General features: G+C 41.3%; 2 protein-coding genes, 2 long non-coding RNA genes and 1 other non-coding gene across 5 annotated transcripts; 2 read left to right on the plus strand and 3 right to left on the minus strand.

The window, feature by feature from the left end:
* Positions 1 to 1,601: 1,601 nt before the first annotated feature.
* On the minus strand, positions 1,602 to 17,038 carry LOC122654431. The gene is made up of 3 exons (XR_006331912.1): positions 17,028 to 17,038; positions 10,130 to 10,135; positions 1,602 to 1,829 (listed from the first exon to the last, which is right to left on the minus strand). It is a non-coding gene; the product is annotated as an uncharacterized LOC122654431 (long non-coding RNA).
* A 1,557-nt stretch (positions 17,039 to 18,595) lies between these two features.
* Positions 18,596 to 19,082, plus strand: LOC122655392 (pentatricopeptide repeat-containing protein At5g08305-like). Its single transcript, XM_043849589.1, has 2 exons — positions 18,596 to 18,811; positions 18,867 to 19,082. Exons 1-2 carry the CDS (start codon positions 18,596 to 18,598, stop codon positions 19,080 to 19,082), a joined length of 432 nt encoding a protein of 143 aa, XP_043705524.1.
* Positions 19,083 to 25,182: 6,100 nt separating this feature from the next.
* On the minus strand, positions 25,183 to 25,524 carry LOC122656430. The gene is made up of 2 exons (XR_006332101.1): positions 25,401 to 25,524; positions 25,183 to 25,355 (listed from the first exon to the last, which is right to left on the minus strand). It is a non-coding gene; the product is annotated as an uncharacterized LOC122656430 (long non-coding RNA).
* A 23,440-nt stretch (positions 25,525 to 48,964) lies between these two features.
* Positions 48,965 to 49,037, minus strand: TRNAV-UAC. Its single transcript has one exon. It is a non-coding gene; the product is annotated as a tRNA-Val (tRNA).
* Positions 49,038 to 54,580: 5,543 nt separating this feature from the next.
* Positions 54,581 to 55,729, plus strand: LOC122656255 (LOB domain-containing protein 15-like). Its single transcript, XM_043850738.1, has 3 exons — positions 54,581 to 54,729; positions 54,922 to 55,171; positions 55,276 to 55,729. Exons 1-3 carry the CDS (start codon positions 54,716 to 54,718, stop codon positions 55,642 to 55,644), a joined length of 633 nt encoding a protein of 210 aa, XP_043706673.1. The 5' UTR covers positions 54,581 to 54,715; the 3' UTR covers positions 55,645 to 55,729.
* Positions 55,730 to 72,089: the final 16,360 nt, after the last annotated feature.

A 72,089-nucleotide genomic window follows, 5' to 3' on the forward strand; every position in this document is an offset into this window, starting at 1 on the left:
AATTGCTAAAAGCAAGGGTAGAAAAGCAAGTACCATTTGTGTGAGGATCTGGGGATAGCCAAACCTAGTCTCCTATTGGTTGACAAGACTGATTGTCAAAACCGGTCCATGCCAGAATTGAATGAAGAATATGGTGTGGGATCCTGGAAGCAATAGTTTACAAGAAATTCAAATATTCAAATTATCAAAAACCACAGTTACTGGAAGACCTGAGTACAAAGCACAATATAAAGATTACAAGTTTTAGCCATAACCAAAAGAATTAGGAATTAAATGACATGGATCATCAGCCCTTGTTCTCTGTGTTGGGTGCATAGCACAAGAAGCATCTGGAAGTGTAGTAAGAATAATGAATTAAGACTTGGCGAATAGAATCAATAAAAAATGATTTTGTCTTTGGAGGGAATGAAGTAATTAGATTCAAGCATTTGATGCCACCCTATAAACAGATTCTGAAGGACCTTAGAGTTCCTTAGATTGAACTCCAACCAAGTACAAGCCTCACAACCAAGGAGGAAGAGTAAAAGACCCTATTGGCTTGCTAGAATAAAAAACATCAAAAAATTGCAATTTTTCATTGTGTTTATGATGTTTTCATGAATCAGCCATGATAATCCCATCTCTTCCAAGTTCCACTCCATACCAAACTCTTGACATCCATTTGGGGAGATCAAGCACTCGAAAAGGCCGCATTACCTCATGAAAGATGCCACTGGTAAAAAGATAATCTTTTGTCTATATTTAGAGGGAAAAATAAATCTGTAAAGAAGAAAATTTTACATACCTGATATGCTTTGAGTGATTGATAAATAACCTCTTTCTTCTTGTTAACGCTCTTGTACTCTGCAAGACATCAATAATTTCCAAAAATTGTTTTGGTCTTTTGGAGATGGCTACTCTTAGCCTCTTTCTTCTTGTTAACGCACTTGTACACTGTTCGCATTAAAACTTCTCTAGGTGGATGTCAATATGGTTGTTTGATCTATGCCAAAGCTGTGGGGTAGAAAGGGGGAAGTAGAGACAAAACAGAACAAAAGAACGGAATTGTTCATCCAAAAAGGCAATAAAAGAAAGGGGGAAGTAAAGACAACGACAGAAACAGAACAAAAGTAATAACAGTAAACTAAGAAAGAAAAAAAACAAGATATAGGGATAAACCTCATCACAACCATCTTTTGCATCTTTGATCACATAATTTCATATTGTTTCTATTTCAAACTTCTTATTGTCCACATTTTCAAAGGATGCCACATAAAAATCAGAAAAAAAAAAAAAAAAAAACAAAGAAGCTCTATGGGCTCAACTCTTGGAAGCAGTACATAATATCATATGAATTCAAGGGTTGCTTATTATAAATTGCAACATGGCTTTTGCTGGACTCAATTAAGACTTAGGGGGTGAAGTAATACATAAAAAAAATACTGCACATAAGTGGATTTGGAGACAGAAAGTAGATTCATCATAGCAGCCAGTACAAAGTAAAAAATCAACATTTGAGGCTTAGATTTGATTTTGTGACCATTATGCTTAAAGTTTTTGTTTTTCACTCTAGGACAGGCTTATGATCCAAATATCAAAAAATTAAGATTATCAAAAGATACCAGAGAGCAGAAATTCTAGCAAATAATGCAAGCCAGGCTTATGCCATAGAATGAAATAAAAAGGATTCGATAAAAGTAAAAAAAAAAAAATGGCATTACACACCTTTCACTAAGTCACTATTACAGTTCCAAGTTACAATTGAATAATCAGGTAAGAGAAGAGTCCAAATCCAGGCACCAAGACAGAATTCTAGTGTTTGGTACTCTCAGCAGAATTCTCCTCCTTTCCTTTCCCAGACAACCACAACTTTCTTTAGAAAGGCTTCTATTGGCTGGTAAGAATTCTCCACGGCATTGGAAATTCTCTGACATCGCTCACGACCATGCTTTGGTACTGCCGCAATACATTTCTTTAATATATTTTTCCGGTGCTCTTCATTTCCATGCTGAAGCTTAAATTTGTAGAACAAAGCCCAGAAATCCCCAATATCCAACACAAGAATTACTGCACCATTCAGCCAGTTTCTTGCTTTCTCCACCTTCTTGTCATGCCAAAACAATTTACCACAACAACAATGATAGGGAAATCATGATCCGCCTGCTTGAGTGCATCAATACTTTTTTGTTTTGTGTTTGGGACATGGGGCCATCTCAATTGATGCTGCCCACAGGATACCACTGGTCCACTGGTAAGGCATTCTTGCAATCCCATTGCCATCAGATTATCAGCTTCCTTATTATTTTCATGACTTAATTCAGCTTGAATTGCAGTAAGTCAAACTTCAAGATTTTGGGGATTCTTCTTCCTGGCCATAGTAAGAATCGCTCGTGCTTTGCTTAGCATATTAATCTCTCCTTAATATTAGCAAGGGAAAGCCAAAGGAGAATGCAACTGGGACAATGCCTTAGAGACTCATAAGCTTTCTTGGCTTGCTCCAAGCGACCAAGACGGTTGTCCAGCTGTTCAAGCATCATCCACAATTTGAAGAATGAAGGGAAAGGTTTCAGCTCCTCTTCAAGCAATCTCCTCTCCTCTGCGGTGTTCCCCAATTCTGTCTCAATAATGGTTGATTTCATACACACCCTTTCTGTGCCTCCTCTTTCTCAAGATTTAGCAAGAAGCATTGTTGCTCGCTCAAGCTCATGGTTCTCAAACTCCAAATTGAAAGCCACAAGCCAAATTTCCTCAGAGTTGGGAATGGCAGCATAAGCTTCCTGGATAATAGCTCAAGCAGCAGGAACACCTCCAGCAAGCCACTTCTCTTTGGCACCCATTGACCATAGGACTTGGCATGTGGTCTGTATGTTACCACTTTCTAGAGGAGAGCATCAAGAGATTCTCTGGTCCCATGACTCTTCTCAAGCTGTGCTGCCTTGAGACAGATACTCTTCTTGGTTAGGTTAATGGTATGAGCATGAGCATAGATAGCTCAGGCAGTCTCAAAGGAACCCCTCTTCTTATACTCCTTGGTAACAGCAACCTATGTCCTCTTTCGATCTTCTTCCTCAACACTAATCCCAATGGGGGTTACAAATTATAGCATGGGATGTTGCCACAGATCCAGCTGGTTCTGCAGCTTCAACCTCAGTCATCCAGGCTCCTTTATCGACCACCAATCCTTCCCTTTGTAAAAACATGATACCCCTCTTGCCTATTACAAACATGATACCCCTCTTGTCTAAATCTCTTGGAGAGACAATGCAAAGAGATTTCATATATTTGAGATGCCCATGTACACACAAGCAACAAAAAGTCTTCTTCTCTACTGTTAAAAAACAAATCTGCTAAGAAAGTGAGCAAACTAACCAGAAAAAAAAAATGATAAAACAGAATGCCAATTTAATAGTTTATTTTGCCTTGTTTCGTAAACTGGCATTATTAATGATGTCAGTTTACGAAGCAATGGAAAATAAACAAAGAGTAAGTACAGTCACTTCTAGTCTGTCGTCCTCTAAATAATAATCGGCTACCTCTCTAAGATGCAATCAGTCAGATTTCAGTTCAATGTCCAAGTAGCTTACTATATACATCTTCAGAGACTTCAAATAACCCATCAACCTTTGATTCCCATATATACCTAAAATTTAGAAAGAGGAGTTGAAACAATCTCTTTCACAAGACAAGGGAGGCGACCTTAAGAAACTAAATGCCCCAAAATAGTCTGCAATAAGATATACGGAGTAAAACCCAACTCCAAACTGTCCAATGAGATTGAGGTCAACGCTTGTCTGCATTTTCCCTACAAAGCTTGCATATAAAGCAAAACTATATTCAATAAAAAACTCATTCACATAGGAAAAAAAAAAAAGGTAAAGCAAAAGCTAAATTCCATTTCTATCCGAATGTTCTTGCCTATTGGTATCTTAAACAATTAAGAATAACACTTAAAGTTCCAAACTTTGCTATGGTTCCAAAGTTAATGATCAGATCTTATTGTGTCATTCCCTATACCTAAGTCACGAATAGAAAGCAATATCTTTTCATTGTCGAATTTAATCTACATCATATAATTTTTAAAAAATTGCAGCGAACATCCAACAATCATTAAGTTCATAAGACATGCTTATGGTTAATAGAAGATGTAGCACCATAAATGTGAAATGTCAGAACTTGATTCTTAATAGTTGATTTCAAGAATAAAGGTTAAGGCTTGAATTATAGATGTAAACACCATCAGTAACAGATACCCAAGTTCAATGATGGAGGGTGGCGATTGCTAACATGACATGGATCTTTATCACCTCCAGTTTGCTGACCGGCCCAGTTTCCCAGTTCCTCTAACAAAGGGGGGCTGAATTGATGACATGCCAACATAGACCAATTCAAACTCATAGAGTGACAATGAACTACTATCCTAATTAAGAGAAAGGAAAAAACAGAATACCCTAAAGAGAGAATCATCTCATTTCTAAAGTCTGAAACAATTATTCTCCAATCATATAGAATATAGCAACTGAGGTACATAGGGAAAAATTAAATAGGATACCCTGAAGAGAGAATCATCTCATTTTTAAAGTCTGAAACAATTATTCTCCAATCATATAGAATATAGCCACTGAGGTACCATTCCAAGCAAATACCAAGAGATCATTGACCCAGATGATACAAATTTCTGGAACATCTGCAGGCCGGCCATTAATCAATATGAATACATGAAATAGTCAATCTCAAACAGGGGGAAAGGGAGGAACAGAAGGAATAAATCGAAAAGTAAACAAACGAGCCAAATATCATCTTCTTTGATTTGATGAGATCTGTTAAAAATTCAAAGCAGAAATCTAGAACCATCATAACGGGAGAGGCAATGGACAAGGTGGTTGCTCCACAAATACACAGAAATGCATGGGCCAAGGACATAAATCTGGCCATATTTTATCAATCTGCATGGGCTAAGAGCTTTGGTGCACATGCTATAAAGTTCTTGAAGTCCACAACATGGCAATGGGAGAACCCTTCAAACTACAGGGTGCTCATAAGCATATGCTATTTACACAAAACAAGCTACAAATTCCTTCAATCCCATGTCAAGACACAAGATTAAATCCTCTAAACCAGAGTGTTCTTGCAAGCATAAATGAATGTTCACATGCATTGCACAAATGCAAACAGAGGGCGGTTGTAAACATAAACGAATGTGCACATGTGTTGCACACATGCACACATGCACACACTGCACATACATACATACCTCTAGGATCTAGGGCCAATAAACCTTTTTCCAAATTCCTGGTGCAAATTTTACACCAAACAGTTTACAACTCCCAACTGTCCTATAAGAGAATAGATGATTCGATCCATCTAGAAAACTACGTTCAGTTAAATCATAATAACATCATGATAACCCTCCACCGATCTCAGTGATAAAATATCAACCTCAAATGAGCAAGGAAAGTGGCTTAAAGTATACTCCGCATGAAAGTGCCACAGGAGATAGCAGAATGGAAATTGTGATCACAAATTATTCTGAAACTTTGGGCTCCCTTTTAGCCATCTCCTTTGCCCAATGGTAGCTGAAGATGTACTGACCATGCACTGCCATTTGGAAGTGGCAGGTCGTGACATGTAAACATTCACTATCATAATGAACATCACATTTTCAGAATGGATTAACAACTCTATTAGCGTAAGGCAGTTTTGTCTTTGAAAGATATAAAAAAAGAAGGGGAAAGTTTTCATACACGGTTGTGTAAGCTGTGTATGTATGTGAGAGGGTCTCTCACAAAGAGTTGGAAAAGTCATAAATCCCCACTAAATGTATAAGAACAAACCCAATAACTAAAGATGTTCCAGCGGTGGCAACACAAGCTGCAGTGCTGACATTTCCTGAACCAACCATATTCTTAATCTCAGCATGTTCAATATGAGAACTAAAACTGTGCAGCAGAAATTCAAGGTAAGAGAACTTTTACCTGTTCGAAGGGACGAACATTTTTCCTGCTATAGAGAGGAGAGGCCGCAGCAATCCACAGCAGAAGGGAGAAGACACGCTGCAATCCAATACCCTTAGATGGAGAGTGGAGACTTGTTAGACTCGTCGCTGCAAGCCTGCAACCGTTGCTGGAAGGGATAAAATCCACAGGTTTCTTCGGTTACAAACATTTACGAAAGGGATTTAGGGTTCGAGCATGGTTTGGGAGAAGAGGAGGAATCGATATTTGGGGCATTGGTCGATGGAGAGATTTAGTGAGAAACAGATGATGCTTCCAAATCCTTCCTCTCTGCCGGTACAAATTGGATTAAAAGAGAGCTTACGCGTGCTAGCTATGAGTAAATTCTGAACTTAGTTTGATAATGAGTTTTGTGTCTGTTTTTTTGAAGTAAAACCTCTCAACAAACACTAAATCTCACAAAGAAGAGTAAATGTGAGAGAGAGAAGTGTGAAGAAGAGAAGGTGAGGAGCAGGTTTTGGCCCCGTCGTTTTTAACTCTCGTTTTCTGTCAATAAAAGCTCAGGACAATTTGAAGAACATAACTGCATCATGTCGAAAGAGGGAAGGAGGGAGAGATACTTACAGAGAGGAGGGGCCGCTGTATCAACCGATCTTGAGTATCCCTCGGTTGAGTATCCCTCTCCCGATGGATACTCAATATCGGATTCTCCCATTTTGGAATGCACAACTCTCTCAATCTCTCAAAATTCACATGTGATATCCATTGCCTATTCAGCAGATTGCAATCCCATTAAATCACATGTGATATAGAATAGATATGGAACTTAATCTTATTGCAATCCTTTTGTAATCCTTAGACAACTCTCTAGCAACCAACTAGGGATCTTCTATGATCTTCCATGTAATTGTATATATCTCCATATTGGAGAATCATTTTGAATAATGGAAAAATACTATTCTAACATGGTATCATAGAGCCAACGTTTTTTTTTTTCTCTCCTCCTTGCTCCAACGAGCTTGGTGATCTTCCGTCTTTCAATCCCTAGTTGGTGCCTTCCACAATGGCCACTGGTTCGTCTCTCTCCTCTCACACAGCCGAATCCATTAACACCTCTTCCCTGCCCACCATGGCTGCTGGTTCGTCCTCCATTTCCTTCCCCTCGGCCCACCACCTTCTATCCATAAAGCTAACTCCAACGAATTTTCTGGTTTGGAGAAAACAGATTGTACCATTTTTAAAAGGCCAAGGGCTCTTTGGATACCTTGATGGATCACACCCATGTCCAACCGATCCCATTGAAGCCGCTGCTTGGATCAAACAGGACTCACAATTGGTCAGTCTACTTGTGGCATCTCTCTCTGAATCACTTGTTCCCCTTCTCTTGGACAAAGAAACCAGCCATGAATGCTGGAAAACCTTACATGAGGCCTACGACTCTGCCTCCACCACCAGACTGATGTCATTACATCTTGAGTTGCAAAGTCTTAAACAAAAACTAGATGAAGGTGTTACATCTCTCCTTCAACGTGCGAAGTCTATTTCGGATGAACTCGCTGCGTTAGGCAATGCAGTGAACAAAACTGAATTCAGTATGCACGTCCTTCGTGCCCTCAGTGATGATCTCCAAGATGTGGTCTCTGGCATTCTGAATCGGCCCGAACCTCCATCTTATCTAGAACTCCATGGCCTTCTTCTAAGCCATGAAAGCATGCGGGCCTTTCGGAAACTACTGCTCATTGATGCTGCACCTGCATCTACCCCTCCAGCTACCAATACCATTCAACGGTGCCCCCCTCCTCAACCAAATCCGGCTCTACCTCATCAGGCCTTGGTTCCTATAGGGGTCGTGGGGGGCGTGGTAGATCTGGTAGGGGTCGCGGTGGTCGTGGTCCTCCTCAGTATGGCTGTTTCTTCTGCACCATTTGCCATCGCACTAATCACCAAGCCCAAAACTGCTATTACCGATCTTCAAACCCTTACCCCTATTATCCATCCAATCCACCCAACCATGGTCCATCTCCGTATACTCCTTGAGCCCACTATGCCCAACCGCCACCTTTTCCATATCATTCTCCTCCACCATCATCAGCCCTAACTTGGTACCCAGACACTGGTGCTACCCATCATGTCACCCTTGACCTTCAATCCATGACATCCTTTGACAGGTACAATGGTCGGGACAATTTGCATGTAGGTAATGGTAAGGGTCTCCAAATATCTCATGTTGGTAGTGGTAAAATCACTTCTCCCACTCTCTCTTTTCAATTATCTGATATTCTCCATGTCCCCTCCATCACTAAACCTCTTCTTTCTGTTCAACGCTTTGTACAAGATAATGGAGTCTTTTTTTAATTTCATCCTTCCTATTTTTGTGTCAAGGATCAGGTCACCAAGGCGACGCTTCTTTCCGGTCTGAGTAAGGGTGGTCTATATACCCTTCCCTCTTCCTCCACATCCTCCCCAACTGCCAGTATTGCTGAAAGGACTTGCTTGGATGGATGGCATTCTCGTCTCGGTCACCCTCATGAGCGCATCCTTCGTACCATGATTTGCCAAAATAATCTACCTTGTAGTTCTTCTCGTCTTTGGTCTGTGTGCCTTGTATGTCAAACGGGCAAGGCTAGTCGTCTCACATTGCATGAAACTAGTTCCCGTAGTGAATTTCCCCTTGAATTAATTTTTAGTGATGTATGGGGTCCATCCCCTGAACTTTCTTGTGATGGCCATCGTTATTTTATCATTTTTGTTGATGACTTTTCCAAATTTATCTGATTTTATCCTTTAAAGGCCAAATCTGAAGTTTTTGGGTTTTTCCATCAATTTAAATTATTGGTTGAACGGCAATTTTCTCGCTCCCTAAAAGCTATCCAGACTGATTGGGGGGGGGGGGGGGCGAGTACCGTTCTCTTCCCACATTTTTTGCAAATCTTGGCATCTCCCACCGGGTCTCTTGTCCTCACACCCATGAGCAACAAGGCTCGGTGGAGCGCCGCCATCGTCATATTGTTGAAACGGGTTTGTCCCTCCTTGCCCATGCTTCAGTCCCTAAGCAATACTGGCACTTTGCATTTGAAACCACGATGTATCTTATTAACCGCATGCCCTCCAAGGTTACAAATAATTTCTCTCCCTTCCAATTGGTCCATAATAAGACTCCCGACTATAATTTTCTATGTGTTTTTGGGTGCTTGTGCTACCCTCTCCTTCGTCCATACAATCGTCATAAGATGGACTATAGGACCATACCCTGTGTCTTCCTTGGTTTCAGCTCCACCCATCATGGTTATCGCTGTCTTGATCGACTCCATAATTGTTTCTACATAGCTCGTCACGTTTGATTTGATGAATCAAATTATCCCTTTGCCTCTCCCTCCATCCTTGGTCCACCTCCATACCCCCCATCTACTAGCTCTCCTTGGAGCGTGGTTCCAATCGGCCTTTCTCCCACCCAACCTGTAATGCCTACACCACCACTACATGTGATACCAAGTCCCTCTCCATTACCATTGTCCTTGGACTCCCCACCGGCGGTCTTACCACCCTCCCCAATTCCAATGGCTCAAATTACACCTTCCCCCCCTTCTTCCCCTCCTCCATGAACCAGACCAATATTTGAGTTGTATGCCACCCCACCCGCACCGCCTCCTCCACCCACTCGGCTTCACCCCATATAACTCCGATCTAGAACCCAAAACCCACAAGCCCTCACCTCTTCACCCACCACCTTTAATCCCGAACCTACATGTTTTACCCAAGCAAACAAAATCCCTGAATGGAGAACGGCCATGGCTGATGAATTCAATGCACTGGTGCGCAATGGCACATGGACCCTGGTTCCTCGTTGCCCCTCAATGAACCTTGTGGGCTGCAAGTGGGTATATTGCATCAAGCACAAGGCTGATGGTACCCTAGAGCGTTACAAAGCCCGCTTGGTAGCCAAGGGGTTCCACCAACAGCATGGAATTGACTACACCGATACATTTAGCCCGGTGGTAAAGCCTACCACTATCTGCACTATTTTGTCACTGGCCGTTGCCCATAAATGGTCGGTTCGCCAGCTAGACGTGCACAATGCTTTCCTTCATGGTCACCTCACTGAAGAAGTGTACATGACTCAGCCTCCAGGTTTCATTGATCTAACCATCCTGACCATGTATGCCACCTCCATCGGTCCTTATATGGCCTCAAGCAGGCACCCCGGGCTTGGTTCCCTCGACTCACCCAGTTTCTGGTTTCTTATGGGTTCACTGCTTCCAAAACCGACCCATCACTCTTATTTACAATCATGGTGGTACTTTGACCTATGTTCTCATCTATGTAGATGACATTCTGATCACTGGCAACACACTAGCCCAAATAACCCGCCTTCTTTCATCCCTTGCTAAGGAATTCTCAATAAAAGATTTGGGCCCTTTACATTTCTTTTTGGGGATTGAGGCTCTTTCTCATCCCCAAGGGTTGCTTCTCAGCCAGTCCAAATACATTGGAGATCTTCTTACTCGCTCTGGGATGGCTGACTGTAAAGGCGTCCTTACTCCTATGGCCACCACATCTAAACCATCCGATGCAGGGGGTGCTCCGTTCTCTGATGTGACTTTATACCGATCTATTATTGGGGCACTGCAATATGTCACTCTTACCAGGCCAGATGTATCATTTTCTGTAAATCGGGTCTGCCAATTTATGCATGCCCCTACTGAAGAAATTTGGGGAATGGTGAAGCGTATACTATACTATCTCAAAGAAACTCGGGACTATGGACTTCTCCTTCAAAGAACACTGGACTTCCACCTTCAAGCCTTTTCTGATGTTGATTGGGCCAGTGATGGGGCCGATCGTAAGTCTATAGGTGGTTTTGCAATATTTTTGGGCCCAAATCTGGTCTCTTGGGGCTCAAAGAAACAAAAAATAGTGGCCCGTTCTTCCACCAAATTGGAGTACAAGGAATTAGCTGACGCTGCAGCTGAATTAATTTGGTTGGAGTCATTCTTTAATGAAATTGGCTTTCCATTAAAGTCTCCACCGATATTATGGTGTGACAACATTGGGGCCACTTATCTTTCAGCCAACCTTGTTTTTGACGCCAGCACAAAACACGTCGCGATCGACTTTCATTTTGTGCGTGATCGTGTGGCCAAGAAGCAGTTGACTGTTCAATTTATCTCTACCAGTGATCAGATTACCGACATCATGACTAAGGCATTATCAGGTGCACGCTACCAATTCTTAAGGGACAAGTTGAAGATCCGCTATCATCGGCCTTCCACTTGAGGGGGTGTATCAACCGATCTTGATTATCCCTCTCCCTATGGATACTCAAGATCGGATTCTCCCATTTTTGGAATGCACAACTCTCTCAATCTCTCAAAATCCACATGTGATATCCATTGCCTATTCAGTAGGTTGCAATCCCATTAAATCACATGTGATATAGAATAGATATGGAACTTAATCTTATTGCAATCCTTAATCCTTAGACAACTCTCTAGCAACCAACTAAGGATCTTCTATGATCTTTTATGATCTTCCATGTAATTGTATATATCTCCATATTGGAGAATCATTTTGAATAATGGAAAATTACTGTTCTAACACGTTGTAATCCATTGGAGAGTCGGAGAGTTATTTTGTTGCACTCCACTGAGAAGGGAGAAGACACTCTGCAATCCAATACCCTTAGAAGGAGAGTAGAAACTCGCCAGACTCGTCGCTGCAAGCCTGTATCCGTTGCCGGAAGGGATAAAATCCACAGGTTTCTTCGATTACAAACATTTACAAAAGGGACTTAGGGTTCGAGCTTGGTTTGGGAGAAGAGGAGGAATCGAGACTTGGGGCATTGATCGATGGAGAGAATGTAATCGAAAGACCGAGGAAGAGAGAGGGGGTGAGAGGGTCGACGGTGTGAAGTGGGGAAAATACTATTTGATATAAAATAAAAATGAAAATAAATAAAAGGGTACCGATAAATTATGAAAATTCCTATTAAAAGACAAATAGATTAGTAAAAAAAATATGTATTTAAATAAAGAATGAAGGATAAAATAGTCAAGTGAAAAAATCGCCATAAAGCATTAGTTCGTGCACTTATATAATAGTATGATATATATATATATATATATATATATATATATATATATATATATATATATATATATATATATAATACATGATTATTGTTTATAATTGATTATTCATAAATAAGGCATAAATATAAGGGGAATAGAACACTACCTGTTCGTGAGCCTTGCGTGTCTCCCATGCCTAGACACAGAAAGTGCCCTGGGCGCCTGGAATTTTCGCCTTTACATGGTGGGAAGGCGGTCATTTCAAGGCGGGTAAGGCGGTTTGAGTGTTTAGGCGTGGCAGCCAAGGTAGGGGCACAATCGTGTAACGTTCTCTCTCCCTAAATATAAATAGGGCTGATATTCTCTGTGCCGCAGCGTAGCCTGCGCCTAGACACATGAGCCTGTCATTTAGGGGGTAGGATGGTCGTTTTGCCCACCCCCATGTGTCTGGGCCTGCACCTCTAGCACAAAGAACATTTAGCTATATAAATATAAACTAGGCCCAAGAGAGCCTAAGTTTCTCTCCATCCATAGAGGACGATTCGCCCACCATCCTAGGGTTCACAAACTCCTCCTAAGACCTAAGGTTTTTGTATTTTCTAAAATACCTCCAGATACCCTTTCTCACCCTCTCCCGCCCCCCGATGAATGGGATCCCATCATCCCATTCACCGTGGGTGGAGGGAAATGGATCATTATCCTCTCTGGTTCCCTGCCCGATACAGTTTTCCGGTTCCTCTCATAGGGAGGTGGAAATGACGACCTAACCCCTTGCCCGAACACACTGCCCGAGTGAGGTTAAGTTGTCATTTCCACCTCCCTTTGAGAGGAACTGGATAACTGTTCTGGACAGGAAAAAAATTTGGAGGGAAACTTGGTCTTTTATGTTTGATACTTTGATATCTTTTGACCTCAGATAATCAAATAATTAAACAATTAACTAGTGTTATTGTCGGCTGAATAATAAGACTCCCATAAAACTTAGGCGGCTGGATAGTAGATGACTAGTACCCAAAAAACTTACAGGTGCAATTCCAAACAAAAAAGCTAACAAGTGACTTCGTGGATACCTCAAGTTAGAAGAGATGGAGAACCACATAATCCAATTTGAATTGGTGAAGAAATAAGAGCTTCAGAGAATCTTTACATTGATACAAAGTTAATGACTCTTTTGTCGATGAATTCATTTCATAGGAATGCCTCTTTTCTCTAATTTTCTACTGTACCATCTCCGAAACTCCCTCTTAAAGCTTAATAAATTGGAATAGATTCACCCTCAAATTCTCACCAATGGATATTTCCATTCAAATTCTCTCCTTACTACCTTCCTATCTTCATGTTGTCGATGTCATAAACTTGATTACGTGGTGCTTTTCTTGCAGAATCTAGCAAAACCCAATCTTTCATTGTGGAATTCGATGATTCAGTTGTTCTTAAGATCCGGTTTTGTTCAAGAATGTATTGGATTGTATAATAGTATGCTCCATGAAGATATCTTTCCCGACAACAAAACATTTTCTGTAGTTCTCTGTGCGTGTACTACTATTCCTTCAGCCAGTGCTGGGGAAGGTTTTCATTACCAGATATTGACAATGGGTTTTGAATTTGATCTATTTTGACAAACTGGGTTGCTTGATTTTTATGCAAAGGTTGGAGATTTGAGCTCCGCTAAGAAACAGTATGGGGAAATGCCTAATAGAGATGTTGTGACTCATAATGTGATGATTACAGCATTGGGTAAGCATGGCTATGTAAGTGATGCGAGTATTGAGGATATGATTCCCTCTCTCGATCGGTTATACATTCCGTGTACAACCCTTCTTCTGTTTTAGGTAATAATCTATATCACATGTGTAAAATATGATCACATGTGATATTGATTTATCTTGGAATAGAAGTCTCTCCACAATCTTGGTTAAGATGTCAATTTATTATTCCATGTAATCTTTGTAATCTTTGTTTCCTTGTTTACTTCCATCTCTTGTAGTCTGTATTTAATACTCCTCTATTGAGGAATCACAACTAAGGAATTATATTGCATTTACATGGTATACAGAGCCTCTTTGCTCCAACGAGCTCCTTACTAAAATTTTTTTTCCTCCTCTCTTTCCTCAAACGACTATGCCTGGGGAGGACGACCTCTCTTCCGCCACCTCTCTTGGCATCGTTTCTTCACCTAATGCACTACCCTCCTTTCATCATGCACACCACTACCTCTCCTTGAGACTGAGCTCTACCAATTTCCTCTTCTAGCAAACTCAAATTGAACCATTCTTGGATGGATAGAACCTCTTAGGTTACATCGATGGCACCTTCCCTTGTCCGACGGACTCCACTGCTGCTACTACCTGGCATCGCCAGGACTCTCTTATTCATAGTCTTCTTATTTCCTCCATCACTGAGGAGGAGTTTCCCCTTGTTCTTGGGAAAACCACAAGCCAAGCCATCTGGCAGTCGTTGTGTACTGCCTTCTCTTCTCCTTCAGAGAGTCGTCTCATGTCTCTCACTATGGCGATGCATGACCTCACCCAAAAGCTGGATGAATTGGTCTCTCAGTTTCTTCAACGTGCAAAGACGATCTTTGGTGAGCTCAGTGCTGTCGGGCACCCTCTGCGCCCCATTGCTTTCAACTTGCATGTTTTTCCAGGTCTCAAGCCTGATTTTTGCTCCATGGTGGACTCTCTCCTCACCCGGCCTGATGCAATTCCATATGATGATCTCCATGCTATGTTGTTGAGTCATGAATTTCTTCATGGCTCATCTTTGAAGAAGTTGACATTGGCCGACTCTCCTGCATCTGACACCTCTCCGACAGCCAACATTGTGCAGCGCTCTTCCCCCTCTTCTGCACCCGGTTCTTCAGAGCCCAATCGTGGTGGTAGAGGATTCCGTGGAAGGGGCCGCAGCGGTCGGGGACGTGGTGGTTTCCCTACTAGTCAGTCTTATGGCCGCTTCTACTATACCTACTGTGGCCGCACGAACCATTCCATTAAACGATGCTTTCTTCACCTCAAGTAGGGCTTTCAATAGGCGGCTCCATAGTACAATCCATCCCATTAACCCTTAGCCTACTACACCTACCCGTCCTCCCCTTATGCGTCCTCACACCCGTCACCCTCTCAACCATCCCTACTCCCTACCCCTCCACACCCGTCACCCCTACCCTGGTACCCGGACACTGGTGCTTCCCACCATGTTACCCCAGATCTATAGGCTTTATCCTAATATGATGACTACACTAGTCCAGATCAGTTACAGGTTGGCAATGGTAAGGGCTTACCAATTTCTCATCTTGGTTCCGTAATTCTCTCTTCTCCTTCTTCTAAGTCTTTTTATTTAAATAATGTGCTTCATGTCCCTTCCATTAACAAACAATTTCTCTTAGTTCATCAATTTACTCGTGACAATCACGTATTTTTTGAATTTCATCCATCTCACTTTCTTGTGAAGGATCAGGTCACCAAGTCAACACTCTCTCCGGAGCGAGTAACAGTGGACTTTATGAACTCAATTCCTCTCCTCCATCTGCTAATGCTGCTGTCCGTACTTCCTTGGATCTTTGGCATCATCGATTGGGGCACCCTCATGAGCGCTTACTGTGGCATATGATCACCATTAATAAATTACCTAGTTTTTCTTCCCATCTTAGTAATTTATATTCTTCTTGTCAATTGGATAAATCCCGTCGTTTAACTTTGCATACAACTTTTAGTAAAAGTCTCTTCCCTTTGGATCTTATTTTTAGTGATGTTTGGGGCCTTCACCTACCCCTACTCTTGATGGACATCGTTTTTATGTTATTTTCATTGATGATAATACAAAATTTATTTGGTACTACCCTCTTGTGCGTAAGTCCTAGGTTTTCTTTGTTTTTACCAGTTGTAAACCTCTTGTGGAACGACAATTTGGTAGGAAAATAAAATCGGTTCAGACGGATTGGGGTGGTGAATTTCGCATCCTCCCTAACTTTTTTCAAAAAATTGGCATTATTCACCATTTATCTGCACCTCACACCATTGAATAACAAGGGTTCCCAGACATTTTTGGCACTTTGCCTTTGAAACTACTCTCTACCTAATTAACAGGATGCCCTCTTTGGTCTCTCTAGGTATCTCTCCTTTCCAATTGGTTTTTCATCAAAGCTCAGACTATAGTTTCCTTAGGGTTTTTGGGTGCTTGTGTTTTCCATATCTTAAGACCATATAACAAACATAAAATGGATTTTCGTTCATCTCCCTGTGTTTTCTTAGGCTACAGTACGCTTCATAAGGGTTACAGGTGCCTCAATCTGCAAAGCAATTGTTTACTCATTGCTTGCCAGGTGCGTTTTGATGAAGAGCAGTTTCCTTTCTCCAAATCCATTCTTGGATCTCCACCTGTTCCTCACTCTCCTTCTCATGCTTTCGCCTCTACTCCCCTGATGTTCCTCCTCCTTCTCCCCCTATCCTTCCCATGCCCTTACCGGCCAACCCTTATGTCTCACCAGTGCCGTCCTCACCACCCTTATCTCCCCTTCTCACCTCTCCATTACCGTTGGTCTCCCCATTACCGTCGGCCTCCCCCTCTCCCATCCCCTATGACCTGCCACCAACCCTCTCCCCTTCGCCGATCTCCCCTCCCTTACGTACCCGGCCCCTTAGTGACCTCTACCACACTTCTTCTCCTCCTACCCCACCCCAACCGACCACCACCTCTATTCACCCTATGACACTTCGCCATCACCCCAATCAACCTCATGCCCACTCTACTGACATTATTACTGTGGAGCCTACTTGTTTTTCACAGGCCTCTAAGGTACCCGAATGGAGATCAGCGATGGCAAAGGAATTTAATGCGTTGGTTCGTAATGGCACATGGTCCCTTGTTCCAAGGACCCCTGATATGAATTTGGTCGACTGTAAGTGGGTGTACCGTATTAAACGTAAGGCAAATGGCTCTCTTAAGCGCTACAAGGCTCGCTTGGTGGCTATGGGCTTTCACCAATAATGTGGGATTGATTACAGTGAGACATTTAGTCCTGTGGTTAAACCAACTACAATCCGTTGTGTGTTGTCTATTGCGGTTTCTCAGGGTTGGCTAGTTAGGCAACTGGATGTTCACAATGCCTTCCTGCATGGCTTGTTACGGGAGGAGGTATTTATGTCACAACCCCAGGGTTTTGTTGATTCTAATCATCCTTCTCATGTCTACAGACTTCATCACTCGTTATATGGCCTTAAACAGACTCCTCGAGCATGGTTTCATCATCTATCCACGTTCTTCACTCAACTTGACTTTATTGGTTCAAAGACAGACACCTCTTTATTTATCCGACGCACTGGCTCTCATGTCTGCTATGTACTGGTCTATGTGGATGACATCCTCGTGACTAGTAGTGATGCTTCTGTTGTCCCTACCCTTCTGCAAAAATTATCGGGCGAGTTCTCCATTAAGGACCTTAGTCCTCTACATTTTTTCTTAAGGATTGAAGCTAAACCTCACAGTCGTGGTCTTTTATTGACTCAGTCCCGTTACATCTCTGATCTCTTACGGCGTACCGGTATGGTTGATTGTAAACCGGTCAAGATGCCTATGTTCACAATTAAGGATTCGAACTCAGGGGATGCTCTCTATGACAACCCAACAGAATATAGGTCTGTTGTTGGGGCCTTACAATCATTACTCTCACACGCCCAGACGTGGCATTCGTTGTTAATCGAGCCTGTCAGTATATGCATGTACCCTCCATCAATCATTGGCAGCTTGTCAAGCGCATTCTACGCTACCTCAAGAGTACTCATAATCATGGTCTTCTATTGGTGCGTTCCCTCTCTCATCGCCTACAAGCCTTCACGAATGCTGATTGGGTAGGCGATGGTACTGATCGCAAATCCACAGGTGGTTTTACAATTTTCCTTGGGCCAAATCTTGTCTCCTGGACATCGCGGAAGCAACGAACAGTTGCATGTCCACAGAAGCCGAATACAAGGCTTTGGCCAATGCTTTTGCGGAATTGATCTGGTTAGAATCTCTATTTTTGGAACTCGGCTTCCCTCTTCATGGATCACCCATGTTATGGTGCGATAATATAGGCGCCACTTATCTCTCCACCAATCCGGTGTTTCATGCTCGCACAAAACACGTTGAGGTTGACTTCCACTTTGTTCGTGATCATGTGGCCAAGAAATAGCTTCAAGTTCAATTCATCTCCACTCATGATCAATTGGCCGACATGTTTACCAAGGTTCTCTCCACCGCTCGTTTTGAATTCTTGCGAGACAAGTTGAAGATTCGATTGCTCGATTCTCCACCTTGAGGGGGTGTATTGAGGATATGATTCCCTCTCTCCATGTACAACCCTTCTTCTATTTTAGGTAATAATCTATTTCACATGTGTAAAATATGATCACATGTGTTACTGATTTATCTTAGAATAGAAGTCTCTCCACAATCTTGGTTAAGATGTCAATTTATTATTCTATGTAATCTTTGTAATCTTTGTAATCTTTGTTTCCTTGTTTACTTCCATCTCTTGTAATCTGTATTTAATACTCCTTTATTGAGGAATCACAACTAAGGAATAATATTGCATTTACAACGAGAAATCTATTTGATGAGATGCCGGATAGGAACTCCTCCTCATGGAATTTCATGATTTCTCGCTATTACAAGTTGGGTGATATCCTTTCTGCCCGTTTGATCTTTGATTACAATTTTATGGAATGGGCGATGATTGATGGGTATTGTAAGATGGACGACCTGAAAAAAGATTGGGACTTGTTTGATCGGATGGGGTCTGCAATGAACTCTCACTTGGAATACTATGATCTCAGGGTCTGTTCAACATGGTGAATTTGGTAGAGCAAGTTCCACATTTTAGCAAATGCAGGAGCAAAATGTGAAACCTACTGAGGTAACCATGGTCAGCTTATTACCTGCTTGTGCTCATCTAGGTGCCTTAGATATTGGTAAATGGATTCATGCCTATATTAGACAACAAAACTTAAGAACTGATGTTGTTTTCGGCAATGCTCTTATAGAAATGTATGACAAATGTGGGAGTATAGAGGCTGCTTTTGATGTCTTCCATGGGCTACCCACCTAACCCTGAAGAATATCTTTTGCTGGAACTCAATCATTGTAGGACTAGGTATGCATGGCTATGGTTATGAAGCTATAAATGCTTTTGTTGTATTAGAGTGAATAATATTCCCTTAGTATATTCATGAATCCCATAGGGATATATATATAAGGAACACAATGAGATTCTAGATCTCTTAAACAAGGAAACCCAATATTGGGTGATACAAAGAGATACAAAGCTATAACCACCATAGCCGATCAATATTTGGTTGCCATAGATAGAGCAGTCCATATCACATGTAAATCACATGTGATAATTGACCAACCAATCAATATTTGGTTGCCATAGATAGAGCAGGCCATATCACATGTGATAATAGACTGAGAAAGGAAGGTGGATCATCTCTAGTGATCCTTCTCTTAATACACCCCCTCAAAGTGGAGAATTGGGCAACCGAATCTTCAGCTTGTCACGTAGACTCTCAAAAATGGGAGTTGGCCAGCGGTTTTGTCAGTGTGTCAGCGAGCTGATCTTGAGAAGAGATAAACTGGACTTGTAACTGCTTTTTGGTGACCCGATCATGAACAAAATGGAAGTCGATTCAACATGCTTTGTCCTGGCATGAAATACTACGTTGGCGGACAAATATGTGGCACCCAAGTTGTCACACCAGAGAATAGGTGTGCCAGATAACGGATGACCAAGTTCAGTAAGTAGCGATTCCAGCCAAATCAACTCAGCCGAGGCTGCTAGAGCCTTGTATTCGGCCTCTGTGGAAGAACGAGCTACAGTGCGTTGCTTGTGAGAGACCCAAGAAATAAGATTTGGCCCAAGAAAGATTGTGAAACCATTGGTAGATTCTCGATCAGACCCATCACTGGCCCAGTCAGCATCAGTAAATGCCTGCAAAGAGCGGGATGGAGAACGTTCAATAAGCAAGCCAGCAAAGTTTGTGCTTTTCAAATATCGAAGAATACACTTGGCCAATTGCCAATGCTCCTCAGTTGGAGAATGCATGAACTGATATACACGATTAACCGTAAAAGAGACAATCGAACGAGTAAGTGTTACATATTGTAGGGTACCCACGACTGACCGATACTGGGTTGGATCTGACATTAGTGCACCCCTTGAATCAGAGAATTTGGTAGTAGTAGCCATGGGAGTTTTCACCGGTTTGCAGTCAACCATTCCAGTACGCTTTAACAGATCCGAAATGTAGCAGGACTATGATAGCAGAATGCCCTTTGAATGACGAGTTACCTCAACACCCAAGAAAAAGTGCAGATCGCCAAGGTCTTTGATGGAGAATTCACTGGACAGTTGGTGCAACAGAGAAGAGATCTTGGATGAGTCATTTTCAGTCACAATAATGTCATCCACATAAATAAGAATGTAATAGACATGGCCACCAAAATAGTGAATAAACAAAGATGTGTCCGTTTTGGATCTATGAAAACCCAATCCAATCAAAAACTCAGACAAGCGATGAAACCAAGCACGGGGTGCCTGTTTGAGGCCATATAGCGAGCGATGCAGCCTGCAAACATGATTTGGAAATGAAGGATCAGTAAAACCTTATGGTTGGGACATATACACCTCCTCGTCCAACACACCATGAAGGAATGCATTCTGAACATCTAATTGGCGGATGGGCCAGGCTTGTGAAATCGGGATGGAGAGAACACATCAAATTGTAGTGGGCTTCACCACCGGACTGAAACTCTCACCATAATCTAACCCAAGTTGTTGGTGAAACCCTTTTGCCACAAGTCGCACTTTGTAGCGCTTAAGAGACCCATCAGCTTTCCGTTTAATCTGGTAAACCCATTTGTTTCCAATGAGATTCATAGTGCTTGTGCAAGGAACAAGAGACCATGTACCGTTTTGAATCAAAGCATTGAACTCATCTACCATTGGTGTACGCCACTCTGTAATTTTATTAGCCTGCGAAAAAGAAGTAGGTTCAGTAGCAGCTGTAGTGGTAGTATGTGCATGTGGGAACCGGGCATGGGAATGAAGCCGCATTTGGTGCAAGGACTGTGCAGGTTGTGGCGGTGGGGAGGGTTCCATGGGTGATGGTTCAGTGTAGAGGACAAGGACCGGTCTAGTGCACAAAGGTGGTGATTGGGATAAAGGTGGGGAAGGCACTAGGACCGGTGAGGTGGGGCTGATGGTGTTGCGGGTAGACAAGGCCGGGCTAATGGGTGTCTGGAAGGGAGAAGGAGGTATGGGAGATACTGGGGAGTTCGGTATAGGAAGTGGTAAGGGATCACGAGGCCGCATCATTGGTACACTAGGAGAGAAAAATGGAGCCGATGCCCACGATTGTGATGGTGTGGGCAGTGGGGTAGGTGGAGTGGGTGTTGTAAAGTTGGAGAAAGGGAAGGTTGTCTCATCAAACCGAACATGACGGGCAATGATAAATTTATCCGATGTTAAATCAAGACAGCGGTAACCCATATGTGACGAACTGTAACCAAGGAAAACACACGCCGAGGAACGATAGTCCATTTTGTGACGATTAAACGGATGGAGATAAGGATAACATAGGCAGCCAAAGACTTTAAAAGAATGATAGTCAGGGAGTTTGTGAAAAACCAACTGAAATGGTGAAATCTCTAAAGAAACCAAAGAGGGCATCCTATGTATTAAATACACTACAGTCTCAAAAGCAAAATGCCAATATTTTTATGGCACAGACCCATGAGCAAGAAGGGATAGACCAGTCTCAACAATGTGTCGATGACGTCTTTCAACGGCACCTTGATGCTCATGGGTGTGTGGCACAGAGATGTGGTGTGAAATTCCAAGATTAGAGAAGTAAGTGGGGAGAGGGGAGGGGGGAGAGAGCGGTACTCACCACCCCAATCAAATTGCAAAGCCTTATTTTTTCTACCAAACAAATGTTCCACAAGGGCTTGAAATTGAGGAAAGATAACAAAAACATCAGACTTGCTTACCAAGGGATAAAACCAAATATACTTGGTGTTATCATCCACAAAAATCACATAATACTAGTGTGCAAAAATAGAAGTTGTGGGCGAAGGGCCCCAAACATCACTATAGATTAAATCTAAAGGAAATAAGCTTCTACTAGGAGTTGCAGGAAGAGAAAGGTGATAGGCTTTGCCCAGTTGGCAAGCCTTACAAAGTTTACTTAAAGAAGAGTTCTGAAAAGGTAAATCATTTATTTTAAGCATAGTTTTGAGAAGATGCTCATGTGGATGCCCAAGACGATGATGCCAAATATCAATGGTACTACAGACAGCAGTGGGTGGAGTCTTGGGATTTAATTCATATAGGCCACCTCTACTCGGACTGGAAAGCAGCGTTTCCTTGGTTACCTGATCCATCACAAGAAAATGGGATGGGTGGAATTCAAAGAAAACATTATTATGCTTCAAAATTTGTTGAACAGAAAGAAGAGACTTAGAGATAGAAGGAACATGTAAAATATTGTGCAAATAAAAAGAACGAGAAGTGAAAGAAGGAATAGAGGATGAACCAATGGGTGCAATCTGTAAACCCTTACCATTACCTACGTGCAGTTGATCCGGACCATGGTATTCATCATATTGAGAAAAGGATTGAATGTCAAGGGTGACATGGTCCGAGGCACCAGTGTTAGGGTACCATGGGAGATCAGTAGATGGGTGTGGGGTTGGTAAAAGAGGAGGGTTCGGGTTGGGATAAGTGGGAGGGTTTGCCATAGGAGTGGGGTAGGTTGGATAGGTATAATGGGATGCAAGGCTGGACTGAGGATGGAACGGGTAAGGGGAATTGGTGGGATAAGTAGGCTGTGAACGATAGAAACACCGATTTGTAGAATGATTCGTCCGTTTACAGATGGAGCACCAAAATCGACCATAACCTGTAGGGGGGCACCACAACCACGGCCACCACCACGGCCTCAATGGCCCCAACGTCCACCATGGCCTCCATGGGTAGGGGAAGAAGAACCGAGGGTGCCAGATGGATTGGCGCGTTGAACACTGTTGGCCGTGATTTGAGTGGCAGGGGCAACAGCATCGGTGATAGAGAGTATCGTCAGGGATATGCCATGAAGGAATTCATTACTTAAGAGCATCGCATGGAGATCATCGTAGCCTAGCGGGTCTGTTCGAGTGAGAAGGGAGGACACCATAGATTTAAATTCTGTTTTAAGACCCCGATAGATGTGAAGGTTGAAGGCACCAGGGCGTATTGGATGACCGGCAATAGAGAGTTCTTCGGCAATGGATTTAGCACACTGTAGAAAGAGAGAGACGGGTTCGTCTGGCTTCTGTGCAAGGTCAGTCAAGGCCATATTCAAAGACATCGAACGGTTCTCAGATGGAGAAGAAAATGCCATAGATAGGGTTTGCCAGATGTCACGGCTTGTACGCTTTCCAACAATGAGAGGAAACACCTCTTCTGAAAGAGATGAAACCAGCATGCTGCGAATCAGTGAGTCTTGGCGATGCCAAGCAGCAGCTTCAAGAGGATCCTCAGGACACGGGGTGGTGACATCAACATGGCCAAACAAACTTTGGCCATCAAGAAATGGTTCGACCTGTGTTTGCCAAAAAATAAAATTCTTAGAGGTGAGCTTTTAAGGAGATATAATGGTGTGCATGATTCAAGGAGGGAGAAGAGGGAGACGATGGAGATGCTGTAAGAACAGAAGTGGCTGTGGCGGTGGGTGTGCTAAGGGGAGCACCATGAGGGGCGGTGCTATTCTCATGCTCCATGAACGAAGAAGAGAAGAATAAAGGAACGAAAAAAAAAAAGAAGGTTAAGATGAGCTCGGTGGAGCTTGTCCGGCTCTTGATACCATATTAGAGTGAATAATATTCCCTTAGTTTATTCATGAATCTCATAGGGATATATATACAAGGTACACCATGAGATTGTAGATCTCTTAAACAAGAAACCCAATATTGGGTGATACAAAGAGATACAAAGCTATAACCACCACAGTTGATCAATATTTGGTTGCCATAGATAGAGCAGTCCATATCACATGTAAATCACATGTGATAATAAACCGAGCAAGGAAGGTGGATCATCTCCAGTGATCCTTCTCTCAATATGTTGAGATGGAAAAGGAAGGTATAAAACCAGAAGGTGTTATCTTTGTTGGGATTTTGTCTGGGTGTAGCCATTCTGGCTTGGTTTCTGAAGGTAGACTACATTTCTTTCAAATGTGTGGTTTGCAAAGTCAATCCTGGTATTGAACACTATGGCTGCATGATAGACCTCCTTGGCGGGGCTGGTTTCCTTGAAGAGGCCTTGAAACTTGTAAGGACCATGCCGACAATGCCAAACTCAGTAATGTGGGGTAGTCTGGTCCTTGCATGCCAGATTCATAAAGATACGAAAATTAGTGAGCAAGTGATACTACATCTATTGGAGTTGGACCCTCATGATGGGGGGTAATTATGTTTTCCTTTCCAACATGTATGCATCAATGAATTATTGGGAAGATGTGGAGTCATGTAGGAGGTCACAATGTCTGAGAGAAGAATTCATAAAACTCCAGGTTGCAGCTCAATTGAGGTGGATAGTGTTTTACATGAATTCGTGGCTGGTGACACTTCACATCCACAATTTACAAAGATCAACGCATTTCTAGATGAGATTGCTTGGGAATTAAGAGGCCGGGTTTGGGCACAAACTTGATACAGCCTCTGTCCTGCATGATATAGAAGAAGAGGAAAAAGAAAGCACAGTTAAATATCATAGCGAGAGGATTGCTATTGTTTTTGGGCTCATGAGCATACCATTAGGAAAATCCATTCGAGTGGTGAAGAACCTCCGAACATGCGATGATTGCCATGCCACCTTGAAGCTTATATCTAAACTATTCATGAGAGAGATAATTGTGAGGGATAAAAATTGGTTTCACTATTTTAGGGATGTATCATGTTCTTGTAAGGACTACTGGTGATTGGTCAAAGATTCAATGAATTCTGCCCAAGTTAAACGAGCTATAGGGTGCTGCTGCATCCAGTACCTAATCATTCATCTTGTGATTGTGCCTACAGAATTTAATGCTTTGCTTTTCTTTTAAGACCATTTCCTTCAGTAATGGGAAAGGTATCTCTCTTTTGGAAGGGTCTTTTACTTTGGTTTTTGACCACAGGAGCATCTTGCATCTGGGGCTGTTCAGCTTGTTGTGGATCTATGGTGGAATTGTGTATGCACAGTGTCCTGGTTGAAAATAAGATGCATTTGGAAATTGATTGTTACATTATTTTTAGGGTTCAGATGAAGGAGACATGAAAGGACCATAACCAGCTGTTTTATCTACTTACCCAAAAAAAAAAAAAAAATCAGCTGATTTGTCTGATACACTGGTAATGTCATCAAAAGGACACTATGACAAGTCAGAGGCTCTTGACTTTGCTAAGGAAGCATTTGATTCGCTGGAAATGTTTTCTGGTATTTGTTAAACATCAATCTAAAATTGTATGAGGATTAGAAAAGAGAGAAAATGTTTTACTGAAAAGTAATATAAAAAGTTGGAAAACTACATCCATTTCGGAAATTGAGATGTTGTTCTCCCAAAATACTGATGCTATCTTGGTCTTTAGTACTCTAGGCACTTATGGAGGACTCAACCCCCATCATGTCTTGATTCTTTCTCTCATTTAGTCATGTTCAAAGTTTCTTATTGATCATGTAGAACAAAAAAAAGGCCAAATGCTGGAAAAATCTAAGATAAAAGTTATAACAAGCTGATTCTTACAATGTTGGGCAGTCCGCATTGCACCAGTGGGTTCTTGCCATGTCAACAATCACAACCTAAACTGTAGGGTCACGATGGACCGTTCAATACCATACACACACACACACCCATACAACCCATTTCCGTTTCACGAATCCAGTTGATCCAAAATCCTTAAAATGGATTAAATATCATTGGGTCTAAATCATTCAAAAAGTATTACAAGGCCAAATGGCCTGAAATTGTTTATCAATTCATGAGGTTACAACAAAAAAATAGGGCTACTCCTCCCTAGAGCCATTACCCTCCTCATCTTCTCTCTCTTCCTCGTCCTCCTCATCTTCCTCATTTCTACTCTCTTCACGCTCATCCTCGTCATCACCATCAACCCGGGCAATGTCTTCAGTTGAAATGACTGGAGATTGAGGCTCTGATGCATCCACAGTTGGAGCTGCTTGAAAAGCAGCTACAACCTCATTTCTCTGCCTTTGTAGCCGGGTTGTAGCAGCTTCATACCCTTGAACGTCGTCCTCCGACATTGCATAACAACATTAGCATCATGATTGTACTTTTTGCATACTAACCATACATGAAATGTCATGAAGGCTCAACCTACCAACTGACTCACTCGCACACTGAGAGATGTAGCAACCTCCTTGAGGCTTGCCACCATCCCCAACAAGTCATCATACCTATATCTAGGGACCAACACAGTCACACAAACAAGTCAGAAACAAAACAGGAATCATAGTAACTTGCATGACAAGTTCAATACTTACAAAGTGGTAGCAACAAGGATAGCCAACTACCGCCGAGGAAGGTCAATGGATGGCAACCTCCCTGCCAAAACTAATTTACATCCATCCAGGCGTGAGAAAGAAGGCATCTAGTATTTTGTATGAGCACGAAGGCATAGCAGAAGAACCTGCTGGAGCGATACCACTAGCTTGGTGAGGGGTAGCCACCGAGGGAGACCCAAACGAGGTCTCATCACCCCTAGTGGAAGCAGCAATAGCACCAGTAGCCTGAGAAGCTCTGTGATAGCAGGGACCTACCAACAAACACTATTAAGTCAGTAAACCATAGGAATAATCGAATCAAGAAAGTTCAGATCAAAGACACATCAGCTCCTTTGTCTTGTACTCATGGTAACAGCCCCATGAGTTAATCTCCTTGAAAGGTAGTGCATCCACGTCCTTCAAGAAATGGCTCATCTCGCTCTTGGAGAGCCTCTCCAGCTCAAGCATGAAGTGAGGAGGGCGCCTAGGCACACAAGGCCTGTCAACGCCAAGCCACTGTTGGTATGCCCTATCACCGAGGTACTAGGTGTACCCTGAAGGATCAACAAAGACCATGCGTTGAGGCACAAGTATTCTAGCTGCCTCTAATTGGGCTTTTACACTCAGTTCCACAGTGGCAAAAGGTTGCCACTTCACCTGTCAAGGACCAAACAAATTAGGTTAGTACCAAGAAGAAATTATAAAAGGCTACGCAAGTAAGAGATTTTTACCTCCTGAGGAGAGCCAGTTCAGCATCTCCCTCACTACACACATACCATCGTCTCTTTGGGACGGGTGTTATTCGTCGACGCATTCCCACCCTAGAGAAGAAGGTCTCGTCTTGAGATCTTAACCTAGGAGCACGTACTCCCAAGTGGTCATAGCACCAACACTGCAACTAAGAGAAAGACAACTTCTGTGCATTCAAAACAATACAAGGAATGCAAAACAAAGGCAAGAGGAAAGTGATTACCTATGTAAAGAACCAAGTTCTGCCATCACATCTCCAAAGAGTCTAGCATCCTCAGCATATGGGCATATCCTGCCCCTGCCCAGTCGAAGGACTTCACCTTCACCAGGTCTCTCAGGTACCACACCAAGGAGATATGGAGTCTCATACCACTGTTGTTGAACAACGTGTTCCCTAGCAGGTACAAAATAAAGCACTAGGCTTGTTGGTTGATCTCCTCTCGCCTTAAGAGTCGGTGACAATCTTTCCTTCCCAGGCGCGATGAAACCATTGTACCTTCACATCGACTCTAGTGGGCACGATTGAATCTGTGACATCTGCTCTGTCTCAGAAAACTGCCAACCTCCAGGACAACCCACCAAAGTAATACCGCCAAGTGACAAGCCGATATACATGAAGTAGCGGAGTGGGGTGATGGCCATCTTCTTCATTGGTAGATGGAATGTATGAGTGGTAGGCCATCACCTCTCTGCCAAGGCTTGTGCTGAGAAAGTATCGAAGGACCTGGTTTATAAGAGAGACAAGTTCTCGAACTCGACAATGGCAATCCGCCCCCTCAAGACACTACAAATCGTCTTGTACTAGCTTAGGGTAGTCTTGCATGACCCATATTTGTGGTAGGTCATAGGTGCCTGTATAACAAGGCATACAAGCAACATACATGAATCAATACAGTCCACAATCCATTTATAACAAATTGAGCATCATAAAAAATCCAAAGGGCAAATGGATTAAACATGATCACAACTAAGAAATATATTAGAGATAACATTCAATGCACAAGAAGCATTTAGGATTTAAATGGTCCGCATAATGCAATACACCCAAAAATAAAAGACAAATAGTGTCAAACATGATAATCCCCAGTGAATTAAACAAGCAATACATGAAAATCATTCCTAGAGGAATTTCAAAATGAGCACTCATGGTTTCAATTTGGACTCCCCAAAAACAAGAGACAATTCAATTATCCCCAATGGAGTGCATAAGCCATAGCAAGAAATTGGCCACATTATAGGGTGATGAGCACATTTATGTGTGAAATCTTAGGGCATAAAGCATACATTTTACCACATTGGACAGAGTTACTTTGGTGCTTTCTTGTGCTTTTCAGGTTTTAGGTGAATTCTTGTGAAAATGGAGCAAAAGATGCTAAGAATAGCTAGAAGCGCCCAGGAGTCGAGAAAATCAAGTTTGGGTTGAGCACTGAAAGAATCACACCAATCAGTCAAATTTGAACGTGAGTACAGTGGCCTCTTAGCATAATTTTGAGGTGTTAATAGTATGAATGCGTAGCCCGTCGAGTCACCTTCACAACGGTTCAAACGGTACTTAATTCCGAGTTGAAACGAAGAAGTTACGGCCGTTTCCGTGGACAGGGGTTTATTTGTAATTATTGACAGTCGGCCGGGGATAAAGTAAAACGGAAGTTCGGATTCCAGGGGCCTTAGCGAATTATCAAAAGTTATCTTTCTGTCAGCCGAAAGATTCCATTTGGAAGGCTCCGGAGCAGTCCAACTTCAACTTGAGATATCTTGTGCTCCCGAACTCCAAATTGGATGAAATTTAGGTCTATTTTGGGTGATTTTTCGTAAGGAATACAACAGTGAGGCCCATATAAGCATCCCATGCTCCATGTTTTTTGAAGGACAGATTTGACATTTCATTAATTGTGAGTGGAATCCTAGTCTTCACCCTTGCTCTCTCTTTCCTCCAACTTTTCAAGGGCACTTTTGGAATTCTACTTGGGATAGATTTCTTTTGAAAGATATTCTCTCATCTATGGAAGTTTGAAAAGTTAAAGATGCCTTGATCTCATTGCTTGGAGAAGACACCTACAAAGAAAAGGAAGCACAAGTTAGAATTACAAAGTTATTTTTTAATAAATAGAAGGTTTATGTATCTAGGATTCTTTTCTCTCCCTCTTTCTATTTTTTTCTTTTTTTTCTTAGGATTCAAGGCAATATAAAGGAGGAAGGAGAAGAGAATATTCTCTTTTCTTAGGAAATATTTTTCCTACCACTTCCCTCTTCTCTCTTCTCCCTTCCCCCTATAAATACCCCTTGCCCTTTGGGTTGTAATAAGTTAGTTTTAGTTCAGTTTTTAAGTTAGTTTTAGTTTAGTTTTAATTCAACTTTTAGTTCAATTTATTAGTGAAATTTCCTTTTTTCTTCTTCTAGTTTTTGGCTTTCTAAGTTTTAGTTTGATTTCATGCTTTCAATTCCATAGTTGTAATGCTTTTGATTCATGCTTTAATTTTATGTCTTCAATATGGTTGTAATAATTCTAGTTTAGTTTCAAGCTTTCTAGTCTAAGTTCCTAAGTTGATAACAAGACTTGGAGATTTAGAAGAGGAAGTCATGCAAGGTTTGTTCAAGTATCCAGGTTTTTACTCTCTAAACTTTTAAACTCATTCTCCCTCTCTTCTTCCATCTCATTCTTCTTCTTCTTCTCCTCTCTATTTCTTTTTTTTTTTTTTATGTGGTTATGGTTAGATGGATATGTGTTAGGACACCAATTTAATTCGTTAGATGCTTGTGAGTTAGGATGTGTTAAATTGTTAGTTTAATTTAACACTTTAATTTGGTTCACTTTGCATTACTTTAAAGTGAGTAAAATAGGGTGGCGTATATCTCCTCGTGTTCGACCCGTAGCTACGATTGACCCGTACGCTTGCGGTATTATTTTAACTTAAACAAGTTTTTGGGGCCGTTGCCGGGGAGATTGTTGTCCACTTTATTTTTCTTATTTTTTAGTAGTTGAAAGTGCTTTAATTTCTCCTCTTTCCCCTCTTCTATTTCAAAAAAAAAAAAAGAGTTTTTGAAAACCTCATCTTGTTTCTTTTTTGTTTCAAGAGTGTGCACTCAATCTGAAGTTTTTTATATGCTCAAACCCAACCTCTTTTGGTGTCCCTTATAGGATTAAGTTACCTATGACGCTACATCTTGACTTGGTTGGGTGGATTGGCATGTGACTTATCTTTGGAGGTGACCACTTTTGATAACAAGAAAGCAACATAGTAAGCGCTTGTGTTGTTAGTGATTTTTTCTAGTCCTTTTATTTTTCTTTAAATCCAACAAAAAAAAAAAAAAAAAAAGAAAAAGAAAAAATGGAGACCTCAATTTGGGATAGGTGGTTAGTTTAGAATAATGGGAGATACACTTCCACATATGACTTTGGGGGAAAGACGGAACTATGCTAAGGCAACCATGACTTTGGGGGAAATATTTAAACAGGCTAGGGAAGCCAAAAGTAGTGAGATAGAGAACAATTTTGCACCACCCCAGTACAATTTTGCTCCCCAACCCAACTATGGGTTTTCAGAAAATTTTGATTGGTCAAATCCCCAGGCTATCCATGTTATGGAAGGATGCCCTAATCTTTATGGGGGTAGCTTTGGTGATGAGAATATGAGTCCTCTATTTCAGTACAATTCTATTGGCACTTACAATCAGGGGTGGAGTGATCATCCCGATTTCTCATGGGATCAATGGAATAACTAAGCTGGACCACCCAATTTCCAATGTCATGGTTAGTTTGGTCCTCCAATGCATTCAACAAGAATGAATGAGCTAGAAAGGACTATGGATAGAATGGAGAAGCAACTCTCTCAACTGATCACTATGTTACAGGAAGAGGAAATGGGTACATTACCTAGTCAGCCTGAACCTAGTCTATGTTACCAGATTCCTGATCAGAATGAACCACCCCACCCCCAGTTTAATGATGTTGAAAGTCCACCACCCCAGTTTGAGGTTAATGAGAGTCACTCCCAACAAGATGATTTTCAAGGTGATTTATTTGTTGAGATTGTGTCTCCTGAATATGTTAGTGAAGCAATGTTTGATGAGCCAGCTGAGGAAGTACAACTTTTGCCTGAAACTTCTGATTTTAGTGAGCCTAGTGTTTTTACTGATTTAGAATTAGATTTTCATGATAGCATAGAAACCCTGGAAATTCGATCTCCCCCTCTCTCTTTGGACAACCCAGATGATTGTCATTTTGAGGATTCAATTGTCCCACATATTGATTTGTCCAAACCTCCTAGGTTTAATGATTTTATTGAGGAGGACAATGTTAGTCCTAATGCTCTTCAAGCATTTTATCACGATCTTTATTTGAAAAACCAAGTTATGCAAATGGCGGATAGTTGTATTGCTGGGATTGATTTGACTGAACCACCCATTTTTTATGATTATTCTGATGAGGTTACTGACATTCATGATCTTTTTGATGCTTACTACGATCCATTTTTGGCTAGTTTTTCTAAACATGACATGTGTTCTACATTGCAAATGGGAGAGAAGGGGAGGATTTATGGCATGAGTTTTAATGCCTTCATTTTCCACTGTCCCATGATGACATATTTTTCTATTGGATATTTCTCAGTTGTGCTTAACTTCTATATTATTTCTCGCTTTACTATAATTCATGGTCGAGTGTTTTCTGGTTCTGAAGCCCTTTCTACATTTGTCGGCCATGGATTGAGATTTCTTTTGATGCCCCAAGTACTTGTTGTAAAGCTCATGACTCTTCATGATCCTCTTTTTGATTATATCTGGTAAGCCCCCTCATCTGCTCCCTTGTCCTTATTCTTTCTTTTATGCATGCATTGAGAACATTGCATGAATTAAGTGTGGGGGGGTGTGTGAGCTTGCTTATTTGGTAAATTTTGATTGTGACGGTAGTTTGGTGTTGTGCATACGTTTCTTTGATTGCGAAGCGATAGAGAGAGGGAATTAGGTGTCCTAGCATACGAAATAATAAAAAATCCCTTTTCAAGGACGGTAGTTGGTTTGCATCCGATGAGAGGGACTGAATTGGAAAATATGAGCGCTATTTCATTTGATGGCTAGATTTTTCTATGTGTTTTATGGACCCCTTGATCTTTTGGCTAGTAGTTGAGACCAATTTGCTTATGGCAAGGCAAGACATGAAAGTGAAAGTGAATGAAAGAAAAAAAAAAAAAGAAGAAAAAAAAAAGAAACAAGAAAATGAAGTGGAATTCCTTGGGACTAGACAGGGCACTGTGCCTCATGAAGCAGGGTGACTTGATCGAAATTCCTTGGAAGGAAACTCAAAAAAACTCTTGCATCAATATCTCAATGTCTTATGGATATATGCAAAAAGTGAAGCTACCAAGTATTTGGGCATCTGGTGTATGCTCCACCATGTCATTCAGAGAATAGTAGTGGAGTAGAAATAGAGTTTGTGGTTGAGAAAGAAAAAAAAACTTTTGCCTTAATGCCTGAAAAGAAAGTATGGTAAAAAATACTCAAAGCCTAAGTCTTTGGTTCCATCGATGCTATAGGGGGGGTTTACTTGAAGGTGAGTAGTGTTCAAAAAATATGAGGAGATCGCTTAATCTTGAGGCATGCTTGTTACTTGAATTGATGTGAGGTGATAAAATTCAAGTGTGGAGGAACCTTTGGCTCCTTGATCTTTAGTTGAGCACTTTTTGGGATTATGTGCACTGTCCTACTTATGCCATGATTAAAATTTGTAGCATTCATTTACAATTGAATTTTGGGTGTATATTCACTACAAATACTCACGAGACACAACTCGTCCACTAGAGGTAACCTAGGGGTTTAAAGGCTTGTTGCACATGCTAAGTGCATCCGTGATTCCTACGAAAGTGAGTTAGGATTTTTTGCTTTCTAGGTTAGTTTTTCTTTTTGTTTACTTGAAGACAAGTAACGTTCAAGTTTGGGGGAATCTCATGAACACATTTATGTTGAAATCTTAGGGCATAAAACATACATTTTACCACATTGGACAGAGTTACTTTGGTGCTTTCTTGTGCTTTTCAGGTTTTAGGTGAATTCTTGTGAAAATGGAGCCAAAGATGCTAGGAATAGCTGAAAGCGCCCAGGAGTCGAGAAAATCAAATTTGGATTGAGCACTGAAAGAATCACGTCAATCAGTCAAATTTAAACATGAGTACAGTGGCCCCTTAGCATAATTTTGAGGTGTTAATAATATGGATGCGTAGCCCGTCGAGTCAGCTTCGCAACGGTTCAAACGCCACTTGATTCCGACTTGAAATGAAGAAGTTACGGCCGTTTCCGTGGACAAGGGTTTATTTATAATTATTGACAGTTGGCCGGGGACAAAGTAAAGCGAAAATTCGGATTTTAGGAGCCTTAGAACAATTATCAGAAGTTATCTTTCTGTCAGCCGAAAGATTCCATTTGGAAGGCTCTGGAGCAGTCCAACTTCAACTTGAGATATCTTGGGCTCCCGAACTCCAAATTGGATGAAATTTGGGTCTATTTTGGGTGATTTTTCGTAAGGAATACAAAAGTGAGGCCCATATAAGCATCCCATGCTCTACGTTTTTTGAAGGACAGATTTGACATTTCATTAATTGTGAGTGGAATCCTAGTCTTCACCCTTGCTCTCTCTCTCCTTCAACTTTTCAAGGGCACTTTTGGAATTCTACTTGGGATAGATTTCTTTTGAAAGATATTCTCTCATCTATGGAAGGTTGAAAAGTCAAAGATGCCTTGATCTCATTGCTTGGAGAAGACACCTCCAAAGAAAAGGAAGCACAAGTTAGAATTAGAAAGTTACTTTTTAATAAATAGAAGGTTTATGTATCTAGGATTCTTTTCTCTCCGTCTTTCGATTTTTTTTCTTTTTTTCTTAGGATTCAAGGTAATGTAAAGGAGGAAGAAGAAGTGAATATTCTCTTTTCTTAGGGAATATTTCTCCTGCCACTTCCCTCTTCTCTCTTCTCCCTTCCCTCTTCCCCCTATAAATACCCCTTGCCCTTTGGGTTGTAACAAGTTAGTTCTAGTTCAGTTTTTAAGTTAGTTTTAGTTTAGTTTTAATTCAGTTTTTAGTTCAATTTATTAGTGAAATTTCCTCTTTTCTTCTTCTAGTTTTTGGCTTTCTAAGTTCTAGTTTGATTTCATGCTTTCAATTCCATGGTTGTAATGCTTTTGATTCATGCTTTAATTTTATGTCTTCAATATGGTTGTAATAATTCTAGTTTAGTTTCAAACTTTCTAGTCTAAATTCCGAAGTTGATGACAAGACTTGGAGATTTAGAGAGAAAGCCATGCAAGGTTTGTTCAAGTATCTAGGTTTTTACTCTTTAAACTCTTAAACTCATTCTCCCTCTCTGCTTCCATCTCATTCTTCTTCTTCTCTTCCCTCTAATTCTTTTATTTTTTTTTATGTGGTTGTGGTTAGATGGACATGTGTTAGGACACCAATTTAATTCATACCAATTTAATTCATTAGATACTTGTGAGTTAGGATGTGTTAATTTGTTAGTTTAGTTAGTTTAATTTAACACTTTAATTTGGTTCACTTTGCATTACTTTAAAGTGAGTAAAATAGGGTGACGTATATCTTCTCGTGTTTGACCCGTAGCTACAATTGACCCGTATGCTTGCGGTATTATTTTAACTCAAACATAGGGCACCATATTCAAGACCGAAGCAATACCAAAATTACAAATCCATGATCAAATGCAATTCAATATGTTATCCATGGGTAGGGAAGCATGAACATTGCAAAGTGGAAGAAATCAATTTACCGGAGGTGGATCCCACACGTTGCTACAGAGATGTGCAGGAGAATCCCAGAGAAGGTGTCCTTCGTACCAGGGTGCCCTGGTCGACTCCTTACAGTCACTCAATAGATCCTCATCAGGATCCATGTCCGCCAGACAAGCAGGGAGGGTAGTAGGGTCACTGCTATCATGAATCATGTCCCAGAGCTCCTAAGCCTCTTTGGAGGAGGTGTTCTCCTTGCCAGGTAGCATCGGCCTATTACCTCTGTCTCTTTCGAACATTCTGGAGACAAGCAAGGCAAAGTACAAAGAAAATAAAAAAGAAATGATATAGAATACCCGAAACCCTGTGCCTTCTTGAAATCCACTCAGATAGGAATTAAGAGGAGAAGGTAAATATTAATTCAAGCCCAAAATCAAAAGATTCCACTCTCAAATGCTTTCACATGGTCTCAAATGGTGAAAATCACCATTGGAATCCCTAGAGCTCAAACAGGCGAGAAGAGAAATGAAAAATGGAAAGTGACTCTTCATATTTCATATGGACGATCCCGTCCAGAATCAACATCGAACCGACCTGTCGACATTGACGAGTTGTTGATTCCTCAGAGTTGATGTCAACTCGGGCTCTTAATGTCGATGAAGCCATTTTCAATGTTGACTCCAACCTTTTGGCGCCAAGTTCAAAATTCGAATCAACCAGTGACTTGGCACATTTGGCACACCAATACACCTCTTCCACTTGACCCACGACTTTGAACAAGAGATAAGTTGGCACCAATCACGCCTAATCAATGGCGACTACCAATTTTGATCTTTTCCAAATTATGCCCTGCACCGATAATTACTATTCATGCCCATACTACGACAACATTCCTTGTCTACCCTCAACCACAACAAGTACTGCACAATCAGCAATGATGAAATTAAAACAATGCCCCTTATGTATTTCATGTACAATCAGCAATGACAAAATTATAACAATGACCTTACATATTTCTCAGTACGCCCTAATAGCGGGAGTTGTACTCACTTAATTCCCAACGCGCCCTAAGAGGCAGGGGCTGTATAGATATTTCCCCAGCACGCCCATACAATAACAATGAATATACAATCACCAAATTCCCAGCGCTCCCAGAAATGGCAGAGGCTATATATTCTCATCACACTGACACAATAACAATTATGATTATACCCCCAATGGAAGAGTCCATACTATCAGTAATTTTCATTACCCAATTAGCGCAACTCACGCAATAGTCGCCCTGACACCTGTGGGTATCGCGGCCTGACCCCCCCGGAGGAAAAGAAAGATTGCTCTGCTCCCGAGGTGGGGGTGGTCTTTTGCGATCCTTTGTTGTGATTGATACTAGATTCATTATTGGGGATAGTGTCAAACCTGCCTCTAACTAACTGGAATTTTGGATGAAGGACAAGGACCTCTAACCAGACACCTAAACACACTGTGGAGCATCACTCCAGTGGATGAATTCAGTGGAGAACCCCTGAGGATGTCCTCCTACATACCTGTCAGAAGATGGATTACAGACCCATACAGCTGCACTGCCAATAGCATGATGTACTGCATCAACCCCTGGTACTCTCTCTCCTATCCATATTTATGGGGCCCACACCTGTTCAGATGTGTGTCAGACCCTGGATGAGGTACTGGTGCAATGCCCAAGCCATAGGCCAAGCACCTGTGCAAGCCCAAGGCCTATACAACAATGCTGCATTTTCTGGGTGATGCACTGGGCAATTGGCCCAAAGGCCCAGAGAATCACCCAGAGTGGCTGAAATGGGCTTATTGGACTCCAGACATGTGGGGACCACCCATATAGACCATGAACACCCTCTAGGGGTAGATGAGAATTTTAGGAACCGTTACCCACCCTTGGAGCCATGTGGACCCCACCTGTGCAGCTAGAATGCAGTAAAAAATGCATTCTTGATAAATGGACCATGCGGCCAAACAGGCCTTAGTCAGGCCAACTCTATAAATAGAGGAGGGGGGACTGCCATTTTGTCCTTGCTACTGTAACTGAAAGAGAGAAAGAGAGAAAGAGAAGGAAAAGGAAGAAGAAGAGAAGGAAAGGCAGAGAGAAGAATAAGGAAGACCTGTGCTGCAATTTTGTGCACTGAACCAGCTACATACCACCTCCAGGTAATAATCCTTATCCCTGTATGCTACTGTTCTCTGTGTTGGTTCCCTGATCTCTGCTCTGATGGTTGTATCCCAGACCTGTAATGCCCAGAACATCACTGGGATGGCTTGGGAAGCATCAGATCTAACATGCAAAGCTATTGCATGTAAGATCTAACCATGATACATCAGATTTACTGCTATTTTTACTGCTGAGACTAAAGTCAGTCTCTATGCTTGACTGCACAGCACAGTTGCACCCATAATAGGCAGTCTGGGCATGGATCTTTGCATGCAAGCTGATCCTTGCATACCTTAGCATAGGATCAGTGTCCTATAATGAAAGTATACGTAGAACAGGCCCTGCGTGCAGCCCAAACTGAATCCTTGAGCTTGAGCACAGCCTGGACAGCTGTTCTCTGTGATATCAAAACAGCTCCTTGCTTCTAAATGGGTAAACCAAACCCAAAACCATTATGACTAGTGGATTTTCCTCCAATTATGGTCCATGACCATCCCTCATGCATCCCTATTCAAAGCCATGGCAGCCCCTGTTGCAAAACCCAAGAAAAGCTGCCCAAACCCGTGTCAAACAGGCTATGGGCGATTGGCCCAATCACCCAATGAAATGCCCAAAGATATAAACTGGGCTCAATTTGTGTCCTATCTTTTTGGGCCTTCACCAGTGACCTATGGGCTGTGTGATGAGGTGGTAAATGACCAAAATACCCCTCTCCACTTATGCTTGCTGTCCTCTATACCCTGAGTACTCAAGTGGGCCCCACAGGCCCAGGTAACCATGTCCAGGATTGGTTTCAGCTGAACTGCTGACCTGGGTATTGGCTTGTGTGACTGTTTGGGCCATGTATTGACTGACTATGCTGTTAGGTACCAAGTCAGATAGATTTCCACATCTCTGGATGATGCACCGGGAGATAGACCCGAAAGCCCAGTGCAAGGCCTAGAGAATTCCAAGTAACATCAGTATAAACACAAAGTCAGACTAGTAAGCCTAGACCAATGCTAGGATATTAATGTAACTTTAAATATTAATTGACACACATTTATGATCCGATAAATTAGGTTTTGATCCCGTGCTCGAGGTGCACAGTCAGACACCAACCGGAACAGAATCGACAACTGAACCAGTAGGACCAAAACAAGGTGAGTGAAATTACACCATGTATGTAAATGCGACACGGCTAATATGTCAACACAAATTATAATGATACTATTACATTGTTCACTTAATTCAATTACTGTGAATTCTATTGAATAAAGAATGCTTGTCTGGTGAATTCTGTGATTGGACATTGAATGCTGTATGTGAATTGCTAGACTAGATGCCATAGCTGGCTTGGAAATGAGGCCAATGGTAGCCCGTAGAATGGGATACGATTGACACCACCCAACTCATACGATGCCATATAGATGCATTGGGCTAGATTATCATCACATGTGCTACGTACCCTTGCCAATAGGGGTTAAGGTGTTGGATGCCTGTGAGAGTGACCATATGAAAGAGAAAAGAAAAGAAAAAGAAAAGAAAAGAGGAATGTTATGGGCCATAAGCCAGAGAAAATAAATGTAATATGTGAAAGAAGGGATGGATGCCTCACCGGTTAATCTCAGAGGGCTGGTCAGGCTGACCTTGGTGACTGATGCGGGAGCTGATCGGTCCTCTCTGAGAACTCAATGGGTATATCGCGGGAAGGGGTTAAAAGCCCGCACTAGGGATACATGTTAGGTGGCTAATAAATAAAATGAGCTACACCTCATGTAGGACTCATATGGTTGTGCTTGCATGTGTATGCATGGTAACATTTTCATTCACGGGCTCGGTGGAGCTCACATTCTATTATATATGTTTTTGTTAGATGATCCTACAGGTGGATGTTACTATGGCGGGGAGGCTAATCTCCCGGAGGTGAGCTATGGTGGGTATGGCGATATTGGTATGGACCCGGACGGAGGTTATACCGCTGGTACGAGTATTTTTGGTGGTAGCTGAGGATGACCCGTGAAGGGTGTTATTGACTCTGTTTTGACCTTGGGACTCCTTTTGGTTTGTTGGAGATTCTATCTTTTGTACAGCTTTGTTTTTGGGGTTCGGGTTACCTTACTCTATTTATATTCTTTTGTATAAAGCTGTGTCTAATAGAGTTAGGAGCTGCTGGAATTCTGGGAGTGAGAGAGAGAATGAACTAAAACACTATGATGTATATATTTTCCTTTCGTTGTTTTACTTTTCCTTTTTAAATGTTTAATGTAAATATAGCTTTCCGCTGCACTCTGAGTTTTACATTATGTATTATGGTGGATGTGTGTGTCTGTGAATGGATTAACTGCTTCTAGATCCTTGGGGTTTGGCTGATTGTTGCAGTGCAATTTGGGTCACCTACCTAATCCTCCCAGGGGGTGGTTTGGGGTGTGACAGATAGAGGGGGTGGGGTCATGCTTCAATTTAAAGAAATAGGAGTCGCCACCTGGGGTTTGGGCTTAGGACCCAACAAGTGGTAGCCCAATCTCTCGGGACTGGAAAGGGTTACATGATTCCATATGGTCTGGTCAGAGATTCTGGGTAAGTGGTTAGGTTATGAGGATGAGAAGGTATTAGCACCCCACCTCGCCCTGCTGAATCGGTCTTTTTACTAGATGCTAGGTTTTGAATTTTCTCCCATAGTAGCATGTCTTATAGCAACATGTATGGCTAAATCATGATGCAATAACTATTTACAAGAAGAGAAAGTATGTTATCTTAAATAGAAAGTATGTTATCTTAAATACTATGTACACTAAATAGAAGAACTTAAGAGTCTACAGTGTGTCGAAATAAAAGAGTAAGAATGTATACCTGTACGCGAAACTCATGAGATCTCGAAGAATGAATGTCCCCCCGGCTCAAGTGGAGACAAATGACTGACTTATCTCTCATTGGACAGAATAACGACTTCTGAAGGTTAGGTTGGATTCTCAAAATTTAGGCAGATTAACGATGTCACAAAGGCCTTGAAACCAAATGCTTGATACTTAGACAGAATAATGGCACTGCAAAAGATTTGGAAGCTAAGAACTCGATCTCTGGATAGAATAACGGCATCGGTGAAGATTCGGAGGCCAAATACTTTGATCTTCAGACAAAACAACTGCACTACAGGGGACTCATAGTCTTCGTAGAAGAAAAGTATGGGAATGGGTTGGACAGTCGAATCCGGGCGACCCGGACTATGGACATGGTAACGGGACTAAGGATTTCAATACTGGGGATGGGACGGACCCTGAGACAAGTGCAATAGGGCTTCAGACACTGAAACAGGCGAAACAAGGATCTAAGGGTGCACTTCCGGAGAAAAGTTGCTTGTTGCAAATGAGGGAGGGGACCCCTATTTTTAGGGGTCCAGGGGCGTTTCGCGGCGCCGTGATCAAATTTAGATTATTGAGTCACCATGGTTGTAGCGCCTCAGTAGTCTATTTTTTTGGTCCGAGGCACCGCAGAAGCCTAGTCTAGGCCCTGAAGCTAGAATTCCCTAGTTATGGGGAATTTTGGTTCTTTGAAAAGGCTTCAAAGTCTTTGGGGTTTTGAGAGACATTGTCAATCCTCCATGTCCTGTTGTAATCATCGCCCTGGGGGGGGGGAGGAAAAAATTCAGCGTCTACAGTTTGCCCCTCTTTGGCCAAGGCCTGTGCCAATAGCCAAAGGGAGAAGACAAAAGATGGCCGGATTTTGTCACCAGGAGTATGTACTGCCGTCACTTTGTTCATAGGTGACGGAGTTGAACAATAAAACCACACTTCAGTAAATCAATCAGTAATTTTTTATTAAAAACTGATAATAGAATCATTTTCGGTGAAAATCGATAGCAGAACAAAATCCGGTGAAAACTTGTCATTTAACCATTATTAGTTATGTGAGGGTGATGCGGCACCGCACAACCATATTCAATCATGCGAGGGTGATGCCGCACCACTTGAACCTAAAGATGAGGGATTCAGAGCTTTTCAGGGGTAATAAGGTAAAATGCCCGGGCACTATAAAATAGAGGGGAGGTCCCTCATTTTTCATTATGCTTCTCAAGTGTAAGGCTCTATTGATTTTTTTTTCTTCTGATTATTTGGATTTCAATCTGTGAGTGACGATGACTTTGAGGAAGCACTTGCCCAGGTGAGCAGCTGATGGGAATAGGCTCAGCGACATTCGTGCTACGTGGTATCCAGGGAAGACCCTGAAAGATACCGGCCAATTCAAGTGCTACTGTGTCTAGGCAGGGCACCACGCTGTAAGTATCATACTCTACCTCTTATTTATGTATTTATAATATGGTAGGTGTTTGATGATAACAAACACATTGGTACAAGCCATTGTGTATCATTATGTCAACAGGATTGATGATAGAATAAAGAAGAACAAGCCAAGACTTGAAGGACATAGCACAAAGGCTGAATAAAGAAGTTCAACATCAAGCTCAAAAGAAGTCCAAGACTTGGAAGCTCAAGAAGAAATCTCTCACAATATGGAAGAACTTCAAGACACCTCACCATTCATACAAAAGAATGATCGAAGATTAAAGAATATCTCTAAAGGAAGCCAAGAACTCACACCCACAAGTGGAAGAAGCTCCAGAAGAACCAAATGCACTTAGAACACATTCTATGCACATGCACATCAAATTGCATACGCATTGCATACATTCTTAGAGACTCTAGGAGGTACTAATCATCATGCCCTAGACCTAAGAATAAGTCCATAAAAATGATGGACCAAACCCCAATAAAGTCCTAAGCAAGCTGGACAAAAACCCCGTGTCACAGTCAAGATTCAAGCAAAACTATCTGTAGGTCAACCTACAGATCGACCATTTGAAGCAGAAGCTTGTCAGTGCGAACTGACAGATCTTTAGGTCGATCGATACCTATAGGTCGATCCATAGGTCGATCAACAATTGACCACCAGCCTTGAAAAGCCTATAATGGTTAGTTTTTTCAATGGTTCTTTTCTATAGGTCGACCTATAGACTTATAGGTTGACCGATAGACTAAAATCATGACCGTTTTATATCCGTTAGGACTCAAACTCCACCCATATTTTTGCTATAAATAGAGCATCAAAATGGCTCTTAAAGCAACCCTTGAACATACAATATACACATCCAATTGAGATCATTGGAAGAGAGTTTCAAATCATTATTGAGAGCATTCTTTATTATTGAGCTCAAAGCTCCAACTTATTGTTCTTGTCCAAGAACTCAAGCTCTCTATTCTCCACATCTTCTCCAAGTTGTATCATCAAGAAAAGTGCATTGAGAGATCAAAGGTGCATCATTATCATCGATATCATTCATATCATTGTGCACCGATATCACTCAAAGGGTAAAGTGTCACTACCCTTTGATAGGTATTTATATCACAACTTTACTATATTTATTTTGTTTATGCTTTTGATTTGAGAAAGCATTGTTGTATTAATCTAGACCGTACTTAGATTAGTACAAGGACCCTCTCATCCTTAAGAGATTGGAACGATACTCTTGTTCTGTAACTAAGATTGAAAGGATACTCTTGTTTTGGAACTAAGATTATAAGGATCTTCTTATCCTGTTAAAAAGAGTTGTAAATGTGTCATTTTTCCACCTATTGTATTGAAAGGGAAATACTAGTGGAATTCTCTCAAGGTTGAGAGGAGTGGATGTAGGCTAAGTTAGCTGAACCACTATAAATCTTGCGCCTCATTTACTTTTGCTTTTTACATTGCTCTATTTAATCTAAGTGTGCAACTAATCGAAAAAGATGCAAAATCCACTAGTGGTAACCTATTCACCCCCCTCTAGGTTACTCAACAGTAGGCATATCTCTGGCACACACAAATAAATACCACTATAGATCCTTAATGGTACGAAAACCAGTGCAAACCCATTCAATACCCCTCTAGATACCTAGTGGCACATAAATTCATTTAACTCGATCTACTAGATACCACTATAGATATCCAATGGCATACAAATCAATGTAAATCCACTAGATACCACTATATGTACCCAATGGCACGTAAATCGATGCAAACTCATTGGATTCTATTATAGATATCAATGGCACACAAACCAATGTAAACCCATTAGATACTACTATAGGTACCTAATGATACCCAAATCGATGCAAACCCACTAGATACCACTTTAGGTACCCAATAACACATAAATCAATGCAAATCCACTAGGTATCACTATAAGTACCTAATGCCACACAAATCAATGTAAATCTACTAAATACCACTATAGGTACCCAATGACATGCAAATTAAAAATGCAAATCCACTAGAAACCACCATAGGTACCCAATGATACAAATTCATGCAATTCCACTAGATACCACTGTAGGTACTCAATGATATACAAATTGATGCAAACCCCTTAGATACCACTATAGGGTACCCAATGATACACAAATTCATGCAATTCCACTAGATACAGCTATAGGTATCCAATGGCACATAACATTGCAAATCCATTAGATATCACTATAGATACCCAATGGCACGTAAATTGATGTAAACCCACTAGATACCATTATAGGTACGCAATAGCATGCAAATCAATGTAAATTCATTAGATATCACTATAGGTACCTACTGACACACAAATCGATACAAACCCACTAGATACCACTATAGGTACCCAATGAACCTCAAATCGATGTAAACTCATTAAATACCACTATAGGTACCTAATGGCATACGTCGTTCCACAGTAACATTTTCTTGGATTGTCAATAGGATCGAACGAACGGTGTCGTTCCACAGTACCTTTTCTTGGAACGACTAAATGGTATCATTACATATTCCAAAGATTGCTATTTTCTTGGATCGATTGAACTGTGTCGTTCCACATTCCAAATCGATCGAAGGATGTTATTCTACATTCCAAAGAGTAACATTTTCTTGGATGGACCGAAGGGTGTCTTTCCTCATTCCAAAGAGTAGCTTTTCTTGGATTGATTGAAGGGCTTTGTTCCGCATTCCAATGAGTACCACTTTCTTAGATCGATCGAAGGGTATCATTCTGCATTTTAAAGAGCCCTATTTTCTTGGATCGATCGAAGGGTGTCATTCCACAAATCAGCTAGCTCGACCAAAATAATATAGTGATTATATGACATACTGTTTGATGACACTACAAACACTGTGATCACATATGAGATATTGTGTGATTGCATGACATCCAATGTGATTACGTGAGATGCATATTAAGGAGTGATTATATGGCATACATAGTAATTATGCGACATACGACATAACTATATGATTACAAAAGCATACATAGTAGTGACATAGCATAATAGGTTATATTGACCCAGAGATTCCATTCCACAAGGGAATAAGTCCATCAATGACAAGTTCCTATTTTCTAGACCATAAGGTGTTGATGCCAATTGAACACATCTATACACTTGTAGTCATGGTCTGCTTGGTTCCACATACCGATGATAGCTGACTACATTTACATATATTTGCATTTGCATTATTGGTCTGGGTAGTACTCGTGTATTGACCAATTACGTAAGTTTTTGATCATGGTAGCATCCGCTTACTATCTGATTTTGCATGTGTTATCGACCAATTTTATTGAGTTTGGTTTTATCGCTTGCTTTTTTGAATTGTACCTTTGCCACCCCTGAGTAGGGTATCGGTAGTACATGCTCGTGGTGAAAAAAATTAGATGTTCTGTCTTTGCCCTTCAGCTATTATATAGGTCTCGGCTAAAGAGGGGCATTGTGTAGACATGGAATCTTGTCATCCTTGGAAATGACAATAACAGGAAGCAGACTAACCTTTGTATTTCTCTCAAGAAGGACTCACTCGTGCACAAAGACCATATCACCCTCACATCTGTAATAATGATAATAGTTAAAGAGCCAGTTTTGCCATGAAAGTTATGCAAAGACCTTTTAAGAAATTTCTCTTATGTGAAATGGAAAATACAGCCGAACGACTATAAGCCCACACACTAGTAATTTACCATGACTGGTGGCAGAGTTCTGACTCCCGCCTCAACTCTTTCCAAGCCTTCTATTTGCCTGATGGTCCTTTATTCAAGTCTGTTGTCGTGACGAGTTACGCCAATTCCCCCGCTACTAAGAAAGATGGCGGCCTTTCTGAAGTAGAAGTTCCTGAGGCAAACACACCAATCTGCTGCTCGAGCTCTTCTCCCATATTGAAGAGGTACTATTTACCTTCCCGGCCATGGTGGTCCTGCTCTCTACTGAGTGGGTCGTGGGGATTGTAGGGGCAGGAAGCACCCAGTCCAGGGGTTGTAGGGGGATGGAGCCCCCCGACCAATTTTTTTGTTATGAAATATGAAGAATAAAGCATTAGCTAATGATAAAATTCTAGGTCACCTTGTCCTGGTCCTTGGTCTTGGGATTTGTGTCACTACGGCTCTCTCCGTAGCTTGCATTGTCTAGAGGTCATACAGATACCATGACACTTCGCACATCTCCGCACTAGTCCTGCGGCCTTGCGAGATGTACTCCACGACACTTTGTGTGGAGCTGTAGTACGAAAAAGCAGGTCCGGCGGATTCGCAGAAACCAAGGTGTGCACTTAGGGCCCCCAAGCCCTCGTTTTTGGGTCCACTATAAATAGAAGACCCCCACACCTCCCAAGACACCAAGCCCATGATAACCCAAGTCATCCCTAGTAGCCTAAAATATCATCTTGGCCTCGTACTGCATGCTTTTGGTCTCGCAGTACGTTCCTAAGCCTCTCCACTGCCCGAGCACCCTCTAGAGTCCCCAAAATACTTTAGGATTCCTAAGGAGCAAAGTCCATCAAGACAGATAAGTAGTTGGCTAGTCTTTCTCTTGAGCTGGGAGACCATTGACATCCACCTTTGGAGCGAAGGGGCCATACCCTTTCGACCCTAATCCAGGGTTGACCCTAGGTATGACTCCTTCCATTTTCATTTAATTTGGGAAGAGAGGATCATTAAAGTAGCATGGGGGTAGTGTAAATGATAGTATGCATGCGTAGGAATAATATGAATTTTGTATGCAATTAGCGTAGGTCAATTAAATATTAGTAATGTATGTTGGTATAGGATGTATGATTTGGGAGAATATTCTAGATCTTGCATCCAGTAGAAAGACTTCAGAGAAATTGAAAGGTCCGATCGTGTCAACTCAACATATTTTCCCCAATTCTCCGTCGCCGCCAATTAAAAGGTCTGACCGTGGTACCTACACCCTTGTGCCCACACATTGGGGGTGCAAAATGACGACGACGCCCCTAAGAAAGGTGGAAATTCCGCCCTTGTTGATACTTCAGCATGGATCTTTGTCCTCTCCAATTCCCTGCCCGGCCCAGTTCCCCGAGTGCCTGTAATGAGGGGGGTACAATGACCACCCTACCCCTGCCCGAACTCTCTGCACGGGTGGGATCCACCCCCCTTATTACAAGCACTGGGGGAATTGGGCCAGGCAGGGAACTGGAGGAGAAAATTTTCTGCTTCAGCACACGGTCGTATTGGCCCTGTGCTGATACAGGGGCTGCGCTGCCTTTTATGAAAAGCTCTCCAAAAGAAATCTCATACAAACCCTCTCACCCTTTATTTTTGGGCACCGATGGATTGGTCTCAATCTCACTTGTAGACTTGTAGGTTTCATGGTGAGCCAACTCCTTAATGGGCCTGAACAGTTAGCATTAAAAGTTAGCTGCTTTCATTTTTTTTTGGTAAAAAGAAAGTCTATTCATTAAAACGGGACAGCTGCTTTCAATATTTTTGGTAATGCTCAGCTGCTTTCACGGGGTCATGAATTATGCTCCCTCGTATTCTTCTGTTTTTTTCTCATTTATTATACGTACCCACTACCACCTCCCTCCCAAAAAATACCCAAAACCTAACCTCCCTTTCGATTTCATCTGCTTTACCATAATCAGAAAAGAGATTTCACAGAGAGAGAGAGAGAGAGAGAGATATGATGGTCCTATTGAGCTTATAGTGAACCTTACAATGATGTTTATTAGGCCTAATTAATCGAAGATATTCATGGAAATAAAAGTTTAAGGAATCGTAACTGGGTCACAATGGTATTAATCACCCCAAATAAAATTATTCTACTATAGAGTCCTCAGGAATTTAGGACATATTTCAGTTTTGGCCAAACTTCAGCAAAAAAACGAAAAAAGAAAAAGTAAAGAGATACATAGTCTGGATCATGGTTCTTAATCTCGGATCGGATTGGCCGATATCGGCCGGATCGGATGGGTATTGGTCGAGGCCGATCCCGAGATTAGACCAATACAAGAAGGTTTGATTGGATCGTTCCTTGGATCTTCCGATCCGATCTGATCCTTGACCAATCCGGCTGAATATTTTTTTATTTTTTCAAAGTTTTTAAGTTTTCTTTTTATTTTTTATATCATCTTGACCGATATTGACCGATACTGACCAATCCCAACCAATATTGACCGATCTGATCCCGAGATCAAAACACCCACCAACTTTGGCCGATACATAACTCGATCCATAAAAAACCGATTTTGGGAGTTTTCTGACCAATCCTGACCGATTTGTACCGATCCGATCCTGATCCGGAAAGATTTTGACAATGACCATACCGAGTCCGATACCTGGATTTTGAACCTTGATCTGGATTTTTAAATAGTTCCAACTTCCAACAAGTAAGTTGTAGAGGGATGAGGTCCCATCATCCACAATATAGCCTCATCCTACTGCTGGACATTCATAAATGACAATGTGTATCTCATTTATAAAAATTGAGATTCCTAAGACAATCCTAAGAAGACCTGCTGCCTTATTGCTAAGGGTGTCTAGCTCCCTTCGCCTTAACATCCAACTGCCCCCTCCCCCCAATCAAAGCAATATGGTCACTAGCAGAACTGAACTTCCCCAAAAGTCTCTCCAAATCAAGAAGGATGACAAGTTCTTCTCCAAGCTCCTAACCAAGGAGACTTCCATGGCTAGTTCATCCTTCAAAGTCTACTATGGAGGTACAGCAATTGCAGTTCCATTCTTGTGGGAGTCTCAGCCAGGTACACCTAAACACACACTCAATGTTACCTCTCTCCCTCCTCTCAGTCCTCCTCCTTCCCACCATTCTGTTTCCAAGAAGCAGAAATCTGTGAAAAAGCCTTCAAAATTTAACCTATTTCACACCATATTGCCAAAGCTTTCACTGAAGAAAACCCATGTTCACCACTCGAAGGACACCACCTTCTAGCTTCCACTGCATCCACAGATGGATTTCGAGTTCTGGGTTTAGTGGCTACAAGAGGTCCTAGTAATGCTTAGGTGATGATGATTACAGTACTATGTTTATGTCCTTATTTATATGCTGTTCTTCATTTATGAGTGTCATTGTTCTAGTTTTTTTTGTTTTGTTTTTGTTTTTGGTAGATCATTGTTCTAGTTTGAGATGTAAAATGTGAGTAAGGGAAGCAGCCAGTGAAGCTTCTGAGGTTATTAAATCTTTATTTTAGCTGATCCATTAGATGAGGAGAGTATAGGTTGGCAGTAGTTTTCTGTCTGGCGTAGGCCATACTCCCATGCATTGCGTAATATAGTTTTAGGGAAAAAGATCTCTACATGGCATAGTTCATAATCTCGGATTGAATCGGTATCGATCCCAAAATTATACTAATATGGTAAGGCTTGACTGGATCGTTACCGATCCTTGACCGATCTGACTGAATGTTTTTAGATTTTTTCAAAATTTTTAAGTTTTTGCCGCGATCCATAAAAAAACGATATAAAAAAAGAATTTGTTGCTGCCCAGGATCGAACTGGGGACCTTTAGTGTGTAAGACTAACGTGATAACCACTACACCACAGCAACCAATATGATGTCGTTAAGAATATGTCGTGTTTTTTTGTTGCTATTAGTGTGTATTAGTTAGTGATGTTTTTAATAGCCACTAAAAGATAGCCTTTGTGGCGGTTTATTACACCTTAAGGTATTTAATTTATTGGAAAAAGTTTGCTAACTGATGGCATAGTTCGTGTGCCTAGATATAGGCCTGTGAAATTACCACGTAGCCATTAGTGTACTAAAAAAATCTCATTTTTTCAAATGCTTCTGCACTCGCTCTTATTGATCCTGCACTGGAGTAGGCGCTACACGATCAGATAGCGATCTTTTGCCCTTTTTCTATTTTAGCAAACGAGTAAATGAGACTTGTCATAGCAGTTAAGTGCCATCACTAAAGAAAGCGTAACATTTAACGGCGGGAAATAATCTGTTGCTGGATGTTATAAAATTGTTACCACCCTTTAAGGTATTTAATTTATGGACAAGAGATTGTTGTCTGGGCCTCTAGCGCCTGCACCAGTGTGTGAGCCAATGAGAACGCACGTAGAGCAGGGGCAAGAGATGGCATTAATATTGATTTCATGGGAGCAATGCAGTAATTTCACGTGCTTTTGTGTCTAAAAGCAGAAACCATGCCTCGTGATCATGTAGTGTTCTTTTTCCTTTAATTTGTTTTAGCAAACCAGCAAATGAGACTAGTCACATTAGTTAAGTGGCACCACTAATGGTTTACTGAAAAGAAAAAGGTTGCACCATTAATGAAAGCATAACATTTAACGGCGGTATATAATCCTCTGCTAGATGTTATAAAATCCCACCAACCTCCCCTGCCCACCCTACTCCCTCCCATCCCACCACCACTGCCACCACTACCCACTAACCATGTTCTCGCACCCCCACTCCAATCCTATTCTCACCCCCTTCTGTCTTCTGCTCCGTGCCCTCTCTCCCCACTCTATGTCGAAGCCTTCTCTCTCCCTCACCCCCACCTCCCTTCCCCGGCCCTCCCTCCCCCTTCCCTACACTTCTGCCCTCATTTCTGTAAACCTTGCTCCCATGCCAACTAACAACCCTACTCCTTGAGGAAGAAAAAAAAGCAAGCAAAAAAATGGTGGTTTGAAGCCTTCTAGACTGATGACTTGATGCGGGGTTGGAATGGAATCACTCTTTGCTTCCTCCTTTGAATTCTAAGTAGACTCCAGTGTAGGCGCTTCTGTTGGTTCTCGTGTAACGATTCGAGTTTAACCCAAGAACCATCAAACGACGAAGGATTCATGATATGATTACACCAACTGTTCTGCCAATAACAGCCTCTATGAGTAGAAGGACATTCCTAACTAATTATTTGTGTCGATGATTCCATATTACGGGACGGCGGAATCATATCATTAATGATCTGAGTACGATGGAATCGAAAGGTTAACAATGAATTGTCACATGAACTAACCTTGTTTGTATATACTTGTGTGTATATATCTAATTTGTATATAAAGAAAAAATAAAAAGAATGAGGATAGTGTATATAATAGACCCTTTTGAGTCCTAAAATGAATTCTCTTGCTTATGCAAGGCACAATTCCAAACAAAAAAGGCTTCCCGTTTCCTAAATGGACTCGTCATGGTAGTTGATTAGCCCGGATTAGTCTCTTCTGATCTCCACCTTTTTTTGCAAATCAGGGATTCCAAAATCTCTCCTTCTCCACTCAACCCATCAAAGCAGAGTCCCGTAAGGTTATCATCTGACATAGACACCATGGATCCATCAGATATCGATCCATCAGAAGAAGTGTAGGGCTAGCGGATGGACTAGTTACAACATGAGCTGATAGAAATGAAGCAGTTTGTGACACAGATGTTACAAGCATTATAGGGTTAGTCTCAAGTGGACACCACCTACTCTTGGAGAACCTAGGGCAGCCCCGACAACATCAAGGGTGCCACCAAGAATTGTGGTAGAAGAAGAGGAAGAAGTTGCAGTCAACGTACCTCAAGATTATCCCATAACTTAGGGAATGGAATATGAGGGAGAAGGTTGAGAAAGTCGAAGTTGCAATGAAGGGTAAGGCTATTGAGAAGCTTGAAGATGACCTAGTGTCCTTTCCAGAAGGGAAAATACCGGAGGACTTCAAATGGAAGCTTGACAAGTTCAATGGGACAAGGGATATTAAGGCACACCTCAAGATCTTCACTACTGTGGCCAAAACCTGGAATCTCGCGGAAACCAGATGGGTCAAGCTTTTCTTTACTCACCAGTTGAGTGGGCTTTGAGATGGCTAACACTACTAGACCAAACTCAAACTCAGACATGGTCGACAGTTGTGAAGGCTTTACTAAGCAATATTTATACAACAGTGAAGTGTATATTACCCGGAGTTGGAGACGCTGAGGCAAGGAGCCGGCAAAGGATTTTCTAACTTCATCATGGTATTCAGAGAAAAGGTGACAAAGATGTTGAATCACCTGACAGAATTAGAACAGGTGGAAATGATTCTTGAAAACCTGTATGGGGAGTATCATGACCGTTTCTACTGTTAGAACATTAAGACTTTTGAAGCACTCATGGCTATGAGAAAGTGTATTGAGGACAACCTGTTCAAAGGGAAATAGGCCCAGAGTACCTCTAAGGAAGCTTTCGGATCTAATTCAGGAAGGGTTACCAGAGGAGGAAAGGGAAAGAATCAAGATGTGAATGCTATAGGCTCCAACCAACATAAAGAAATGCAAATTGTCGCAGCTGCCTATCCTCCACTTGTGATTCAAACTGACCTTCCAGCACAGAAACCTCCTAACAAACGGGTCTTTGACTTTGGGGGCATGATGCCCACCCTTCTTTTCACCAAATTGAAGAGAGAAGGGATGATGTTCACTATGCCACCTCGCTATGTCGACATGGCTAACATACCATCATGTTATAAGCCAGATCTGTATTGCCACTATCATGACAAGAAGGGTCACTAGACTCACACGTGTATACACCTCAAGCATGCAATGCAAGACATAATAGATGCATGGAAGATCAAACTCAAATCCAAACAACAACCCTCTATGACAACCAACTCCTGGCCAATTCATGGGGTAAATATGTTGCAAGACGATCCTCGACATGGAGATCCCACCTCTTTGATCTGGCCTGTAGGTCAAAAGAGAAAGTTGATGAACACTCAAGTCTATAGAGCTACCCTGGTCGCTCAAATAGAAAAAATGAAAGAAGAAAAGAAGGAAGAAACCCTTAATGATGAGAGCATCTCCAGATGAGATTTCCCAGGAGGTAGACAGAACAAATTCGCCATTCTACCATACCAGGTCACTCGACGCTATATGGGTAGACTAAGATGAAGGATGCCAAAAGATTTCTATTGGCCAAAAGAAACAATCTAAGATGACAAAGTCTTATTCACTGGAATCCTCAATGGGATCTGTGAATGCATTGGAAGGAGAAGGGTCGAGTTTTGATCCAACCTCCTTAATCTGGCCAGTGCTAATACATTTGAGAGAATTGAGGGAAGTGTGGAGAGACACAGCATGATTTATGTGGCAAATGGGACTCCCGCCGAGGTAAGGGTTCATATTTGCACTCTCAGCATATATAGAAGAGCTGATAAGAAACCAACCATTACCATTCCGCGGTAGAAGTCGATATGCTCGAAAGAGGAGGGCCAAAAGAATGATGATGTTCACTCATTGCGCAAGAGTAAATTGCAATGGTAAAGTTCAAGAAGGAGGACAACACTGTGATCGAGGCAAAGGTATGGCCTCCAATGGACGGCACGCTAAGCTTGATTTCCTTGAGAACGGTTCTGACAATCTTGGATCAGACGCATCACTGTGAAAATACGGGTTCATTGACTATGAAATTAGTCACATAGCATACATGGAAGACTAAGATGATGAAAACGATGTCGTCGAATCCATAACCTACATTCAGCCTGTCGAGGTCGCTCCACCTGTTGACTATGTCAAAATCATTGAAGAAGTCACACCTAGCCTTATTAAAGCAATATCAGCCTTGGCCATTGGCAAAACATTAGCAAAGGAAACTTTCCTTATTCAAATAGGAGGGGACACATATGACAGTGAAGAGGAAACTGAAGGGTCAGATTTTGAAGATGAGTTCTCTGTTGAATCTAGAACAAGAACTATCGAATGGGTGAACACCATTGGTATGGATGACATTCAAGTCGATCCCACAGATCTAATACAGGCTATTCCTTCGAAGGACGAAGAAGGAAACAAAAGTGATGAAGAAATAGGTTCTCCAGTAGATCCAAGAGGAAATTGGCATGTTAAGGGGAAATATTTTGATAAATGGAACATGAACATCTTCTGGCAAGTGTAAGACATATTTGAGATAACCTCTATATGACTAAAGAGATCTTGTATAAGAACTTCCAAATTTCCAGACCTTGTCTATAGTTTCTTTGTTGAACAATGTGAACAACTGGATATGGTAGATGAAGATGATCTCTTTCTCAGGTCCTTGCATGAATTAAGGAATATGAGCTGGTTAGCCAATGCCCTAGCAAAGGATTTGTTTGCGAAACCTCCTTAAGGTCCCATACTATTCTCGGGTATAAATGCTTACTTTAGACCACCGAGAGTGGTGGAAGAATGGGAAACTTGGATAAACAACATCAATCCCAATGACCCATACTTCGATCCCATTACCCCTGATGAGGATGGAGGGGGAGATTCAAGTGATGAAGGATCTGAAGAAAGTTATGAAATGGGGTATGCTCCATGAAATAGAGGAAGTTGCCAATAAAGTCCGGGGTATGCTCCATGAAGTTGTTCCATCCTATGCGAGATATCAAGAAGAACTACAACATCAAACCCCAGTATATGAGGAAAGAGCCTCGCCATAGACCGATTTGTGTGAAAGTCCTCTAACCTCTCTAGATCGTACTAGTGACGAATACCATGAATTGGCCGAGGCACATGATAGATCCCTCATCCACAACGTCAATACGGATGAGCAACTCATTGACCCTATTGACAATATTCATCCTATCATCTCCAGTGATCATTACCGGATCTAAGATCGTGAACTAAATCCCTGACAGATGATTGATTAACTATTTCTATTTTAATAAACACTTTAATTTATAAAGTAGAAAATCTGAGGTGCATTAACTGATTAACATAATGATCATTATTTTAGAATCCAGAGGGTACTAATCTAATCTAATGCACCTAAAGAAAAAGAAGCAAAGATCGAGAACACTGTGAACAGTTCCAACTCCCAATAAGCCAACAGCTGCTGAAGCCTTAAGCAAGCCCACCCCTCCTTGCTTTCCCTTTCTCCTTTCTCCTTTCAGCTCAGGTGGCTGGTTCTAAAGTCAACACCTGTGAGGAGTCCACGTGAGCAAACAGAGGTGACATTTACGGCAACACATAATTAACATTTTGTTTTGCTCTCTCTCTCTCTCTCTCTCTCTCTTGCTTTCTTCTTCTTCTTCTTGGTCTTCTTCTGCAAACTTCACCTTCCACAATCCAATTCTCGTACATCAGCAAAAAGACAAACTTAATAAGCACTACCCTTTGTTTTGTTTCTTTTATAGAAATTGACCCACTTTCCCTACTTACCTTGCCTTTTAAGCACTCCTTCCTTCTCTCATATTCCCCTTTCTTGTTCTCCTGAAGCTCTTTCTCTCTCTCTCTCTCTGCAACTCCTTTCCATCACGAAGGAGCATGATTAGATTGCTTGGATGTCCAGAGAAAGGTAATTAGAAATAAGAAAACCAATGAATCAAAAACTTTTCACTGATTCTCTCGGCATATGCATTAAAACCCTAACCCTAACTGCACAAAGAAACACAAAAATCACTTCATTTATCGAGGAATTAATTAATTGATTAATTAAATTTCCTTAGTGATTATTGGTTTTTATTCTTCTTTTGTCTCATATTTTCAGAGAGAGATTTGATGAGATAGGTAAGAAGATCACGAGAGAAGCAGATGCATCAGTTCAGATGGGTAGAAGAAACTTATTGGGACCTCTTGGTACCCTTAATACCATTACACCTTGTGCTGCTTGTAAGCTTCTAAGGCGAAGGTGTGCTCAAGAATGCCCTTTCTCTCCTTACTTCTCACCTCACGAACCCCAGAAGTTTGCTTCTGTTCATAAAGTCTTTGGTGCAAGCAATGTCTCCAAGATGCTAATGGTGAGAAGACCCTAATTTTTTTTTTTTTTTAATTTAAAATAGATTGAGAGGGAAAGAAACCCATTTTTGGTTTTTTCATTAAATGGTTTGATCAATTAATCCAGGAAGTACCAGAAAGCCTAAGATCTGATGCAGCTAATAGTCTTGTTTATGAGGCGAACGTGAGGCTTAGAGATCCAATTTATGGTTGCATGGGTGCAATCTCTGCCTTGCAACATCAAATTCATTCTTTACAGGCTGAGCTTAATGCAGTAAGAGCTGAGATAATGAAGTTTAGGGAAAATAGTAATAATCTCCTTTCATCATCACAAGCTGCTTTGCTTTCTTCCGGGGTAGTGTCAGTTGCTGTACCACCACCGCCGCCGCCACCTGCTACTGCTACTGCTTCTACTTCTTCTACCATTTATACTCCTCCTTCTACCACCACAGACTATAGTTCCATTACCATTGAAAATATCTCCTATTTTGGCTAGAATTTATTGGTTTAAATTTCATTTTATATCTTTTTTATTTTTATTATTACAAAACTCTTTGGAAATAAGGGGGAAGAAAATATTGGATTGTCCATCTTCAATCATGATTTGAAAAAAAAAAAACACAAAGTGTTAAAACTCTTAAGTCTTGATGGGTTTCTTTATTAATTTTACCTTTTTTGGTACTTTAAAAGCCCATCAAATTAAAAGAAAGTAAAAGGGGTTTCTTCTGTATTTTCTTAAACTTAAAAGCATATTTTCACCTTAGAAGCCCCTTCAGGGTCTCTTTGCCACTTTATTTATTTTCTATTCTAATGATGAAGCAAAAGTAAAACCCTAGAAGAAGAACCAGTTAGAGCAGCAAAAATACAAGTAGTCCAAAATCAAACTATCATGCAGGAACTGGTGGCAAGTTTGTTTTTCCGGCGATTCTACTCCGGCAGTTTTAGGGGCTACAGAGTATGGACAGGCTGAAGTCTTTGCACGTGCAGGTATCTGGTTGACTGAGCTGAGTTTTAGGGTTCCAGTGCTTGTTTTTCAGTGCCCTTAAAGCATCATTGAAGGAAGGGGAGGCAAAAGGTATGGTTTGTGATTCTTCTCCCATGTAGGTCAGAGAAACTTCTGAAAATTTATCTATTTGGTGATAATTTACTAGTGATAGGGGCTATGGTAAATGTCCAAAACCCCTCCATCTTTTGGCAAATTTCCTGTGCAAGTCCTTTCTTCTACTTGTAGGGATTTAGTGTCTCATATATTTGTTCACCCCAAGGGGGGAAATGAACCCAAATTACTAATGGTACCCGAGGGGAAAAAAAAAAAAAAAAATTTGGCAGCATTATTACCATATGTGTAACTTGACTGATATATATATAGTCCAACAATCTGGCCTGCTGTAATCTTGGTTCTGATACCACTTGTTAGGGATTTAGATAGCCAGTCATTAAAGAGAGGATGCCCAAATACAAATACCTATTAGCCCACTCATATCCTTATTCATATCCGATGTGAGACTATTTTTTTCGCGTACCGCTTGAAACCCCAACACTACATGCATAGCCCATTTAGAAAATAAAAAATATCCTAAGATAGTAGATGGAGACTCAAGTGCACTAGTTCTTGGGCAAGAAGATTGTGAAAATCCATTTTGCTTCTTTTAATTGTGTGAAGCTTTGGAAAACTATAAATTCGAGAGAGAGAGAGAGAGAGAGAGAGAGATGCAAGTAGAGAGAAGGTGAGAGATTATTGTACTGTACAGGTGGGTGGTCAATGATCTTGCCAGCTAGTTATACTTTGTAAATAAATTGTTGAGTTTCCTTAGCGTGTAGAGTTCAACCTGAGAGGGAAAGGGGGAAAGAGATAGAAATCATAGGGAAGGGTGTATAATATATATCTATATATTTAATTGTCTATATATTATATAATTTTTGAAGCCTATAGAGATGTGATAGAATTTGGTCTTCTGTCATGGTTGCTTCAAAGTGTGGCATCTTATCTTGACTTTTTCTCAATTTCCGCTAAGTTCTTCTATTGAAAAGGTATTCCTTGGAAGAATTCTAATGGTTTTTTTATTTTTTTGGCTTCCCCTCAAAATTTCCATTTTGTATATATGTATATATATATATATATTGAGAGAGAAGAGATAATACATCGTTCAAATTTCTAGAGATTGACAATGATAATTTATTACTATTAGCCTTAGATGCTAGCGTCTGAAAAATATTGCAATTATTTTTGCTAGAAGATCATTTGTATTGAAAAAAAAATATAGACAAAATTATAAGAGAAAGGCTCAAAGGAGCCAACACACACTACAAACTAGCCTGGAAAGACTTAACCACGTACCTTTGGCAATGCCATCAATGGAATAGACTAACCACCTACAACAACATAAAGAAACTAGTACTGAATTCGAAATCTAGGCCTACATTGGCTTTCATCATTACAAAAAAATTACATGAGGAGCATAAACAGAAAGTTGAACTAAAACATGGAAGGAAGTCCAAGGCCATGGGTTCGTGGATGGCTCCTGAATTATATATCCTGTAAAACTTGAGAAACATTCCAAATATGAAGATTAGTTCATCCTCAGTTATAAGTAGGGCTGTAAACGGATCGGATTCGGCTCGGATAGTGCTATATCCGCATCCGCATCCGATTAGCTATCGGACGGATTCGGATAGTGCTAAACGAATACGGACACGGATACGGATCGGATATTTTATCCGTTTACATGTAAATATAGCTTTTCAGATAGCTATAGCCTATCCGTATCCGCATCCGTTTAGCTTTCGGACGGATTCGGATAATGCTAAACAGATACGGACACGGATACGGAAACTGATTTTGGCTATTCATTTACACCCCTAGTTATAAGCTACTTTCTGTATAACTACTTTCTGGAGGCTTCTAGCCTCAGTCTCAAAAAAAAAAATTTGTTTGACAAAATGTTATCCAATTCTATTAGAACTAAAAAAAACCCTGATACAAAAGACCATAAACCCATCCTGATGTGTTTAAGGAACTGTTAGAATGTCCTTCACATATTAAAATAGGATATGTTAGTTCTAGAAGATAGTCATCAAGCAAAGAGTAAGTAGAAATACTACATTGGTTTGTCAAAAGGGGCTTGTCCTCATATGAAAATGGAGATAGTCACATGTCAACGATCCATCGATTTATATTCTCCATAATCACCTAAAGATTAGGAGTGGTATGCAACATAACAACCTGATTCCTGGGCCTCAAAATAAAATATAGGAGGGTTTGAATGACACATTTATAGGTGTAACCTTCTTTAACAACGTAAGAAGACGACATAGTCATCGGGATAGGGGGTTCAATAATGGAGGGTCATTGACAGAATGGAATAGTCGTCATGCCCAAACCAGCTAAGATTGAGTCTGTCTTTGCCGGGGAAATAGAACAAATACCGGAATTGGACGACTACTCAATAGTTGGTATGGTTGGCCAGAGGAGAGGAGATAAGAACCCCATATAGTCTTTCCTTCTCTCACTTTGTGGCGGTGCATTTAGCAATGCCAGCCTCGTGAGGGCTGGCTGTATGGGGTCAGGTGTTGGCGAGGCTTGCTGGGCTCGCTTCTCATGAGATTGGGTGAGCGAATCGGAAAGGGGCACATAAACTGGGCAGGCAGGCTTTTGGGCACACGGAAAAGGGGAAGTGGATGGAGGGTACGTGCTTCTCAACCTCAGTTGGGGGTGGGGTCGCTATAGTGGCTAGGGTGAGTCTTCCTACACGGTTGGACGTCCGGCTCTAGAGGAAGTTGTGGGTGACTACATCTTTATCTTATTCTTAAAAGATTTTTTTCTCATAGTGTAAAAGAGGGATTTTAATTTTAATTTTTAAATGACTTGTCATTATGTCATTGTCAAGAATTGTCATTGTCTCCCAGACTTTTCTGATACGCATGACTTATAGGTTTTATCTTAAAATGGAAAAAATGAGTTGAATTTAGAGAGTAAAAAACTAAAATTACTTATTATCCGACAACTCAAGAGGTGTTAATAAGAAAATCCCTTTATAAATACATATATAAGCTCTCAGTCATTAACACTATATAATGGTAGTCTTGAGGAAATTTTAGGGCTTTAGGAGAGTCACCCTGACCCTTTTTGCATTGCTTCTTTCTATATCACATGAGAGATCTCATGGCCCCTTACATACTAAGTCTTCATTTATTTCCATTGTGAGGTGATGAGTCTCAAAGTTTGCTCACTACGTTGCCACCACTTGTATCTACTAATAATAACATGCCTTTATGGTCATCTCATTATTAAAATTTACAAATTGAAACATAGAAATTCTTACCTACTTGTTTCCTCCAATACTACAAAATAGAAGTATCACATGAATTCCAAACAAAATGAAACAGTTGACGAGTGGTTCTCAATATTAATCCAGCTTCTCAACCAGGCTAAGCTTCTATTAATTGTGTCATTCACCTTTACTAAGCCACTTCCATCGTTTTATTTATTGTTTAACACTCTGTTAGCAAAAACACATTTAAAACAGAGTTTTAAACACATTTTCATTTTTGACCGTTTTAAACACGTTTTACTCAAAATGGTAAACGACAAGCATTCTCATTTTAAAATACGTTTAAAACACGTTCCTGTTATGGTTTACTTAATTGAACATAACTCTCTCCTGAACTCTGATCGGCCTGATTCTTTCACCGACGTAAAAATGACTCGAAGGGATACATTTCTCATGATATTGATCACATTCAACTCAAGATCAATGCACATATACCAAAATTAGAAGCATGCATTTAAATAAAAATTCCTCAATTTATATGAGAATAGTACCTTTTTTTTTTGTTATGTTTTTTTTGAAATCACCCGTACCTTCCGTTTTCCGTTTTTACTGTTCTTTGTTTTTTTGTCTGGTTTATTTGATCGTCCATTTGTAATTTTTTACCGTATAAAATCCGTACCATAAGACTCCGTTTTTTTACAGTTCCCGTTTTTGCTAACTATGATTTAACACAATAATTCATTGTCGGTGAGTTTTTAAGCACTACAATGGCAATCATAATAAGACATGCAAAGACAAGTAAGATGAGACTTATGATTCAGTTAGGTGATACCAAAAGATTCATTCCATTTACATGTACGTATTGGAAAAGGAAAGTTAATTAAAGACCCCGAATATTGGGTATCACCTCATTGAATGTTTGCTTACAAGATAATTAATCTTCCTCGCTACTTGCAGTATGATATATGTATCAAACCTTGATAAAAACGCAAACTTTATTAGGATTTGAAACCAAGAAGTAAGCATTCAGTATGGATGGGTTCCCAACCTAGTAAGCCCTCGTGTCGGGCTCCTCTGTAGTGCAATACAGCGTGTGGCGCACATCAGACGATCTGTAGTGCATGGACACGTAGCCCAATAACCCTCATGCCAATAATAATTAATTACTAAACCAAAGAAGTTGACTACCGATTTCACTGTTGTCAGAAGTCTTGGGACCAAATATGTTAACCGAAAAATTTGCAGATTCGATAGTCCATCCATGTTTAGACTTTAGATTGAGTTTATCTTATTTCTTAGGTGGTCTTTAAGTTTTCTGTCCAGTTGCCTCATTTGACGGGTTTTTTTTATATTAAAAAAAAAAAAAAAAAAAACTATGAATCTTTGTTAGTATCAACCAATATAGGAAACTATACATTTCGTTCCCTTGTGTTAAATCACGTTTGAACTGTTTCTCTAATCTTATTCTTCTCTCAATAAGAGAGGCCCTATATATTTTAAATTAGAGGAGGAGTCCTATCTAATTACAGAATCATAGAGATAAGAAGAGATAAGAGAGAATGTTGGAAGATTCAAAATGTGTTTGTCATACTCAATCATTGTCCTTACAACAAAAGGTCATTGTCTTTATTGATTATCTACCTTTATTTCAAATTCAATTTTCGTTTTCCTCCAATTTTGAGTTGCATTTGTAAAAGAATCAATGATGTTTAGTCTCACAATGGTTAACTTCAAGGATGTGAGCTTGTTTATAAGTTATTATAAGTCTTTAAGGGACATAGGGTTCTTTAGAGAGAAATGTACGTGTTTTCTCACTTGTGTGGGGGTGATGCAGCCAGCGTGGAAGGTGACAAGGTGGAAGCCGCAGCATCTGATGCAGCTAGATGGGCGGCTTGGGGTGAGGATTCGACTAGGTTCTCTCTTCAAGGAGAACTAATGCCGATGGTGAACAACAAAGAGAAGGAAAGGCAACTGAGCAAGCAATTCTTCAAGATTGCAGGGAAAGGTCTAAACGACCATTGAAGCTGTATTTATTTTTAACTTCTCTGCCTTACAATGCAGCATACTACAGCCTTTTATAGGCTAGAAATTATTCCCAAAACCCAATCTCGGTTCCCCTTAGATCCTATGGCCGAGATTAACTTACAACCACCATCTTCCTATAAAATCTTAAAATCCACCTACCTTCCTTCCAAGACACCCACCAACCTCCCTTCCAAGGCCTTTCCACGCATGGACTGTCCAAGTAAGGAATTTATTATTCTCAAGGAAGATCTCTAACGGCTAGTGCTGTGCTGTTGTTGGTGAGTCTCTAATGGCCCGGCCTGATCTCTCCTTAATACGGGCTGAACGTCTCAATATTTTTGGATGGTTATTTTGAGCATCTATAACATTGGCCATCTGCTCCGCAGGGTCATTCACTGCATCAGCATCACAACCCAAGACCCTGCGGAGATCGGCCCGGATCAAAGAGAGACCCGACCAGCGTGGAGACCAATCTTCCCATGGATAGACAATGATCCATCTCCACTAATAAGGAAAGATTGATGTCCGTAAAAAGGATTGATTTTATTTTTAAATAAATCCCAACCTATTGGGCTGATTTCTGATTTGTAGCTTTCTTTTTTTCTTTTCTTTCTTGTAATTCTGGTCTATATGAAATGTACCAGGAGGGAAAGAAAGACAGATTTAGATATTGAATGAAATTGCTCTTTAGAGCTTGAAACTCCATTAGAGTTTCTGCAAGTTTCTTCTTCTTTTTGTTCGATTAATCAACTCACTTGACACGCTCCTTGTGAACTTGATTCTCTGGATCCAAGCCTTCACTAAGGCTACACCATTTTTGGTATCAGAGCTTTGGCGGAGAGCGAGAGATGGAATGCCACCACGACAACGCGGAGGTCACGCCATCCCTGTTGAGGAAATTCATGCAAGAGACAAGGTCTTGCGCCCGCAGCAAGAAATTGCAGCCTTACGTCTTGAGAACGAAGCGTTGAAGAATGCCGTCCGACGTCCGATTCCGAGTGAGGAGTCGTCCGACCAGCACTCGTCTTCTTCTAATGACGCATCACCTGTGCGGGAGAGGAGGACTCACCACAACTGGTTTGCCCCTCAGGATCGGCGCGAGCCTGAATGGGACAAAAATGTCCGTCGCGACATTCCCGAATTCTCGGGCACAGCATCCCCTGATGAGATCGTCGACTGGTTAGCCTTAGTCAACGAGGTTTTTCAATACAAAGAGGTTCCTAAGCACCGACGCATTGGAATCATTGCCATGAGACTTCGTGGGAAGGCTGTTGCGTGGTGGAGGCGTGACAAACAGCTTCGTGCCAATGCTAGTAAGGCACCCATCACGCGTTGGAGTAAGATGGAAGAAAAAATTCGAAAGAATTTTCTTCCCCGCAGCTATCACTGAGATTTATACCAAAAGTTCCAACACTTGCAACAAGGAACTCGCACGGTGGAACAGTATACCTCTGATTTTAATGATTTGGTGGTTCGCAATAACATTACCGATTCGGAGGAGATGCTCGTACATAAATATTTGGGGGGACTACAGCCCTACATCCAAAGTGTTCACAAAGTGCTCGACATTTGGGATCTCGGGGATGCACACCAGAGAGCCTTGAAGGTTGAACAGGCACGATCTAGGAAGTCCACTTTTCCAACTTTGAATCGGATTACCCCAACTTCAGGCGGTTCTAACAAGGGGGACGTGCTACCCCCCAAACTCAACAATCCCAACCGTCGAATCGTTCTGCCCCATCAGGGGGTACCAACCAAAACCCGATTCTTGGGCTGTGGTGTTATGCATGTGGAGAACTTGGACATCGTTCCAACAGCTGTCCCAAGAAGAAATCTAATGGGAAGGGCCTCTTGCTGGAATACGATTCCGAGGGCCATGAGGAGGAACCGTCCTATCATGAATCAACTGGAGATCCACGGTATGATAGTGAAGGTGAGCATGTATTGCAGGCGGATTTCGGAGAATTGTTGATGATGCGTAAGATCTATCTAACGCCTAGACAAGAGATCGGCAATCAGTGGCTGTGCAACAACATCTTTCACTCCGCTGATACTAGCTCAGGTAAGGTGTGCCAGTTGATTGTCGACTCAGGCTATTGTGAGAATGTGATCTCGGAAGAGGCGGTGCGCAAGCTGCAATTGGAACAACAGAACCACCCAATACCTTACAAAATGACCTGGCTACAGCATGGGATTGAGGTAATCGTCAACAAATGATGTCAGGTATCGTTATCCATCTCCAATACGTACTTTGACAAAGTTTGGTGTGGCATCCTTCCCATGGATACGAGTCATGTAATTCTGGGTCGTATGTGGCAGTTTGATAGGAAGACAATACATGATGGGTATAAGAATACCTATTCCTTTGAATATAATGGCAAGAAAATTGTTTTAGCCCCATCTAAGGAGCCTCTTAAGACTCCAGTTGCCGAAAGTTCTAACTTATTGTCTCTAAAAGATTTATGTAGCATGACGAATGATACACAGGTGATCTATGTCTTATTGAACAAATCTGACGAGGAGACATCTGCCTCACCAGTACCCGAGTCTGTTAGGCCATTGTTGAAGGAGTTCTGCAATCTGTTCCCTGTTGAGTTGCCACAAGGCCTTCCACCCATGCGTGATATTCAGCATCAGATAGATCTAGTGCCTGGGGCGTCCCTCCCCAACTTGCCCCATTATCGCATGAGCCCCTCCAAGCATGAGGAACTGCGGCGTCAAATTACAGAGTTGATGGAAAAGGGCTTCGTACGGGAGAGCATCAGCCCCTATGTAGTCCCAGCCCTACTTGTTCCCAAGAAGAATGGTGCCTGGCGCATGTGCATTGATAGTCGGGCGATAAATAAAATCACAATCAAATATCGCTTCCCGATTCCGAGGTTGGACGATTTACTGGACCAGCTTTCTGGTGCTACCATTTTTTCAAAGCTTGGTTTGAAGAGTGGTTATCACCAGATACGTATCCAGCCAAGGGACGAGTGGTAAACCGCTTTCAAGACACGCGATGGGCTGTTTGAGTGGCTGGTCATGCCATTCGAGTTGTCAAACGCGCCATCCACCTTCATGCAGTACATGACTCAAATCTTGCGCCCCTATTGTAGACGCTGAATTTTGGCACCTTGGAAGTGTGACTCGGCGATGATGATTAAAGCTCGACTGGCTTGCGTGGTGACCAAATGGTAGAAAATTACCTATTTACCCTTACCCCACTTTTTGTAACCAAACTGTCCCAAGTAGAGCCCAAATCTCTAGGATAGCCTTGTTTAACCATTTTAAGCCCACATGTGAAATTTCACTCCAATCGACGCCTTTTTGTCAAAATGACGCCTTACCCCTGGCTTGGTTCTCGGTATCTGGATTGCCTGATTTGGCCCAAAACACTTTGGATGACCTTATTTGGTCATATTAAGCTTTCACGAAAAGTTTCGGCCAAATCAGATAACTTTTATGAAAATGACCATTTTGCCCCTGGCATGGTTCTTGGTACCCAAGCCACCCAATGTGACCTGAAACCATTTGGATAACTTTATTTGGTCATATTGTGCTTACACATAAAATTTCATGTAATTCCGGTATCATTTGGACTTTGATCAGTGTGAAACACCATTTACGTGCTTTCCTCGATATCCATGCCATTTTTAGGCAAAATCTGACCATATCTACCACACGGATGGAAAGTACATGTTGAGACCTTCTCGGCGATATATGGCGCATCAAAATCGGCCATTCGGATCAAAAGATATTGATGTTTGAATGTGGACCTTTAAAATGGAATCTCTAAAAGGAATATATAAAAAAATAAATAAAAAATAAAAAATGGGACAAACCCTCGACCCATCTAGGACTGTCAGCAGAGGACAGAGCCCCACCATTTAGGCTGAGCCACACAAGGCCCATCACCCATGCCCACCTACCCAGCAGGCCTAGGCACACCCATGCCCGGTGCCGCACAAGAAGCCTAGGCACACGCAAGCCTGTGCCATCACTCATCTTATCCCCACCCTTAAGGCCCCAAGGGTCTTTGAGACCTTTCCTCGAACAGATTTTCTCCTATAAATAGGAGGCCATTTGGAGGGTTTAGAGACCGAGAAAATTCATGAAAAAATTATCATTGTGAAGTTCGTTCTCTATATCATGCTTCCATAGACATATAAAATTCCTCAAATACCTCTTGTTCACCACTCTTGCCATTTGGGGAAAACACACTTGGAGTGGCTTTCGGTGCCTTCCGGCGATAATTCCGGCCATCCAAGGATATGTAGACTGAGCTCAGACACTTCCACGCTTCAAGGGTAGGTTTTATATATCTTTATTTAGTTTTTATGTATTTCTTTTGATTTTCTTTAGTTAAAAGAGGCGGTTTTCAGTTAAAAAATCTTCAAAAATAACACAAGAGTGGTAAATTTATGAAAATTTTAGGGAAGATGTTCCCCACTGTTCTTAATGTCCATTAATTTTCTCAAGCTCCAAATCAAGGTTTTTGTGACATTTTTGCCCTTGTGAAGGATTTTGGATTATGTAAAATCTGAACCTGTGAGTGGGGATTTGGACAAAATCATTATGACCATGTTAAATATCATGTTTTGATTAGTGGGTGTGGACTCCAGTTTGATCCAATTCGGATCTGTGATGGGGATTTTGTATTTTTCTTTGTTTTCCCTTCTTTTTAGCATTTCAGAAAATATTAAAAATAGTATAAATGCATAAAAATTCACAAAAAAATTATGGGATACATATTTCATCAGGATTGATTTTATGGGATCATTAATCACTGACATGAATGTTTGATCATTTTCATAGGTGTTCCTTACCATGTTAGGGATGTAGATGTCATTTTTGTATTTGTTGTGAAAATCCAAGAAAATCAGAAAAATACATTTCTAAGCATTAAATTCTGTTTTAAGTAGTTTTAGAATGTTTTCATATGCATACATGCCCACCATGAATCATAACCATGCATAAAAAGTCACTTACGCCTCGGGGTATTTTGGTCATTTTGCGACAAAATCATATTTAGGGCCCTGGAAAGGTTTCTATCACTTTATTTGCATGTTTTAACTTTCATAAGCATGTTTTAAGTATAAGTTTGCATTTTCATGCATATTTGTATTTTTGCCTTAATAGGGGCATTTTGGTAATTTTACCACTTTGTAGTATTGTATATATTTTAATAATTCACATGCATGCCATTAATCATGTTTTAATCATTTCAGCATTTAAATGTGATTTCTTGCCTTTGTACATATTTTGGTCCTCTAGGGGTATTTTCATAATTTTGGCCATTTTGGCTCTACATAATCACCTAACTTAGGGGTAGTAATTAGGATTAAAACATTAATTTTAATTAGCCTAATTAGGTCCATAAATTTCAACAAAGATAATCAAAACACAAAAATAAAATAGTTTAATTAGGTGCATAATACGCATAACACAACAAGTATACACTAGAGTTTGGTCTAGGAAGACCGCGCGATCGCCAGGGCGGTTCTTGGGTGCCTAACACCTTCCCAGCCCGTAACTTGACACCTACCCAGAGATCTGGAGCAGACCATCCATTGAGTCATTGGAGTTAATTAGCGCCCTTCTCAAGAACGGGCACCATTTGTGGGTCCTAGACCCCGATCTAGGTGGCGACTCCCCACACCATCAACAACAATCCCGCACCTTGCTCCCACACTCGGTGCACCACGCGAGAAAGAGGTCACGGATCGATCTTCATCCGTTGCGCCTACAGTGGCGACTTCACGGGGATCGTCAAACTTTCGATTGACCATACTCTTTGTTGTATACTTGTTATGTTATACATATTTGTCCGTATATATCATAATTGTATTGATTACATCATGCATCATGTTCGGAGTGAAATCAAACGACGAGGGTACTCCCTATTGTGTCTCTACCCCAGGGAGTTGAGACACATCATACTAAGTACTCGAGATCGGATGATACCGCTTCCTACATAAAAGTGTTCAAGTGAAATTAGGCAACGACGAGGTTCCTTACGGATATTCCGAGTTCAGCGATGGCCACTTTACGCACTACACTCATGCACACACCCACCGAATGGAATCACTTTAACCACGTGGTTTAGTCATTGGAACCCATGTGTAGTCATGGGTAATCCACGGCTAAGTCACACCCCTTGATATCTTGTACTTTACGGGTTTAGAATCACCGCGAGGGTGGTCACTAGTGTCTTTGTGGGGTACATTCGATACTAAAAAAGGCACTAGTTTGATCATTCCGAGATCGGATCTACTCCCCTGGTATATCAAAGTAACCACATACCCATGACTCGCTTATACGAGCGATAGGTATATCGGATCTGTCAAGGGTGACCTGTTACGTCCTATCCCTACCCTTTGCATGCATCATGTAGTGGATATAGATCCGAATCATTAGGAATGCCACAAATGCAAAATTGTTTGAGACTTGGATTAGAACTCCCCATTAACTAGTTCTACCCGTTTCGGTCTTCGTCCACCAACGGATAAACATGGTCCATCTTTAACGTTAAGATTTGAGTGTTGGTAACCACATCAGCGTTGACTTATGTATCCACACTACGTGGTCAGCACCGTAGGGTGATGCCTACACAATCGATCCGGTGTGATGTACATTTCAACCTAGTAAAGGTACCACGTCTCTGTCTTGATGTTAGGGACAGACCAAGTTCATCCATTACGTGGTTCTTGATCATTGTTTCAACGTAGAATTGGAAATAGGGTTTGTTCTTACCTAAGCCACCCTTGTATGGTTCGGTCATTTTGTTTTGCGCATGATTCTTGCCTTGTGTTCTATCAAAGGAGTGAGTCCATCCCTTAACATCCCTTATAATCTATCATTGAGTCATCTCACCTCAAGTCAAACTTGATCAGGGTGTGTTTCAAGGTTGTAAGGCACCATTTCCTGACAACAGAATCAATCTCTGTGGGCCCGAAGGGACGGCCGTCTTGTCAGAATATCATCACCACCAGCTAGTCAAAGTATTTCATTCACCATGAGCTCAACCAGAAATCCCCTGTCGAGAAGAGTCTTTGCGGGAGCGGATGAACAAATTACAAGAGGCGAGTGGCCAATTTGTCAGCAATGTTTGATCACGATTTAGGCTAGTAGACAACCGAGTATGAGCGAGTGTTCCTCATACCCCACGGAGCATCCGACACATGATGTTGGATGAAGAGGAAGATGTGGTGTTCAAGCAACACCAAAATCCTGAAGAACCCCCGAGACAGAGAGGGAGAAGCTTATGCGTGAGAAGTTGGAGAAGCTCGAGTTAGCTTTCAAGAATGTAAAGGGCATCAAGGATCAAATTATTGATGCGGAAGGAATATGTTTCTTTCTGAGCGAGGCTTCCTTTGAATTTCAAATACAAGGGTGAGATATTCACGGAAAAGGAGATCCTAGAGCCCATCTCGGAGCATATATTGGGCGAGATGAGCATAGACAAGCTTACCCCTGAGCAGATGGGACAGGCCTTCCACGGTGAGTCTCAAGGATGCAGCTCTCCAATGGCTCATGAACCTTGACCCGTCTCGGACTCGCAACGGAATGACATGATCAAAGTGTTCAACCACCAGTACTCTTATAACACTCGATGTTGAGCTGACTCATCGGGATCTTGAGACAACAAAGCAAGAGCCCAATGAGACCTTCACGGCTTACTTGATAAGGTTCCGCGATAAAGCATCACCGATGGCAAATCGCCCCACGAGCGAGAACAAGTGGCAATCGTCGCCGACGATCGCAACCCCACCTCAAGAAGTATCTGTTTCCACATGCCGTTGACTTCATTCAACTCATTGATAATTCTTGGGCAACAAATGGAGGATGAATTATCCCATGGGTCGCTTCTAGAGATGGATCGTTATGCCCCTAGTTCAAGTGGGGGCAAGAAGAACTTCCCAAAGAGGGCCCCGAGGTGAACCTTGTGCTTCCTACTCCGGTCATGTCTCTATCATCAGCTCCACCTCCCACCACTTATGCACGAGGGCGGCTCCACCAAAGAAGCCACCGAGAGAATTCACGAGATCTTGGAATGCCATTAAGTCACGTCTTCACCAAACTACTCAATGCAGTCCGATTGCGCGAGAGCCTCGATTTGTCCCTCAGCCTCCACCACGTTGGTATAAACCTAAAAGTATTGTGTGTACCACACACAACATGGGCACTCTCATCGATGATTGTTTGATCCTTCAAGACAAGATACAAGACCTTTTGGAAGTGGAACATTTGAATTGCATCCCAAGCAAGCAGCCTAATGTGATGACCAATCCCCTCCCACACATCCAATGTGAGGAAGCGATCGCCAAGGCGTTAAACTACGATCATTTAATTGATGAGAATAGTCTTGTGGCTGACTTAAAATGATTCCAGCTCCCGGCCCCGGCTAGAAGGGCACCTTTTGGCTCTTGCACATTTCGAGATGGCAAATGGCACTATGACACTATTGCATGGAGATGGAGAATGCACATCAAGATGTTACCGGTCCGGATATAAGTCCCTTAGGTCTTTAGATTCTCCTTTTGTCGAGTCTCCTTCAGTAAATGCCTCTTGATGTGCTTATTCCATCGCTTATCAATAAATTATCTCTTTTCTACATAAACATTCTTCTCTACTCAATGTTGAAGATGATCTTCGTGATGATAAAAATGAAAAGAAAAAAATGGTGTCGAAGTCTTGACAATAAAAGTTCTTGACCTTTCCAAACATCCGATCCCCTTCAAATGAGCACGGAGCTTAGAAGGAGATTTCACTTCATTGAACTGTTAAGGAGGCCATCCTTGACCGCTAGCTATGCCAAATAAATCCTAAAACATTGGAATCCACTAGTTACCACTTTGGGCCTCACTGCTCATTTGGAACCTATTTTAGCTTACCCTCTAACCCATCACCAAAGTACTCTTGATATACTTAGTCCTAACCGCTCCCAGGGTCTAATTGGAAACATTTTCATATCAAAGTTTGACATTGTCGGGAGCAATAAAGGGAAAAGGAGAGTCCCCGAGATTTAGATTGTGAAAAGAAAAAGCTTATTCCGAGAAGATTCAAGAACCCAAGCTAGTGACAAAGAAAAAAATGAGTTAAAGAAAAAAACTATGATGACAATCCAAAAAAAAAGAACAAAAAAAGTTAAAAAAAAAAGCAAGAAAAAATCAAAAAGTCAAGGGAATACATTAGTCGAGCAAGGTTGAGAAAAATCTTACGAGTAACGGGGCAAAATTATCATATTTCTCAGTCTAACTTTTGAGGAACAAAATTGTAAAACCTCTTGGTCAAACCTTTGAGAGGAGAAATTGCCAAACCTTTGAGGGTGGAATTGCCAAGCTTTCAATTAACCTTTTGAGGTAAAAATTACTGAATTTTGGTTGGATCCTGGGGCATATTTGAGCATTTGCCATCTCTTAGAACCCATGTCCTAAACCCCCTTACAACCTAATAAGTCCTCCTAGGCTAAACGCGGTGAGATCTTCGTCGATTGCTCTTAGCTCACCCAGCTATGATGGAACTTAATTATCAAGGCTTTAACACCACAAAAGCACGAACTACATTTGACCCGATTCCGACTTGGGATACGTGGCGCTTTCTAGCTCGGTCACACCACCCATCACATCTTTCCATCAAACTTCATTTTCTTACCATCATCAAGATAGAACTATGGTTCGACCTGATTCCTCAAAGGGAGGATATGTAGGCGGCCTAAAAAAAATTTCAAAATAAGAAAAATCATAAAAAAAGAGTCATCACTCATATCATCTCTATCATTTTCGCTTTCTTCCATTCCCAAAGTTTGAATCTCTTCCGATCTTAATCTGTCAGATTTCCAAACCCTTTTCTCACCTTAATGTCCATCCACTTGTGCACTTCCGATCTCACTAATAAAGTCATCATTCCCCAATCATTCTTCATGAAATCGCAACCTGGCCATCAACTTCATCATCACTCTCGGCTAAGATAAGTCTTTTATCTCAATCGGAACATCCCACCTTGTAATCTTCTATTGTTATCCAGGATCCGCGGCATGATTACACGTTGAAGACTCGTCGTTATTTCTAGTCGACATGATACACTGCAGAGCCCAAGTAAAACAAAAAAAAAGGAAGAAGAGAAAAGAAAAAGAGATTCTCTATCTCTCTTGGATTAAAAGGTAGTCCACGATACAAATTCAACCGGCAAGCTATCATTGGATGATTCTATAATAGCCGAGTCGAGGTCAAGCCAAGTCTAGGGACAAGAGAAGATTTGACTTCAAGAGTCACAAGCATAGACACAAAGTAACATGCATCAATGAACATGTCATGTCAACACGGAAGACGGGGCATCAAGAAAGGGTGGTCTATGATTTGGGAAGGTATTCATACGAGATGATGAAACACATATATCAATCCATTAGAAAAAAAAAAACATCAATCTCAGCCATCCGAAGAGCACCACCAACTCACTATACTATCAAACCATCCAAAAACCATTGCCACAATCCATCATCACTGTCACCACTATCTTCATCCGAACTTGGACTCTCTCCTTTGCATGAACATAGCGTTAGGATTGTGCGCATGAATAAATGTTGCGAATTGCATGCTTTTATTTTGCAGGGAATAAATCACCAAAGTTCACAAGCTCCTTCAATTAATAGCATTGAGAC

The sequence above is a fragment of the Telopea speciosissima genome, chromosome 3 (genome assembly GCF_018873765.1).
Source record: "Telopea speciosissima isolate NSW1024214 ecotype Mountain lineage chromosome 3, Tspe_v1, whole genome shotgun sequence".
Taxonomy (NCBI): Eukaryota; Viridiplantae; Streptophyta; class Magnoliopsida; order Proteales; family Proteaceae; genus Telopea; species Telopea speciosissima.

What these genes read in the sequence shown, in the direction of transcription:
- LOC122655392 (XM_043849589.1), top strand. Translation starts at nt 18,596, where the DNA reads ATGCCGGATAGGAACTCCTCCTCATGGAATTTCATGATTTCTCGCTAT. An exon ending in TGGAATACTATGATCTCAGG is followed by an intron (nt 18,812 to 18,866) that starts GTCTGTTCAACA and finishes TAGCAAATGCAG; the next exon opens with GAGCAAAATGTGAAACCTAC.
- LOC122656255 (XM_043850738.1), top strand. An exon ending in ATGTCTCCAAGATGCTAATG is followed by an intron (nt 55,172 to 55,275) that starts GTGAGAAGACCC and finishes CAATTAATCCAG; the next exon opens with GAAGTACCAGAAAGCCTAAG.